Source organism: Sorex araneus, chromosome 1 (genome assembly GCF_027595985.1).
Source record: "Sorex araneus isolate mSorAra2 chromosome 1, mSorAra2.pri, whole genome shotgun sequence".
Classification (NCBI taxonomy): Eukaryota; Metazoa; Chordata; class Mammalia; order Eulipotyphla; family Soricidae; genus Sorex; species Sorex araneus.
In genome coordinates, this window is record NC_073302.1 from 441,772,420 (window position 1) to 441,843,641 (window position 71,222).

General features: G+C 51.5%; 1 protein-coding gene across 1 annotated transcript; it reads left to right on the top strand.

The window, feature by feature from the left end:
* Positions 1 to 845: 845 nt before the first annotated feature.
* Positions 846 to 17,995, top strand: ARHGEF5 (Rho guanine nucleotide exchange factor 5). Its single transcript, XM_055129774.1, has 15 exons — positions 846 to 1,787; positions 1,887 to 3,732; positions 4,246 to 4,303; positions 5,148 to 5,212; positions 5,404 to 5,654; positions 8,589 to 8,749; positions 9,226 to 9,378; positions 9,628 to 9,757; positions 10,014 to 10,088; positions 10,450 to 10,539; positions 11,636 to 11,793; positions 12,413 to 12,574; positions 14,682 to 14,752; positions 17,029 to 17,133; positions 17,838 to 17,995. Exons 1-15 carry the CDS (start codon positions 846 to 848, stop codon positions 17,993 to 17,995), a joined length of 4,425 nt encoding a protein of 1,474 aa, XP_054985749.1.
* The last annotated feature ends 53,227 nt before the right edge of the window (positions 17,996 to 71,222 follow it).

Below are 71,222 nucleotides of genomic sequence, written 5' to 3' on the forward strand. Positions count from 1 at the left end.
GGGTACTCTGGGAAATAGTCAAAGACAGACCCTGAGGAATGCAGAGTAGAGATGTGTTGGCACCTTGGACAGCCCCAGTGGCTGGACCGATGCTCTGAGCCCCCCTGGGCAGCTTAAGAGGGTGTCCTTCCAGACAGCTTCTCAGGCTCTCGGATCCAGGGCGTGGATCTGGAAATTGCAAGGGCCTGAGTCACTCCCTGTTGATGTCCAGGGAGTAGACGGGAGAGACAGGCTCTGACATAATCCAAGCCAGAAAGTAATGACCACTGACAGTGTGTGGTCAGCCCGGACAGCGGTATTGGGCGCTTGTTAATCCCGCAGGTTGCAGGAGGAATGGTCTTGGTCCCATGCAAGCCAAGATGCCCTGTGTGGAAGAAAGGTCACCCGATACTTACCTATTATGTAAATAAGTGATAAGTTTTATAGCATGGATGTTTCATTTTGCTGGACCTATTATGTAAATAAGTGATAAATTTTATAGCACGGATGGTTCGTTTTGCTGGAGCTATTATGTAAATAAGTGCTAAATTTTACAGCATCGATGGTTCGTTTTGCTGAGTGCCTTTGGTCTCCGTGATTCTACACGGGACCAGAGGACCGCTCACTCTCTTGGGGCCCAGGACTGAACCATCACCTGGACAGTCTGCAAGAAATGTCCTGCCGATTCATGCAAAACTTCCTACCACTTTACTGACTGGTTGTCAGCTATAGGTCCGTGGACGGTGTTGGTCCAGTGCTATAAGAAGGTTGGAAGCTATTGCTGTCTAGCTTTTCCTTCTCATGGCTAAGAGCAGGAGGGGATGGAAACACAACTGTCTTTTATTCCTGCCCAGGTTTCAGCCCAGATGGCAGCTGAGGAGCCCCAGCCTCGAGCCTTGACCCCCAGCCCGGCCAGAGAGGAATTCAGTGCTGACCCGGAAGCACTCTTGGAAAGCACCCCGACTCCTGATTGGACACCGGAAACTCAAGAGAGCCAGGACCCCTCAGATCAGTGGACAGAAGGTCACAGCGTCTGGGAGAGCCAGCAGATGGGTTTAAAGCATGTGGCTGATGACAGAGCTGAGAGTCCAGCGCCTCTGTCCATGGAAACCCCTGCAGACATGAACACCCACCCGGACGGCCCGGTGCTCGAAGCCCCTGACACTCCCGGCCCGGCAGGCAAACAGGCGCCAGCTCCCCCGGAAGCCTGCACCTGCCCCCTCCAAGCTGCACATCTGCTTGTGGCCCCGGATTCCAGGGAAGCAGAGAGTGGGTTGCTTGTGGGATTAAGACCGGAACTCCCTCCTGTGATGCTGGGCTCTGGACAGGCGGACGAGACGGAGGAAGCACCTGTGCATCCCTGCGCCTGGACCAGCTCTTTGCAGGCCTGTGGAGAGCTTCCCGCCGAGGCCGGCCCTCCAGGGAGCCCGCTGGAGTCGGAGGGGGAGCCGCAGAGTCCAGGGCAAGGGGGACATGCGGGTCCCCCAGAGCTGCAGGAACAGGGACTCGAGAAAGGGGGGGATGGCATTGAGGGAGAGGCTTACCCCAGTGGCCCCTTAGGGGAGCGGCCAGGAGAGGTGGGATGTGGTGGCGAGGGGCAACGGAGCCCGCAGCAGGTACGAGAAAATGGGAGGTTTGTAGAAGCGGGAGGAAGAGAGAGCCCTGGTGAGGGGGACTGGGAGGTTCCGGGGGATGGTGGGGTTCCGGGCAGGAGAAATCTGCAGCAGGATGACGAGGAGGAGACAGGTGTGAGCGGCCCAGAGGAAGGCTGGGAGGAGGAGTGGTCAGAGAAGGGAGACAGCGAGCAGGCACAGAGTCCTGCGGCTGGGAGAGAGAGGCCAGCAGAGGGGCAGGGGGAGGAGGCAGGGTGTAGCGAGGAGGGGCCCGGGGCCGGGGAGCCCCTGCAGGAAGTGGGGGGAGATGAAGCCAGCGAAGATGGGGAGCAGGGTAGCCCTTCTCCGCAGGCTCTGGTGGCCCCCGGACTCTCTCCCCTGGGTGAGGAGGCCTGTCCTCACCCCAAAATTCCGGCGACCCAGCAGGAACCGAGGGCTGCAGAACTGTCCCCCGGATCTCAGCCCCTCGCCCAGCAGCTGGCGGGAGGCTCCCCGGAGCACATCCCCTCCCAGGGCCTCTCCCCTGCGGGGGACTCAGCTGGGCAGGACAGAGCTTGGGACGGCCAGTTGGCTGGAAGTGAGTCCGCGCAAGGGACAGTGTCCAGCCCTGGGGCCGGGGCCATCTCTGCCACTTCCTCGGAGAGGCCCCCACCAGTAGCACCCGCTTCGGGGCCAGCTGACGGCTCCCCCCGACCCCCGGCCAGCCCCCCACTGGCAGCGTCCAGGTGGGAGTCCTCTCTGGGTGCCCACCATCCGGAATCGGCCACGGCTTCTCTCTCGCCTGCCAGCCCGGCTCCTGCTGGGGACCCCAAGACGCCCCCAGCCTCCGCCCACGGCCTCCCCTCCATAGCGCACCCCCTGGACCTGAGCACCGGCCCCTCCTGGACTCGCCCTCGGAGCCCCCTGGCCAACGGCTCTGACGCTCTTCACCCAAGGAGCAACTCGTTCCCCGGTTCCCAACGGCCCGCGGCGCCCCGAGACCGGGCGCGACCAGCCTTCTCCCACCCCCATTTGGAGCTGCCGCAGATGCCCCCCGAGTCCGCCTCCTGCGGCCGGGCGCCCCCCGAGACGGACGGGGAGGGGAGCCCTCGCGTCATTCCAGAACCTCCCGCGGGCCAGCACGCCCGGGACTGCACCCCGGGTCTAGACGGGACCCCCGACAGCCAGCCGCGAGGGACCCCGGCCTGTATCTCTGTGGACGGGAGCACCTCAGGCCCCCCGCCCAGCCGCGCCCTGGAGGGGCGGCCCCCGCCCCCCGCCGGCCCCCCCAGCCGGCCTCCGCCGCCTGCTCTCTTGACTCTGGGCCCGGGGCTCCCCGGCCCCCCGAAAGTCCCACTGCCCCCCGTTCCTGATCCCCACGTGGCGCGGCAGCTGCGCCCGCTGCCATCCATCCCCGTCGTCGCCCCCCACCACCATGCCCAGACGCCCTCCCCCTGGCTGAGACCCCACAAGCCGCTGCCCCCGACGCCGCCGGACACGCATCCGCCCCCGCCGCACGCTGCGGGCAGCCCCCGCACCTACAAGCCCCTGCCCCCGCTCCCCGTCGCCGATGTCTCCTCCTCGGGACCGCCCCCCTTGCCCCCGAAGATGAGGGGCAGGAGCAAGAGCACGCAGGGGGTCCCGGCGCACACGGGGATGCAAGGCGCGGCCAGGCCCGCGCGACACGAGTGGACGGTCCCCCCCGCCCCGTCCGCCGCGGGACGGACCTCCTGGCCCCCCGCCACCAGCCGACCGGCCGATGCGCTGAGCGCTGCCGCCCGGACTAGGAGCAGAGGGGCCCCGGGCCTGGCTTTCAGCAACGTGACCAACCTGCTGAGACCCTCTTCGCCCACGGCCGCCGGGACTCCGGAGCAGCCGGCCCCCAGCCCGGGCGCAGGGCCCTGGACTCGGAGCAAGCCCCAGGTTCAGGGAGACGCCAACGGCCTGCGGACGCTGCACGACGACCCGGCCCGGCGCCTGGCCAAGGCCGGTCACCCGCACCTGGAGAAGGCGTCCAGCTGGCCGCACCGGCGGGAGCCCGCGAGGGCCGCGGAGGGCAGCGCCGGACACGCCGCCGTGCCCGGGGAGGGGAGCAGCAAGCACAAGGGCTGGAACCGGCAGGGCCTGCGCCGACCGTCCATCCTGCCCGAGGGCTCTGCAGGTAGGCGCCGGGTCCACCCCCGCCCTCGCCAGCCCTGCCCGCCGCTCGCCCTCCCTCCCTGCGTGCAGAGCAGAAGCCGGGAGAGCCTCTGAGCTCGCCTCACTGCTCCCTGCTCTCCCCCTGTCGCTCCCCAGAGATTTCCTTTGCCTCCTCCTTTTTTGTTTATTGATTGATGTTCTATTCTTTGGTCACACCTGGCAGTGCTCAGGGCTTGCTCCTGACTCTGTGCTCGGAGATCACCCCTGACGGTGCTCAGGGGGCCAGAGATGGAACCAGGTCGCCTACCTCACAGTGCTCATCTTTTCCCCAAAGTGGCTGCGTTTCCCTCCTTTCTGCCACCAGACCTCACGTCACGACATCCTGGAGAGTCAAGAAAGACTCTTCTTGTGTCCTTCCGGGCTCTGTCCGACTGTTCCCCCACCCCCACCCCTGCAGGGCCCTCTGTCCACCCCCTGCTATGGGTCTTCCCAGCCTGGCCTGTGAATTCCCTTACTTCCTGTGTATTCCTTACAGATGTGAGAGGTCTATCCACGGAAAAATTCCCTGGTTCTTCCGACGCCATTGTTTATCGGTGAGTCACCCTCCTTGCCGAGGGACCCCCGGTACTGTCCTTTCTTAGAATACTGAGATTTCTGGTCCTTGGCGAGCCTCGTGGGGCCAAGAGTGACTCCTGTCTGTCTCTTCCAGGGGTGGGGATGAGGAGAGACAGAGACCAGGTAAAAGTGGTCCCTGCACCCTCTGCCTCCACCCGGTCTCCCCCCACCATGCCCAGACCTCCTCCCCCAGGCTGTGATACAGCAGGCTTTTACCCCCGACTCCAGACATGCCTCAGCCCACCCTTGGCCGGGGTCTTCAGGCAGGCCCCCCTCCTAGAGGGTGGAGTGGAGGGTACAAGCCTCTACCCTGCCTCCCCGTCATGGATCTTTCCTCAGAACCACCCCCTTGGACCCAAAAAACATGGGGCAGATCTTTTATCTCCCTGGTTCCGTCCACTGAGCCCGAACCTCCTGTCCTTCGAGACCCCTTTGCTATGAACCAATCCCACCCGCTCTGAGCCCCACCTGACCTTTCCCGGCACTCCCAAGTGGGTCAGATCTGGGGGCTGGAGTGATAGCACAGCAGGGAGGGCGTTTGCCTTGCACGCGGCATCCCAGGTTCGATTCCCAGCATCCCATATGGTCCCCTGAGCACTGACAGGAGTATTTTCCTGAGTGCTGAGCCAGGAGTAACCCCTGTGCATTGCCGGGTGTAACCACCCCACCTGCAAAAGAAAAAAAACAACCAAGTGGGTCAGATCACAGCTTGCCTGCCTAGGGCGCTCAGTCATGACATCCCAGTTCAGGTCCCAGAGGTCAGCCAGCCGGGCCTGCTTCCCGCGGTGAAGAGCCAGCAGCGAGCCCTTCTCTTCTCCACAGGGAGAAAAAACCCAAGGATGGGAAGGGGGGCTTCGCAAGACGCTGCTCCAAGCTCATCAACTCCTGTGAGTACCTGGGGACGGAGCTCGTGGCCCAGTAAGGGGCTCCTGCTCCCCTGAGAGAGGAGGGTGGGGGTGACTCTTGGGAGGGAGAGAGACACTCACTCGCCTGCAGAGCGTCCTGGCGGCGTCAGGCCCCTGCATGCCCCCCCCCCCCGGCTCTTTCCCCACCTGCCACGTGTCTCCTGCCCCCTCAGCCCAGCTGTACCAGGAGTACAGCGACGTGGTCCTGAACAAGGAGATTCAGAGCCAGCAGCGGCTGGACAGCATCGCGGAGGAGCCGGGCCCCGCGGACCCCCGGCAGCTGCAGAGGCCCCTGGCTTCCCCCGAGCCATCCCTGCAGCGCCTGTCCGTGGTGTCCAGCGCCTCCCTCTGGCAGGAGATCCCCGTGGTGCGGGACAGCGCCGCGCTGCTCTCCATGACCCACGAGGACCAGAAGCTGCAAGAGGTACCCAGCCGCGGGGGCGGGGCGGCTGCAGCGAGGCCAGCCGTGGGCGGGGCTACGTCCAGGGCTTCCTCCCTCGCCACCCTCCCAGCTGACCGCCCTCACTGTACATGCATGGACATGCCAGGGTCGTGGGCCCCCTCCACGATGCTGCTGAGAGCGGCTGTCCGTTATCTCTGCTCTCCTTCCTCTGTGCTCCTGTACACCGGCGTTGCTGGTCCGGGAACAGGTGGAAGGAGAGTTCGGTGGGTCTAGGTGGAAGCTGGCCACTGCTGCTGCAGGCTAGCCTCTGCAGCCAGGGGTGTGCGCTACACTCAGCTTCCTCTTCCTGCAAGACCCACACAGAAGCTCCCGCCAGGGCGGGACACCCATCCCCGCCCAGTGTCCTGGGGTATGTTGGTCTTGTAGATGCTTCGGAATGAACCTCCATCTTCACGTGGTCCTCGTTCCCAAGAGCAAAACTTAGGAGAGGCCGTTAGTTAAGTTGATGTTAAGTTAGGACCCTTCGCAGCTTTTCCCGGGAATAAAACTGGAAGATGGGTTGGGATAGTTCTTCCCAGGGAGTCAGTGCGGCACCGGGTAAAGACATCGTGGAGTCCTGCTGAACAAGTTCAGTTCCAGAGGAGCCTTCGTGTCCACGGGGCAGAAACCCCACTTCAATATTTACTGAACGTTTAATTTTGACCACCTGCTGTGATCTTCCCCAGGTGGGGGAGATGGATGGAGAGAGTGACTAAGATGGGTACCTTGCTAGTATCTAATAATCGCTCAGACAAATGTCTGACTTAGATTTCAAGTCTGGTCAACCGGGGTTTGGAGCCGAGCTTCACCATTTACCGGCTGAGCTGCTTATGCAAGTTGTAAATCTTCATTGAATCTCACTTCCCTCATCTAAACATGAGAATAAACTTCAAGCAGGGTTGTAGAGTTTTCAAGGAATAAGCCTTGCTTCCTTTAACTTGATGTCTGATATGGTTTTTATTAATATTTATGCCCTACTTTCAAAGATGAGGGGCAGTAAAACTTTGACCAGAAGGACTTAGAGGCAAATACTACTTTTGTTTTTACTGGGGTCAGAGACAGTTTAACTTTTGTTGGTCTATTTGGAAGCTAAGACCTAAGTGTTCTGTTACAGCCTTAGCATTGAATGCTATTTAGATGGGGATATATGTTTTTAAACCACTGATCAGGGCCAAAGAGATTGTGCAAGGGTTAAGATGCATGCAGAGTTATAACAATGATTTGAACCCCAGAGATGTATATGTTCCCCAGGCACTGCCAGGAGTAATCGCTGAGCACAGAGCCAGGAGTACCCATGAGCACCACTGTATATCAGCCCCCCCTCCCCCGCCACACCAAACACAAACAAAACATCACTAATCCATTCCTCTCTGATGGCCCAAATGGTCAGGTGAGGACACAAACTCCACCTCTCTTTCCTGGACCCCAGGTAGGCAGGACTGGCCTCACGAAGCCCCCCATGCCTCCTATCCCTCTCACATACATGATCACCTACTGCCCTTTCTTAAAATAGCCCTTCTGGGAGCTCTGAAGGGCGCTGCAGACTTCCTTCTTTTGAGAGTCACACCATTTTTGTGAAGAGTGTCTCGGTACCTACAGAAAAAGAGAAGAAATCTGAGGTTCAGGGGGGCTACATAAGCCACCTAATATGAACTGGGTGGATGTTGGTCAAAAGACATAGATCAATGGATCATGATTCATTGTTTTTGGTTTTTGTTGTTTTTTTGGGGGGTCACACCCGGCGATGCACAGGGGTCACTCCTGGCTCTGCACTCAGGAATTACTCCTGGCAGTGCTCAGGGGACCGTATGGGATGCTGGGAATCGAACCCCGGGTCAGCCACATGCAAGGAAAACGCCCTCCCCACTGTGCTATTGCTCCAGCCCCTGATCATGATTCATTGTTGCAACATGTGAGGGTCATTTGGCGATGTTATGGGTGATCTGTGCACACAGACGTGTGTGTGTGTTTGTGTGTGTGTGTGTGTGTGTGTGTGTGTGTGTGTGTCTGTTCTATCCAGGCATCTCTCTTGAATCCATGTGCTTTGATGAAGAGCTAAGCTAGCCCAACTAGAGGCAGGGCCCGGGTCATCACGGCCCTTACCACAGTCTCTACGTGGGGTTCTCAGGTGCCGTGTAACTTCCATAGAACTACAACAGCACCCTCTCCTCAGATATCCTGCCTCTTTGCAGTTCCCCATGCACCCATCACCCCTCATCCCCTAAAGCTGTGTCTCTTCCAAAGGGCACCAGTCCAGTGAAAGACTCCGTCGTTTACCCAACCACCCAGGTGTAAATGGGGTCTTCACTGTGACTTCTGCTTGGCCAGCGCCACCCCCAACCCGCCTATCCCCACCCCTGTTTGTCTAGTCAAGCGGTTGCTTCCAAACTGAGCTCATTATGAAATACACCTTCCTTTCTCCTGAACTACCTAGAATAGATTCCTAACTAGGCCGTCTTCTGTTTTCCCAATGCTTGTCCATGCTGTGCTTCGAATATCTTTATATGGGGAAAAAAAAAACAAACAACCTACCTCTGATCAAATTATTCCCCTCCAGAGAGCCTTCTGTCTTCCCAGGAGTCCTCAGTCCTTTACATAGTTCACACAATCCCCCAGACCCCCTCTCTGTCTCTGCCTCCCAGCATCACTCCGGCTGCCATGTTAGCACAATTCTCTTGGTTCCCAGACTGCTCAGTGCATTTCAGTTACTCGGAAGTGTCTTGCGCTCTCACACTTAAGGAGACTTGCACTTGTGTTTACCTTTCGGATGCTTCCCCAGTCTCAGCTTAGGACAATGAGCTGTAAAACCACGTCTCTTGATTGCCCCTCTTCCCCCAACGCCTAACACAGTAGCCAGCGCTCACCTGGGACTCCATAATTACGTTAAGTTAATTTTTCTCCTCCCCAATCCTTTAGGCCAAGTTTGAGTTGATCGTCTCTGAGGCCTCCTACCTGCGCAGTCTGCACATCGCCGTGGACCACTTCCAACTCTCGGCCATGCTGCGGGCCACCCTCTCCAACCAGGAACACCAGTGGCTCTTCTCCCGCTTACAGGATGTGCGTGATGTCAGCACCATGTAAGACACCCCGTCTCCCCAGTACTGCTTGCTGCCTTTACCTGCAAGGCTTTCTTGGGTTCTCCTCTCATTTCCCTCTCCAGGACTGCCAAGGACTATAGGGACCGGGGAAGGGAGATCAGGAAGTTGGGAGATGTGGGTGGATAGATCCATTCATGGGCTATGACCCAAGGAATGCGTCTTGGCTTGAGGATTTGGATGCCCAGCCTGGGATAGGGGCTTTGGTTCGCTCCTCACGCTTAAAAGACTGAAACCGGATCAAAAGAGAAACAGGAAATGAGATGGTAGCACCAGAAAGTTAGATCCTGGCTCTACTCGAGCTGGCCGTGAGGTAGACTCGGGTATGGAGCCAGTGGCGGCGTCAGGGTCAGTCAATGGGAGTTATGGGCGTGGAGATGGGACTCGGGGTCAGCCCCCTGTGCTGACCCCAAGTCCATCTGAGACACGCAATTCTCACGAGACCCAATACTGTCCAGGTTCCTTTCAGACCTGGAAGAAAACTTCGAGAACAACATCTTCACCTTCCAAGTCTGTGACGTCGTCCTGAACCACGCCCCCAACTTTCGCCGGGTCTACCTGCCCTATGTCACCAACCAGACCTACCAGGAACGCACCTTCCAGAACCTCCTGTGAGCCCCGAGCCCCGTGCGCTCCTCACGTGGGTCCTTCCTTCCCCCGACCCCGAGGCCTGCCCCCACAGTGCACCGCTGTCCGTGTGCTCTGTAGCCTAAGTTCCGGCCCCACTCCAGGGGTGATGCCCATCTGGTCCTCTTCCCGCCCATCAGCCCCAGCCCTCAGACACTCCCTCGAGCCGCCCAGGCCTCCTCTATGCCCTAGAGTGCCCAGGCCCCTCCTCACCCAGTCCACTCCCCACGCAGAAGCAGCAACAGCAGTTTCCGGGAGGTCTTGGAGAAGCTGGAGAGTCACCCCGTGTGCCAGCGCCTTTCGCTCAAGTCCTTCCTGATTCTGCCCTTCCAGCGCATCACGCGCCTGAAACTGCTGCTCCAGGTATAGTAGAACCCCCCCACCCCACTGCCCACCCCCGAGGTGCTCTCTCGTCACCCCAGGGATGCGCTTAGAAAACCCCAAGCCCAGGACCGTCCTGTTTCCTGCTTCTCTCCCACATCCTGTGGCTGATGTCAAGTCTCCTCACTCTCCGTCTCCCTGGCTCGCTGTGAAAATGGATTAGCCACGGGGCCCACCCCAGGCCACACTTCCTGCCTCCCCACCCCTTCTTTTCCTCTGGTTCCTGTTTATCCCGTAGAACATTCTGAAGAGAACACAGCCGGGCTCCTCAGAGGAAGCAGAGGCCACCAAGGCACATCATGCCCTGGAGGAGGTAGGCAACACCCCCCCCCCCCCCCCCGCCCCATCCCCTCTCTGACCTTCTCTGGTTCTTTCCAGAGAATTCTCCTCCCGCACAGGCCAGGAAGCAGAGTCCTGTCCCTTCCACACAACTACCCGGCCTCCAACTATGCGCGGCCACACTGCACACCAAGGCTCTGAGCCCCCTACCATAATCCTCCCCCAGATAAAAGCTTACTCTCCCATAACACAGAAGGTTCTATCAGCTCATGCCACAGAGACTTGTGACGGGATGTTGCCTTTGTTACACTGCAGTCAAAACAGCGAAGCTGTCTCAAAGCCAACAGCTTCTCATGCAGTGCTCCCTCTCTCTCCTCACCCTGCTCCACACACAGCTGATCCGAGACTGCAACGAGAACGTCCGGAAAATGCGCCAAACTGAGGAATTGATCTACCTAAGCCAGAAGATTGAGTTTGAGTGCAAAGTGAGTCCTCTCCTGTGTCCTGACCCCACCGTGCCGTGGAACCCACCATCACCTTCTCACGCAGAGCAGTCCTGTCCACACTCCCCACTCCCATCTCTCCTGATCTCTGCATGCCCTCAATTCTGTCCATTGAGTGAGGACTTCAGTATCCCCGATACATTATCATGTCAAGAAGGGAAGATGCAGAGCCATCTAGAATAGAACGTCAGGTGGGGAAACCATGAGGATGCAAATGTTTGCATGTGTTTGCCCAAGGCTGCATAAAGAAACTTGAAAGGGGATGAAAGAAGCAAAGGTTGAGAGAGAAAGAGTGTGTGTACTCTCAGGAACGGACAGATAAGGGGGCACTTCTGCTGTAAGCCACTAAAGATTTATTTTTGGCAGTTGAGCCTTTCAATGTTTTATTACATGTCTGTCTAATCCAAGCAAAGCATTGCATAATCAATTCTATATACAGGGCCAAAGTCCCATGTCTAAATGCATGTCTACAAGAGACTTTCTACAACAGAACTCCAGCCCAGAGCAGCTGTCATCCTTACTGCTCAAGAAAAGAGACAGTCCCTTGCTTGCATATTAATCGCAGCCCATTATCCTTTCATTTACCCCAGTTTCAGCTCCAAGCAGACTGCATGCATTTTCATGCCCGTTGGCACATTGTCCCAGTGTTCCTCTTATCTCTCAATGAGAGAAGGGAAAGATGGCAGAACCACTCTCGCCCTTTCATCTCAGACACCCAGCCCGTTCCCTGGCCTGTCCCTTCACGAACCCCATCTGAGTTCTTCCCCCTCTGCGTTTTGGTCTTTTTGAGCTGAGCTGCTCATCAAATCCCGTCTTAGTTTGGACCCCGGGCACCTCCCACTTGCCTCATCTCCCAGCCTTGCTGCGATGTGACAGTAGACAGTGACAGTTAGGGATTCGGAGGGAAGGCGTTTCAGGGGGATGGACCGTGGGCCAGAAGGAAAGTGAGGAAGATATGGCTGTCAGTGGGGAATTAGGGAGGGAGAGGCATGGCCCGAAAGGAAATGTTCTACTGACCCTGTTCTGTGCTGCTACCTGCTCACTCTCCCCCACCCCCGCCCCCCCCCCAACCCCGTAGATATTCCCGCTCATCTCCCAGTCTCGCTGGCTCGTGAAGAGTGGCGAGTTGACGGCCCTGGAGTTCAGCGTGAACCCAGGAATGCGAAGGAAGCTGAACACACGTCCGGTGTACCTGCACCTCTTCAATGACTGCCTGTTGCTGTCTCGCCCCCGAGAGTGAGTGCCTGGAACGGGGGATCGGAACCAGTGAGGAGGCAAGAGGGAAGGACTGACAGGGACAGACAGAGAAGTGTCCCCATTCTTAGGGGAACCCTATTCAATGGCTCAACCCAATGGAGTCTTCCTCTTGGCCTTGAAAAGCAAGGAAAGAAAGAGAAAAAGTCCAGTACAAAGAAAAGGGGGGTGGGGATACCAACAGAGGCTGTCACAAGAGAACATGGTAGGACCCATAGTGTAGATACTGGACAGGATGGAGCAAATCAGTCTAGCACAGTCTCAGATTCATGTATTTGTGGTTTCTTTGGGATAGGCCGGGCCAAGAGTCCTAGAGATAATCCCAGAGCCTCATTCTTTGGTCCCAGCATAAAATCAATGCGGTTCTGCCTCTTCTACTCCTGAATGTGATGAAACTTGTTTTACACGAGATGTATGATTTATCAGGATGCCCGGGAACCCTAGGAGTACTGCACTGGGAATAAGTTCACTCTGTCTTGTGTTTATTGGGGAGAGAATTTGTCCAGCTTTAGATACGAAGGCTGAGGATTTTGGAGAGAAAGATAGGAGGGTGGGTGAAGTTTGAAAACTGGAGTTCATACCAGAAGCTTTGCATTTGCAGGGGCGGCCGCTTCCTGGTCTTTGACCATGCTTCCTTCTCCTCCTACCGCGGAGAAAAGTGTGAGATGAAGCTACACGGACAACACAAAAACCTCTTCCGACTCTTCCTGCGGCACAATATCCAGGGCGCCCAGGCCGAATTCCTCTTCAGCACTGAGACTCAGTGAGATGGGGCCGACCCCGGGAGAGTTTGGGTGGGGGGCGTTGAGGAAGGGCTGCTCGGGAAGGTAATCAGACCAAGACAAGACGTGTATTCAGAAGACTGTTACACAGCCCCTCCAAAATTAGGGAAGTGGGGTTCATCAAAACAGAAACTCAGGGGCTGGAGCAATAGTACAGTGGGTAGGACATTTGCCTTGCACGCGGCCCACCCGGGTTTGATTCCCAGCATTCCATATGGTCCCCCGAGCACCGCTAGGAGTAATTCTTGAGTGCATGAGCCAGGAGTAACCCCTGTGCAATGCTGAGTGTGACCCAAAAAGCAAAAAAAAAAAAAAAAGAAAAGAAACTCAAACCCAAACTCGCAGAGCTAATAAATAGCTTGAGGATAAAGGTCTGGGCGAGTGATCAGCTTACTCTGAAGACTTAGTCTCCGTTCTGTAGGCTGCACTCAAGAAGGACAACGTCTGTGAGATACCAGAAACACCATAGGCCAGAGCCCTGGCTTTCAAAGCTGATCACACAGCAGAGTCACCGGAAGAGCCTTGAAAACGCTGATGCCCAAGGCCCATCCTCTGAAATTTTCTGATATAGTTGCCCTGCTGTGTGGTCTGGTCTTCATCCATGTGATTAGGAACATCGGAATTTATCAGGATTTTTCCAAGTCCTCCAGTTGATTCAAATATGAGTGTTTGAACACAGCGTAGTAGAGAATAACAAAAGAATTGGATTACTGACGTCCCCGGGATGTGCCCATGTGCAGAAGCCAGCCAGTCCTCAGTGCCCGCAGGTGATGGGATGGCAGGGAATCACCCACACGCTCGGGCACTTCTCACAAGACCCGACCCATCCCACCTTCGAACCCAGCCCTCTCTGCTGAGCAGAAATCCTTAGTGTGGAGAACTTCGACCTGCTCCTCTGTTGAATAGTAACACACACTGCTCATCCCCTTAGAGATTTTGAAGAGGATTAGAAGACCTGGTTGGCAGTGGTTATCCTACCAAACAGCTACAAGACTGCAGCTAGTATTGCTGCTACCAAGAGCACAGAGATCTCTTCTTCAAAAAGTCTCACACGTGCCAATCACCAGGAAGATCTGAGCATTTCTAAGGACATAGTTGTGGTTCCTCATTCGTTAGCACCTTTGCGTTTTGTGCCTTAGAAGAGACTTCAGGCTGGATCAGTAATGCCTGTTCCCACCTATGGAACTAAGGTTCTGGCAGAAGGTCTGTGTGTGAGACGTCGTCTGAGTGTCAGAATCAGATGCAGGCTTAGATTCTTGTTTCAGCACTTTGGGCAGCCTCTTTCTGGAACAGTAATAGGGTTAATTCTCTATTATTTGGAGTGTTTAGAAGCAAAGGGAAATATAATAAAAAAAATACCTTCAGATAGTTACAAAGTTAGGTTTGAGCTAACATGACTGCCCGCCCCCCCAAGAAAGTTATTTGATTTATCTCCCACATCTACTTATAGAATCATTTCCATCTCTGAGATATTTGATTGAAGGGAGGTGGGCAGAAGAGTACTAATAATCCTGCAAAGTGAGAGAGGGGGGCATTTGTCTTGCACGTGGCCAACCCATGCCAACTCAATTCCTCTGTCCCTCTTGGAGAGCCCGGCAAGCTACCAAGAGTATCCCGCCCACATGGCAGAGCCTGGCAAGCTCCCCGTGGCGTATTCGATATGCCAAAAACAGTAACAATAAGTCTCACAATGGAGACATTACTGGTGCCCGCTCAAGCAAATCGATGAACAATGGGACGACAGTGCTACAGTCTCCGCCATGGAAAATGGACCTCTGCATAATTGACAGTTGTGGATAATTGACTTTACTCCCCCACTTGAAAGACAGGCAATGCTGTTAGGAGGCAGGCAGCCAAAGGGCCAGGGGAGAGGGAGGATGAAGGGTGACAGGGCCCTTAAGTCCAAGTTCCTGCCCTATTCCCCGCCAGGCAGAATCCCGTCCACTTTTGTCCACAGCATCCTTGAGCTTTAGGCACCATGGGAACTGGACGAGCTCCTCCTCCCCACAGCCACGGCCCTTCCCCGCTCTCACCTGAGCCGCCACCCCCAGCGGCACAGGCAGCAACGACTCTGCTTTGTTTTCTTAGAAGTGAGAAGCTGCGGTGGATCTCAGCCCTGGCCACCCCGAGAGAGGACCTGGACCTCCTGGAATGCTACGGTGAGTGAGAGTCTCTGTGGGCCAGAAAACGGCAGACTCAGGAGTCTTGTTTTGGGTTTAAGGGTTTGGAGGCAGCGGGGACGGGGATGGGGGGGTGAAACTAAGAGACTTTTGTTAACTGCTAATATTTCATTTTGATTTTACCAACTTGGTGGTCCTGAGGAAGTAAGAGGAAATAGGGAGATATGGTTTGATGTCCCTTCTTGTCCCAGCTTCCAGATAGCCACAGAACCATAAACACACACACACTCTCTCTCTCTCTCTCTCTCTCTCTCTCTCTCTCTCTCTCTCTCACACACACACACACACACACACACTTTCTCTCTCTCTCTCACACACACGGACACACACACTCACACAACACACTCTCTCTCTCTCACACACACGGACACACACTCTCTCTCTCTCTCTCTCTCACACACACACACACACTGTCTCTCTCTCTCTCTCTCTCACACACACACACACACTTTCTCTCTCTCTCTCACACACACACGGATACACACACTCACACACACATTCTCTCACACGCACACTCACACACACGGACACATACTCTCACACACACACTCTCTCTCACACACACACTGTCTCTCTCTCACACGCATACACTCTCACACACGGACACACACTCACACACACTCTCTCACACACACACACTCTCACACATGGACACACACATTCTCACACACTCTCTCACACACACGGACACACACTCTCACACACTCTCTCACACACACACACTCTCACACAATACACTCTCTCTCACACACAGACACACATTCTCACACACACTCTCTCTCATACACACACAAACACACTCTCTCTTTCTCTCTCTCTCACACACACACTCACACACGCTCACACACACTTTCTCACTCTCTCACACACACAGAGACACACTCTCTCTTTCTCTCTCTCACACACACTCTCTCTCACACACTCTCTCTCTCCCTCTCTCTCACACACACACATAGACACTCTCTCTCTCTCTCTCTCTCACACACACACACACACACACAGACACACACACACACACAGTGAATGTGTCTGCTTTCATGCCAACCCTAGATTTCTGATCCTTTTAGAAATTCCATAGTTTTTCCCCAGCAAAAATCCTTTAGTTTGGGGGCCGGAGAGCTAGCACAGTGCCCAGGGTGCTTGCCTTTTCCTCTTCTGACACCCTGTCTGTTCCCCAAAACTCCACCAGGAGTGACTCCTGAGTGCAGAGCCAGAAATAAGCCCTGTTGGGTGTGGCTCAAAAACAAAAACAAAACAAGAAAAATTCCTTCATTTCTATGCAGAAAGGAAATGGACACAAAGGGTATTTATTGACGTCAAAGAAGAAACAAATACAAAGAAACCTGGACCAGGAAGTAGGGAAACAGGCTGCTGGCTGAGTTTCATCAGCTTGTTCGTGTGAGATCCGTCTGCTCCCCAGGGCCTAAGGAGGGTGGAATAATCCCTCTGTCTCTGAGGTCCTGTGCGTGGTCCAGGGGGAGGAAGTGAAAAGAACCACATTCTGCTTTCACTTTTTGTTTTTTCCAAGAGGACCTGTTCAGAGCAGTAAAGTAGACAGAGTAATAAATTTATCTAAGATGTAAAGCTTATAGGTCAAGTGTACTCCGGGGCTTATCATCTTGAGCTTCAAACGGTGAAAGTTCACAAAATGTAGAAATGTAGAAAATTCAGAACATCCTCAAAAATCATCCAAATAGACCCAGTCCCAGTAAAAAGAGGAAACAGAAGCTAAAGGGAATCTACACAAAATCAGTGCGTTGCTCACATCCTTGGAACCCCGCACTGGGCTCTGGGTATCGGGCACTGGGCTGAAATGGCAGATTGAGTCACGGGCGCAGATTTTACGATCTCACAATAAAGGCAGAGCCGTTAGATAACAGAGCAATGGTGTGGCTGAGCCGATCGTTCCAAAATTGACTTAGCCAAACAGATTCAGAATCCAACAAGGAATAAAGACTTAAATGGGTTTCAGAGTGAAAATTAATTTTTAGCTGAATCTCATATTTGTAATAATGACTGAGTCTAGGGGACCACAAGATATCTCTCAATTCACCTGGAGAAAGAGAAGTTTGGGACTCATTTAAGTCCTGTTGTGTGTATTTCCTCAACAACCGTTTTGTTCCCTGTTCAATTCTGTCTGACTTCCACCTGCCCAAACTTCCTTCTCTCCCTCTTCTCTTCCTTCTCTTCCCTACTTCTCCCGGCAATGGCTGCTCTGCTTCCCTAATATCTCTTCACACTCTTCTCATCCAAAGACTCCCCTCAAGTGCAATGTCTTCGCGCCTACAAGCCCCGGGAGAATGATGAGTTGGCTTTGGAGAAGGCTGACGTGGTCATGGTGACTCAGCAGAGCAGTGATGGTAAGGCTGGCACTGTGGCTGGGACTCCCTTGGGGAAATCTGTTGGTCCAGGGCTGCTGGGACAAAGTGTCACACACTGTGGATTCAGACATCACACATTTCTTATCTCAGAACTCTGGGAGCCAGTAGGTATCAATCAAGACCACGAGGCTTCTCTGGAAACCTCTGGAAGCTCCTTTCATGTCTCTCCCAACTCCTGGTAGTTTCAGATGCTTTTTGGCTATGGCAGTGTGACTTCAATCTCTATCTTCATGTGGCCATCATCCTTGTATCCCTGTGAGGCGTGTGTGTGTGTGTGTGTGTGTGTGTGTGTGTGTGTGTGTGTGTGTGTGCAGATGTCCCTCTTTCGTAAGGACATGCGTTTTATTGGCTCCCATATAGGCTCCTTTCCCTCGAGGATGGCCTCATCTTAAGTTTATTATACCTGCAACAACACTACTTCCCAATAAGGTCATATCGTGAGGGCACTGGGGTGAGGACTTCAGTGTGCATTTTGGGGGAACATCATTCAACACAAACATGTGGGTTTTGAAGACTCTGGAGTTAACAGACAGATCTAGGCCACTCATGTTCGTGCACTGGGAGATTAGATTTCCCAGGCCGGCTGCCCTCCCGCCCTTGAGCATGAGGGTTTTCCGAAGTGTCTGGGAAACAGATGCAGAGGAAGTCACGATGAGTCTCTCTCTCTTCTCCTGTGCACACAGGTTGGCTGGAGGGCATGAGACTCTCCGATGGGGAGCGAGGCTGGTTCCCGGTCCAGCAAGTCAAGTTTATTTCCAACCCAGAGGTTTGGGTGCGGAATCTGAAGGAGGCCCAGCGGGTTAAGATGGCGAAACTCCAGCTGGTAGAGCAAAAGACCTAGCGGTGGTCCGGGAAGAATCTCATGAGCATCAGAACAAGACGTGCGTACCAAGACCTGGCCCCGGAGCTCTGCAGCAGAGGCTTCCTTGGACGAGACCCAGACGGTGAAACCCCCCAGGACAGAATCCAGCTGCCACCGGCTGCCCCCCCACCTCCTCTTTTGTGCCTTGTGCTTGGTGAGGGGATTTTGAAGGACCTCACGCTGGTCTCTAGGAACTTCTTCTCCTAGGAAAATGGACCCAAGAAGCCAAGGTCAAGGAACATTCCAGTCCTTACACGTTCTCTGCTTCTACAGTCCGGAGTCAGAGCTGACTGCATCGCCGTCATGACCAGGTGGTCAAGAGAACCTGACCTCAGTCCACTGCCGAGGGAAGTTTAAGGGCAAACTGCAGATCAGATGGGCGGGTCCACTTGGTGACCTCGAAGCCATCTTCCAATCCTAGAGACTTTCCGTCATTGTTGGGGTGAGGGCCGTGCGTGTGTCTCCGGGATCTAGTAGGTGGCAGTGTGAGGATACTATGCTCTCACTCTAATAAATCTGGCACTTCTCTGAATGTTTGCTTCTCATTCTTGTCAGTACTAAACTTGGTTTGAGACACACGATTCCTTGAGAATTTGACTTTGGGTCATGAAAGACCAAGATGAGAGTGAAGATAGGGTAGCCCCAGGTTTCCAGGTGATAGCTCCTGAGATTTGGGCACATTTTCTGCTTGTTCTCTCCCCAGTTCCCGCAGAAGGTCCTGGAAGGCATTTGTAGATGATGAAAATATCACTCTGACTTATCTTTTTTCCTGTGTAATAAGTTAAGGTATTGGCTTAGTTTGGGTGGATTGGTAAATCTTATTCATGACTTCAGTCAGTCTTTAGGACTGGAAGCATTAGGACAGCGGGTAGGGCATTTGCCTTGCATGTTGCCAACCTGGGTTTGATTCCTCCGCCCCTCTTGAAGAGCCCGGCAAGCTACCAAGAGTATCCTTTCTGCATGGCAGAGCCTGGCAAACTACCTGAGGCATATTCGATATGCCAAAAGCAGTGACAACAAGTCTCACAATGGAGACGTTACTGGTGCCTGCTTGAGCAATTCGATGAACAAGGGATGTCAACGCTACGTTGCTATTCGTGACTTGATGTTCTGACCTGAATGACCATGAGAAGATTTTGTTTGTTTGTTTTTTGTTTTTTTGGTCATACTCGGCAATGCACAGGGGTTACTCCTGGCTCTGCACTTAGGAATTACTCTTGGTTGTGCTCAGGGAACCATATGGGATACTGGAAATCGAACCTGAATCAGCCAGATACAAGGCAAACACCCTACCTGCTGTGTTATCGCTCCAACCCAATTGTGAAAAGATCTCAGTGGCTTCATCCTCTCTTGTGGGCAGTAACAAGATAAAGGCTCCTGGAATTCAAGAAAAAAGACCAAAGCTACATTTCCCATGTTTCTGTGATTTCGCCTGTCTGTGTCTCAACTGCCTTTCATGTAAAATGCAGGACCGGACAATATTACCTCCAAAGTCTTGGCCTACAATACAGTGTTTGATTCTCTGCCTCCTTTCTCATTTGCAGAACATCACTACATTTTAATTAACTAATTTTGTCATCTTGAGCCCTCAGACATTTGTAGCACAACCATCTTTCCATCATTTTAGGGGAGCTCAAAAGCAGAATTGTATTGCAACTTTACACAAAAGTAAGGCTCATGCTATCAATGTTGTCCTATGTCCAATGAATGATTTGAAGTGATAGCTTCACCTTTGATAGTTGATTTGGTTTTGAGTCCATCCTAAAATATGTGACTTTTCATTGACCTGTGAAAGTTTTCACTATAATAATTAGGATGGGGTTAGTATTATTTTATGTGAAACAGGCTAGTTGAAACTGCCGAAAAAATCCAAAATAGGGGCATCTGAAAGAAGCTCAGTGAAGGCTAATCACTACTTTTGCAATGGTAGTATTCTATTTATATATGAAAATTTACATGCACTTATTATGTCAACTAGTTCTTTTTTTTTAATTTTAATTTTAATTTTTATTTTTTTAAGGGTACAGTTACAGATTTATACATTTTTGTGCTCATGTTTTTCCCCATACAAAGTTCAAGAACCCATCCCTTTACCAGTGCCCATTCTCTACCACCAGTCAACCCAGCATCCCTCCCACCCTCCCCAGTCCCGTCAACTAGTTCTTATTAATCGTTATAACAATTCTAATTCAAATTATTTGTTAAAACAGTAATTTGAGTAGTTGCCATATAGTTCAAACAAAACCATTTTTAATTTTATATTTTCTAGGTGGGCTGGAGCGATAGCACAGCGGGTAGGTAATTTGCCTTGCATGCGGCCGACCCAGGTTTGATTCCTCCACCCCTCTCGGAAAGCCCAGCAAGCTACTGAGTATCTTGCCCCCACGGCAGAGCCTGGCAAACTACCCGTGGCATATTCAATATGCCAAACACAGTAACAACAGATCTCACAATGGAGATGTTACTGGTGCCCGCTCGAGCAAATTGATTTTCTAGGTAAATTCTCCCTTATTTTACCAGAGATCAAATATTAATACTTGAGTGATTCGCATGCAAATAATTTGTCTTTTAGTTGAATGCTTACCTTCTTGTATCCTATGGCTTCTCAAACAACCTTGGAACTAAGTTTTGTAAGACTTCTAACTAAATCTATCTTTAGACATAGCGACTTCATTTTATTGGGTTTCTCTCACTCAGGCTGGCAAGTGAGACATTTGGTCTGTACCTGTCTTTACGTCCTTTGGAATATTTTTGCTTTTTAAAAAATTATTATTGTATTTTATTCTTTCTAGATGCCACCTGGTGTATCTCAGGGGCTACTCCTAGCTCTGTCCTTGAGGGTCCCTCCTTGGGGTACACTGGGAACCTCGAGGTATCAGGCATCTTCCCACAGGCAAAACATGCTTCAACCCACGGAGATCTCTCTCCAGCCTGAAGTTCTCAGTTTAAAAACCAAGTATCAAGCCCTCAAAATTCCTTACACTGAATAATTTCTTCCAACTTGAATTACTAAAGTTTCTATACTTTGGGTTTCAGGAAAAATGGGTTTCGATTCATTTACTGTCCTTTCTCCAGAGTTCTAGATTTTAACTCCATTCATTCTTTAATTCTGGGTGATGTTGTGGAGAAGTTTCCCTTCGTCCCTTCTGCATTGTCTTAGAAACCCAGGACCATTACTTAGGTGATTGTGAAAACTATTATTAAGCATTGCATATGCATTTGAGGCATATGTGCATGGACAGTATTTTATTTGAGGTAATTGATACATAGGAGTGGATTTTTGGGGAGCCATTGACAAAGGTCCCATCTTAAAACCTCCTGAATTGTGAATGCCAGAGCATCGTGAAATATCCAACCAGCAACGAAATTTGTTCCTGTCTGTTCTTGACATTTGCCACTCTTACCGAATCACACAGTTATAAAAGTTGTTCTTGAAGGTTATTCTCACCAATGTTTTTCTTCAAAATGATTCCATTCTTAATATCCTCTTGCCCACTCCTCGTCTTGAACAGTATACTGGTGTAGTCTCAACCCCTCCAAGTTACTTTTGGGCTGGCTCAGGTGTCTATTTTCCCTGCTTTGTCTCTGTCTTACACTTCTATATCCATAATACCAGATAACTTGGATTTTTGATCGGGCCAGAGAGATAGTACAGTAGATAAGCCATTTGCCTTACAAGCAGCCAGGCCAAATTTAATTCCAGGTACCACATAAGGTTTCCTGAGTACTGTCAGGAGTAATTCCTGAGCACAGAACCAGGAATAAGCCCTGAGCACCACTGGGTGTGCCCCACCCCCAATAAAAAAAAAAAAACTATGTAAAAAGAAACAAGCCCAAAAAAACCCTATAAAAAACAAAATAAGGATTTTTTGATCTATGAGGAGTGATTTTTAGTTTTGGGAATAGAGGATTTTTTTTTAAATCTTTGAAGTTCTAAGACCATTATGTTCCCTGACTGCTTTCACATGTATGTTTATTCCCCTGTGGGCCCCGTGTTCCCTGCTCTACACAGTAATCTGTGTTTTTAAGTATTTATGAATCAGCCCTAGTCATAACCTCTGCTTAATAAGGTCTCATTCTGCTTCACTTCTTTATAGACGCAACTCTCCACCCACCAGCAGACTTGTGCTAACCTTCCCTGTTTCCTTCAAACTCCCTATAAATAAATGTCTTATACCCGGGGGATCTGGCTCTATCACTCAGGGTGACCCTAGAGCCAGCACCTGCCGTAAACATCACTCAGCAGCTGCTCCTGCTCTGATGCTTAATAAAACCTAAGTCAACGCAGGTGTGCGGGGACCGAAGTTTAGGCGCCAAGGAGCTTCAAAGAAATGGCTCCTCGCCCCAGTTGTGATCCTGAGAACATTCTCTGTCCTTCCTCGCCAATGACCCACTTCTTGCAACCCGCCCTTTTGATGTGGCATGGCTACAGTGGAAATTTCTCGCCTCGTGTGGGGTAAGGAGCGGCCGTGAGCTCCGTGAGCCTGCAGCCTTCCCAGGGAAGACAGTGGCCAGTGGCCAGATCACAAGGCCGGCTACAGGCACCCAGCAGCCCAGAGGGCTCAGGAAGCAGCCGGAGAGTGCAGGGGGCTGTTGATTCTTTCTGGGTGGCCTGCTGAGGGGGGAATGGATGGAGGGACGGAGCTGGGTTGGCGTGTGCTGTAAACTCTCCCAGCTTCTCCGGCAGGGAGTGACAGCTAAACTCTCCTGCTTGCAGAGTGAGTCACCAGCCCCGGGGGCAGAGCACGCTGCAGGGCGGGGCCCTCGTCTGGCCCACAAAGTTCCCTGGGAGCACTGAAGGCCAGATTCATATTTTTCCTGGCACTTTCCTGGAGCGAGGCCATCAGCTGTGAGTGTTGCAGACGGAGATCCAGGAGATGCTACGGGCTATTGGAGTGAGACGCCTGGCCTCCACCTCTGCTTGTCATCCCGGGTTTCCCAGACATGCCGGAGAGTTTAGAATATCCCAGAATATACCCGGAATAGGCCTGAGGGCCCTGCAAGAACCCATGGGTCTAGACTCAGGAGGAAAGGGAGAAAAGAAATGCAGAAGGCAAGACAAGGGGAGGGGGTGCTCCCAGCCCAGGCAAGGATGCGTTCTTTGTCAACTTGGGGTGTAGACAAGAAGGAGCAATCACTGCTGGAGTGGGAGGAACGTCACAGACCTGTGTGTCTAACATCTCCCTCGTCACAAGGGAGCTAGGAGAGAGACAAGTGACACAGCCCCGCAGTGAAAAGCCACAGCTGGAACTGCCTGCCTTTCGCACTGCTGGAAGGCCAAGTGACTGGCAGGCAGCAAGTGAACAGAAGAACGAAGCTAGGCAGACGGCCTCGAGGGAGTGGGAGAGCTGGCTGTCAGACTGGCAATCATCATCATCATCATCATCATCATCATCATCATCATCATCATCATCCCTATTGTATTTGGGAGGGCTGTTTGAGCCACACCCAACAGTGCTCAGGGCTTACTCCCAGCTCTGTGCTCAAGGATCACTTCTGGCAGTGCTCAGAGACTCACTTGGGGGTGCCAGGATCTAACAAAGTCAGCTGTGTGCAAGGCCAGCGCTAACCCTCTGTGCTATTTTTCAGCACAGTAAAATTATTAGTAAATAATGTTTTGACTAATAATTTTTAAATTATTAGTAAAATTATTACACTGGTAAAATTATTAGTAAGCAGGTTTGAGTGTCAGAACTGAGCTTGGCTGGAGCAAAACGCAGTGGAGCAACACACAGGCTGAGGGCAGGGACTTTTGCAGCATGGAGGTGCCCTTCTTGACAGCAAGGCACAGGGCAGCGAGAGATTGAGGAGTGTGTGCTCTGTGTGTGTGTGTATGTGTGTGTGTGTGTACAGTATGTACATGATGTGTTTGTGTGTGCATATGAGTGTGTGTATTTAGATGTTATGTAGATTTGGGGCAAGGGAACTAAGTTACGGAATGTGTGCTAAGAGACTGGGAAACAATACTGTTTGATACTCCATGAAATAATACAATTATTATTATAATTGTATTATAAGTATTATATTATAATTATTATTATAATTTATTATTATTATAAATAATACAGTTATACAATAATAAAACAATACTCCATGAAACAATACTGTCATCAACAAAGGAAGGAGAGAAGGCGGGAGATGGCTGGGCTCTCCTGTTGGAAGCCAAGGGAAAGTAACGTGTAAAAACTGTTTTCAAACACTCAGCAAGAGTCCTTTACTTTGGTTTCGTGACATTTTATTTTCATTCACTGGGCGTGATTTCCCCCATTCAAGTAATTAAGAAGTATAGGAAGCAACATAATAGGCGTCACGAAATGAATGGTGAGCGCCCAGGTGCAATAACCAAGTAGGCAAGTTGTAACACTTGGAATCACTCAACGTTGCTTAATCTGGGAGCTCAGAGGGGGGCATCTAAGAGACAATCTGGGACCCTGGCAGGCAGAGGGGTGTCCAGTGGGGAGACATATGTCTCTCTAGCCAGCGTGGGCCAGAGTTTGATGGAAGAGGACACAGAACAGCAGAGGGTCAAAGGGCACCGGAAGCAACCACGGAGTATGTGGACACAAGGATGGGAACTGCAGGAGGTCCTTGAGGCATCTTGATGGGCAAAAGGAGTCCAAGAGACAAAGTGTGAAGACAGAGCGATGAGACGAGAGACTGAAGCGGAAATCAGCTCCTCGGATCTGTGCTCTGCAAATTCTGTCTCCCGCTGCCCACCCTCTGCACCTGGGCCCACAGTCACTCTCCTCTCCCCGCCCTCCCCGGCTTCTGCGCACGTGGATCGTGCCCCCTTCTTCCACCACTCACTCTGAGACTCAGCTTCTCGTTCCTGGATCCTTAAAGAACTTGCCGCTGGGACCAGCCCCCTCATGGACCAGCCCCCTCATGCACAATCTGTCTCAATCTGTCTGCAAGAACCATATCAGGCTGGGCTGTCTCAATCCTTCTTCTCCTTCTCCTTCTCCTTCTTCTCCTTCTCCTTCTCCTTCTCCTTCTCCTTCTCCTTCTCCTTCTCCTCCTCCTCCTCCTCCTCCTCCTCCACCTCCTTCTCCTTCTCCTCTTCCTCCTCCTCCTTCTCCTTCCTTCTCCTCCCTCCTCCCTCCTCCACCCGCTCCTCCCCCTCCCTCCTTCTTCTTCTCCCTTCTTCTCCTCCTTCTTTCTTCTCCTCCCTTCTTCTCCTTTCTTCTTCTTCCTTTTCTTCTTCTTCCTTTACTTCTTCTTCCTTCTGAATTTTACTGGGATTCTGTGGTTTGCAATGCTGTTAATAATGTTTTCTCATGCACCTAATGCCAAGTCTATACACATTTCTAACCGGTATAGAAATATATCTCCCTCTCACAAAGTCCCCAAGACCTCTCCCTCCCAAGACTCCCCTACCCCCCATCTCAGTTGTGTGGATAAGTTTTCCCACCATGCTGTCTTCGGCCCTTTGTTGCTATTTTGTGTATCCTGAAGTCTCACAGATGAGAAGATCATTCTGTCTTTATCTTTTTCCTTCTGACTGACTTCACTCACCATGATATCCTCTAATTCGATTCATGTTGAGGCAAATTGCATGATTTTGTTCTTTCTTAGAGCTGCATAGTATTCCATTGTGTATACATACCACAGCTTCTTATCCATTCATCTGTAGTTGAGCATTTGGGCTGTTTCCATATCTGGCTATTGTACGAAGCAACAATGAACATTAGTAGTGCGTATATCATTTCAAGAGAAGCTGCTAAAATCTCAGGGCTAGGACGAATGGAGACGTTACTGGTGCCCACTCAAGCAAATCGATGAACGAGATGAGAGTGCTACAGTGATGTCCTTTCAAATTAATGTTTTTCTGTTTGGCGGATAGATGCCAAGAAGTGGTATCCCTGGATGATATGGGAGTTCTGTTCCTGTTTTTTGGATAGGTCTCCTTGTTGATTTCCATAGAGGCTGAACCAGATGGCGTTCCCACCAGCAGTAGGTAAAGCGAACTCTTCTCATTTTCTGCCAGGCAACAAACCTTTTCATGGCTGCACCCCACTTAGCTTTCCAGCTCCCACGGTCCCTCAATACTCCCACCTTTTCTCACAGTATTCCTTACATACATGCAGTCATTCCTCTTTCCATCCTTTCCATGTGTTCCAAAATCTTTTCCCAATTGGGAACACAAAGCTTCCTCTTTTCTCTTCCTGCCATTCTCTTTTAACTTTTTGATTGCTTTTGGACTTCAAAATAGAGCTGAATATGTAGTTACCCGGAGACCTGGAGTCTATAGTAGAATCACTGTATCACTGCCATCCCGTTGCTCATTGATTTGCTCGAGCGGGCACCGGTAATGTCTTCATTGTAAGACTTGTTGTTGCTGCTTTTGGCATATTGAATATGCCATGGGTAGCTTGCCAGGCTCTGCTGTACAGGAGGGATACTCTCCGTAGCTTGCCAGTCTTTCTTCGAGAGACAGAGGAATTGAATCCGGGTTGGCCGCATGCAAGGCAAATGCACTACCCACTGTGCTATTGCTCCAGCCCATGATTCTAAATCTAATCCAGTCCCCCCCCCTATTTTATTACACCCATCCACCTTTTCATCTTAGCTCCCTCTAAAATGATCAATATGCATTAAAATTCTTCAAGTTGACATTCTGTCTAAAATGAAACTTTTGTTGGTAATCTGGGGTAAATATTTAAACCCCTCTGTAGTCCGACTCTTCACATGCCAAGTCATACCTTAACAGATTGTTGTGAAATACAATGACCTTTCAGAGAGCTGGTGGATAATGAATGGCTATTAGCACCGATTTTTGCGTAAAGGAACATTCTTTTATCTCCTCTTTGGCCTCCGAATGTACAAACACACACAAAGCTGTATGTCATCAAGTGCTCCTCGCCTCTTAAAATCCCTTCAGCTTTTTTCAGTGGTGCGTTGACATCCTGAAAGCAGGCATCTACTATGCAGCTGTTAGGAGAGATGAAGTCATGAAATTTGTTTATAAGTGGATCGACATGGAGAGTATCATGCTAAGTGAAATGAGTCAGAAAGAGAGGAACAGACATAGAAGGACTGCACTCATTTGTGGAGTATAGGATAACATCACATGAGGCTGACACCCAAGGACAGTAGATACAAGGGCCAGGGGGATTTCCCCATAACTGGAAGCCTGCTTCATGAGTGGAGGGGAGAAGGCAGATGGAATAGAGAAGGGATCACTAAGAAAATGATAGCTGGAGGAACCAGTCGGGATGGGAGATGCGTGCCGAAAGTAGATAAGGGACCAAAGATGATGACCTCTCAGTGTCTGTGTTGCAAGCCATAATGCCCAAAAGTAGAGAGAGAGTATGGGGAATATTGTCTGCCAAGGAGGCAGGGGGAGGGTGAGTAAGGGGGGGCTATATACCGGGGATATTAGTGGTGGGGAATGTGCACTGTGCACTGGTGAAGGGATGGGTGTTTGATCGTTGTGTGATTGTAACCCAAACATGAAAGCTTGTAACTATCTCACAGTGATTCAATAAAGTAATAAAAAAAAAAAAAGTGAAATAGAAAAAAAAAACATGCAAAGACTTCTCAGGAGATTGCTTGGAACCATCTTGGGAAACCAGGACCACGGTGGCGCCCTCTGGAGGCCGTTGGGATCATTACACCGGGGCTTGCGCAATTGTCCCCCGTCCTCTTGCAAACGTTTCTACTGGCGCTTGGACTTTTGATCCTTCCAGTTCAACTCCTCTTCCAGCACTTTCGATCTCTGCGCTCGGGGCTGTTCCCAGCGGATCTCCGTGTCACCTTTCCGTGCGCTGAGGTTTCCACGAGTCGCTCCCAGCGCCACTTCTCTTGAGGCGCTTGTGCAATTTTGCCCGGTGTCCTGGCCTCCAGCAGGGGTGCGAGGCTTTCCCGACGCAGCATCCCCGGCTCCGGCGCCTTCCTGGGCCCCAGGACACGTTTCTCCCGGCGACACTGCCCCCGCGCGGCCTCCGGAGCCTCCCGTCCCCGAAACTCGCCCTCATTCACCTTCACGCTGCAGGGGCCGGAAGTTCCCACAGCAGGACACAGTAAACTTCTGTCCGATCCCCCCTCCGTCCTGACTTTGTCATGAATCACCAGTGAGAGTGTATTGATGAAAGAATATATATATATGTATATGTGTGTGTATGTATATATACATATATATCTATATATTGCTTTTTGGGTCACACCCGGCGATGCACAGGGGTCACTCCTGGCTCTGCACTCAGGAATTACCCCTGGCGGTGCTCAGGGGACCATATGGGATGCTGGGAATCAAACCTGGGTTGGCCGTGTGCAAGGCAAACGCCCTACCCGCTATGCTATCGCTCCAGCACCAAGAACACTATGTTTAATTATTTTATTTTATTTTTTAGCTTTTGGGGGGCTGGAGCGATATCACAGCAGGTAGGGCATTTGCCTTGCATGCGGCTGACTCAAGTTCGATTCCTCCCGCCCTCTCCGAGAGCCCAGCAAGCTACCGAGAGTATCCCACCCCCTACGGCAGAGCCTGGCAAGCTCCCGTGGGGTATTCAATATGCCAAAAACAGTAACAACAAGTCTCACAATGGAGACGTTACTGGCACCCGCTCAAGCAAATGGATGAGCAAGGGAATGACAGTGACAGTGACGGTGATAGTGGGTCACTCCCAGTAACGCTCAGGGATTACTCCTGGCTCTGCACTCAGGGGTCATTCCTGGCAGTGCTGGGGGGGGGTCCTTATGGGATACCAGGGATCAAACCTGGGTAGGCCTTGTGCAAACGCCCTCCCCACTGAACTGTCTCTCCAGCCAAAAGAACAATATTAACTAAATAATTATAAATAAAAGAACCCAATTTTTCCTGACTCTCCCTCGGGTGTTCTGGTGAAAGGGGGAAACCTCATTCGCAGGAAATTGGGTTTATTCTTTAGTGAGACCGTTTCAAATTTGGACATGCCAGCAGGTAGGGTGTTTCCCCGAGACCTCAGCACTGCTTACGGTCCCCAACCGTCCCCCCCACCCCCACCCCCACCCCCCGAGCAATGCTTGAGCACAGAGCCAGGAGTAAGTCCTGAGCACCGCCAGGTGTGGCCCACAATTTTTTTTTAATTAAAAGAAATTGGACCGTGACCAACAGAAGTTGAATCATCTGCGGCCTGTTTTCCTGCAATCCTTAGCAGATCCCTCTGACTGCAAGCTGTCCTAGACTGCCTCACAGGCCTAGGTAAGGGACTAATATATGCAACTTTGCTCTTGGGAACAGGAATGATAATAGAAACCCAACAAGTTTTAGAACATGAAAACTCATCTTTTGTTTTGGTGCCATAGCAGTGGCGCTCAAGGCCTGCTCCTGACTCTGTGCTCCTGGGGGGTTGTGGGGAACATACGGGGTTGGATTCAGCTCAGCCACGTGCCTTGGACACACCACTATCTCCCCAGCCTCTAAGAATAATCGTTTTACAAAAACACTGGAGTCCATAATGACAGGATTCTAATGGCTGAAGGGAGAATGTGCAAATGCCAGCAATAAACCCAGATTTCCCCTAGGAGTCTACACTGCAGGAAGGCTGGATAGAGGCTGAGGTGGAGAGATGCGGGGTCTCTGAGCTGCCCTGGAAGCAGATAATCAAGGTAGACAGGTTTAGCACATAAAAATAGGGGACACCTAAATATTGAGGAAACAGATTACATATATATAATATTACAATAAATATTTTTAGCAATTTATTGTATATATTGTATATATCGATTCCACATGAAATGAGACACTCTCTGTTTTATTTGGCAAACCAAGCTGCAACCCAAACAACTTAAAGGGGGCTTGGGGAATTTTCTACCCTGGAGAATCTAGATTCTCACTTGAACATGCTTTCCTCTCTTTTCCTCCCATTACAGTCTTCTAAAGCAAGATTTTCTATTAAAACGACATGTTTCACCAAATAAACAAATGCATAAATCAATAAAAGACTCCAAAGAAAAACAGCGGGCAATGTTCTCTTAACCTGGTTCAAGGGCACAGTGAAACTGGTGCTAGGGTGCCACCTAGTGGCAGAACTCTGGTAGTGCTGAGTTTAAGTTGGAAGGGTCAGGTTGGTTTTGATTTTTTTTTTTTCTGGAATCAACCAGAGAGGCGCACTACATAGGTCTGAGGTTGCAGGACTGTCCCAAGGGTCCTGACATTGGGGACAGTGAGGTGCTGGAGAAGGGGTGTGAAATCTACCTCCCCTGCAACCTAAGGGAGAAAGTGGTCTCCAGTATAAACGGCTTCTCAGACCAACCAAAACTAGAGCAAAGGCTAGTCACAATCAAAATACCAAAAAAGAGAGTACACACACTAAACTCTAATTTTAGCTTTTCTTCACCAGACAGGAAAATACTCTAGAAATGTAAAGTATTAGACACAAGATGTAATATGGGTTGAAGTCTTAAATAGGAGTCAGATGATTTCAATTGACCTACTCTTTTTTTTAAATTATTTTTTAAATTTTTTTAAGTTTTTTACTGACCTACACTTTTTTTTTCTGAGAAGTAGAAGGTCTCTAAGATTTAGTAGAGGCAACTGTACTAAATTGCAGAGATGATTTTTAAAAACTGGAGGGTAACTAATGAAAAACTCTTCCAAATTCTTAGAAGAAACTATTTAAATAAGGTCAATGAACATATAGATAAAATATATTATTACAGAAACAGAAGTTCTAAAAGAATAAGTCTTGCCAAACGAGGCTCTTTTTTTTTTATTAAGTTGTTAGGTTTGCAAGAGTGTTCAATTATTAGTGTGCTTTGAGAAGAATGTGTTTTGACTTTAGTGAGTCACGCAGCAAAGCTTTTTCTAAATCTCCTGTGGGTGGAGAAGGCCACGGATGTTCCGGATGATAATATGGGGAGTACTTTCAGCTAGTTTAACTCCTTCTGTCAACAAAAGTGCTCACTAATGCAGTATTTTCTTTTATTTATTTTGGTTTGCTTCGAGGCCACACCTAGCACACACCTAGCTGTGCTCAGGGCTGTTCCTGAGTCTGTATTCAGGGATCACTCTGGGCAAGCTCAGGGGACAAGATGGGGTGCCGGGATCGAACCCGGGTCAGACGCATGCAGGGCAAATGCCCTAACTTCTGTACTATTACTCTGGTCCCCCAAATGCAGTATTTTCAGGAAGAAACATCAAAACATTTTGCATTTTTATTCTTCTGATTATAAATAACTGTTATAAAATGTGCACAATATACTGATCAGATTTGCCTATTAAACTGGGAGTGTCTAATATTCTAAAAGAATTCCAAACCGGTTTATTGTTTGGCTCACTCAGTAGTGAGTTAAAAGTTGGGGCTGGAGCGATAGCACAGCAGGTAGGGCATTTGCCTTGCACACGGCTGACCCGGGTTCGATTCCCATAATCCCATATGGGCCCCTGAGCACTGCCAGGAGTAATTCCTGAGTGCAAAGCCAGGAGTAACCCCTGTGCATTGCTGGGTGTGACCCAGGAAAAAAAAGTAACCATATCTTACTGAACAAATAAATAGTTGCATGTTTATATACAAATGACTAATTCCCGAAGTAATGAGAGAAAAATGACTTTTGTCTATTTTGTCGCCACACCTGGTGATGCTCAGGGCTTACTCCTGGCAGACTCAGGGGACCATACGGGGTGCTGGGTCAAAGCCAGGTCAGCTGTATTCAAGGCAAATAAATGTCCTACCTGCTGTACTATTGCTCTGGCCCCTTAAAATGACCTTTAAAAATATTCTATAGGGATGGGGATATGGCCCAAGTGTAGAGCGTATCCGAGGCCCTGAGTTTGATCCCTGGCACCACGTGGCCACCCAAACACCCCTGTATATAGTTCTCACAAGCCCCCAACAATACCACTCAGTGTGGCCTCTATGAAAATACTAATAAATTAACTTCTATGACGTGGCCTGGGAGTCATCATGGAAAATAATTTTTTTTTTTTGAATCAGGTATAGAAAATGGCAGAAAAACAGCCAATTCTTTTTTTTTTTTTTTGGCTTTTTGGGTCACACCCGGCGATGCACAGTGGTTACTCCTGGCTCTCCACTCAGGAACCACTCCTGATGGTGCTTAGGGGACCATATGGGATGCTGGGAATCGAACCCGGGTTGGCCGCGTGCAAGGCAAGCGCCCTCCCCGCTGTGCTATCGCTCCAGCCCCCAGAACGGCCAGTTCCTGACTACACTAATAGGAGAGATCTCCCTGCTTGATGGCGGTCACAGTCCATTTCTCAGGAGCCAAACACCGCGAGCCTGACCGGATCTCATTCCAGGAGGCCACTGAGCCGTCAGGAGCCTAGGACAGTGCCATGGGACAGCAGGAGGGAGTTTCTGAGCGGCGCCTGGGGAAGACGAGGCTCTAGCAGACAGACAGCCCTCAGATTGCGGGGGCCGGGGGTACCAGATTCATTCTTCAAGCACGGGGAAGGGGAACTCGGCTGAACTGGACGGTGTCTTCTCATCGATGCAGGAACTGAATAAGAAAGTGCTCAGCGATCCCTTAGGATTCTGGGCGAGCCCAACGGGCTTCCCGTCATGACCTACTGCCCTCTGCGGCACAGTCAAGACCGAATGGCCATGCCCAGAGTTATGTCAAGGGGACACCTGCATTTGCCAGGAACTCATCACCCCCCGCCTGCCCCTAGGGGAGTAGAGAGGGCAGGACACTCGCCTAGCACAGGGCTGGGGTTTGCTTTTTTTTTTTTTTTTGGATCACACCCGGCGATGCACAGGGGTTACTCCTGGCTCTGCACTCAGGAATTACCCCTGGCGGTGCTCAGGGGACCATATGGGATGCTGGGAATCGAACCTGGGTCGGCCGCGTGCAAGGCAAACGCCCTACCCGCTGTGCTATCACTCCAAGGACTGGGGTTTGATCCCCAGCACGGCATATGGTCCCTGAGCCCCGCTGAGCACCGCCAGGAGTGATCCCTAAGCACGGAGTCATGAGTGAGCTCTGAGCACAGCCATGTATGGCCCAAACACACACACACACACACACACACACACACACACTCACACTTTTTACGTTTTCTCTTTGGAGAACAACTGAACTGTCATCTCTCTCTGTCCCTTTATTTCTGTTTGGGGGCTGCCCATTTCGTGGACCTCTTGAAAGAGAACTTAACAACGAAAGAAAAATGAATATGGAAGTGAAATGTGAACTTTTAAAAAGCCAGTCAGGGGCTGGAGTGATTGCACAGCGGGTAGGGCGTTTGCCTTGCATGCGGCCGACCCAGGTTCAATCCCCGGCATCCCATATGGTTCCCACAAGCACCGCCAGGAGTAATTCCTGAGTGCAAAGCCAGGAGTAACCCCTGAGCATCGCTGGGTGTGACCCAAAAAGAAAAAAAAAGAGCCAGTCATGTGGCATGAGACATTTACTATGTCGATGGAAGCAGGCGGTAATCCCTGAATTAACTCTTGAAGCCAGGCCATTGCAACCCCTGAGTGGCAATAAGAAACAAAGGCTAAAAATAAAGTTGTTTTCATTGTTTTGAATGCAATGATTAAGAATAAAACCACAGGAACGGGTGACTAGAATAGTAGCAAGGAATTGCTAAGTGTTCTTGGTCTACAAACCCTCACAGACAGCGGGCAGGGATGTTTCTGGAATTCGGAAGCTGCTTCTGTATTTTCTGTATTACCAAGTAATTTTTCCTCATCATTTATTTCTTGGGGAGGGGGGCAGCCTGGACCATAGCTGGAGATGCTCATCAGGGACCACCTTCTGGCTCTTTGCTCTGAAGTGAGCCCTGAACAGTGTTCAGGGGACCATTTGCCGTGTTGGGATTGAGCCAGGGAGGGCCACACCCAAGGCCAGTGCCTTACCTCCTGCACTTTCTCTCTGCCACCACCCTAGGCTATGTTGAATATAAATCAATAATTACAAATTTTGGGAAAAATTACTGTGGATTTCCCAACAAGCACAGCACCGGAAGGTCAGAATGTCACCCCTCTGTGTGTCTCAAATGTGGTAATGTGGTTAGAGTGTCCAGGCTTCAAATCCTCACCACTTAGAGGCTGTGACCCCAGATACAGGGTACTCCATATCTGGTCCCCATAACACAGTGCTCAGGTCAGACGTAGCTGTCTCTACACCGTGTGGCCACATCATAGCCAAGGGCAGTGCCCGGGAGAGAGGACTCAGGCTCACATCTGCGTGTTTTCTTTGGGTCAGACACTTTGCTCCAGGATCTCCACAAGCCAAGTGACTGAATTTGGCAATACATTGATCCCAGGGAAAATAATAGCTGCACATTTAATTTTTTTAAAAAATTTTAAAATTTTATTGAATCACCGGGAGATAGTTACAAGCTTTCAGGTTTGGGTTACAATCTCACAATGATCAAATAGCGCACATTTAATTTTTAAATAACATAAGGCTCTCCCCAAGCCCACAGGAGGGAAAAGAAAAACTGTTACCATCACGGACAATTAAAATAAAAACTAAACTGAAACCTTGTGACCAACACTGGCTGTTCCCAGAACCCTTCTCCTTCTAGCCGAAGGTCATACAACCCACAGTCCCATTCTCCACGGCCGGGTCTGCTCCAGGAGAATTCTTCCACCCCTCAACGACCAACCGAATTCTGAGCTTATTTAAAACCGAATTCTGAACTTATTTAAAATAACTGAGATCGGGCCTGAAGCAGTAGCACAATTGGCAGGGCATTTGCCTTGCACGCGACCAACCCGGGTTCGATTTCCAGCATCCCATATTCCCAACATCCTACTGTCATCCCGTTGTTCATCGATTTGCTCGAGCGGGCACCAGTAACGTCTCCACTGTGAGACTTGTTACTGTTTTTGGCATATCGAATATACCACAGGGAGCTTGCCAGGCTCTGCCCTGCAGGCGAGATACTCTCAGTAGCTTGCCAGGCTCTCCGAGAGGGGCAGAGGAATCGAACCCAGGTCAGCCGCGTGCAAGGCAAATGCCCTACCTGCTGCACTACTGCTCCAGCCCAGCATCCCATATTCCCATATTCCCTGAGCACCACCAGGAGTAATTCCTGAGTGCATAAGCCAGGAGTAACCCCTGTGCAGTGCCGGGTGTGACCCAAAAAGCAAAAACTAAATTAAAACAACTGACATCATCTCCCAAGTCAGCTCCTCCTCGTTCCGGACCCACGTGATTCCTCTGGGAGGACAGGAGCCCTCAGCCTCCCTGGGGATGCTCTGGATTCAGGGCCAGTGACGCTTAAAGCTCCTGACAACCGTTTATCTGAGCCGGCCTTTGCCTTAATACCTGCCTGGCCACTCACTGCCCACCTTTCTCTGGTGCTTCCCCCGGAGGCCGCGTCACGGTGTCACCTCCTTCTCCCCAATGAACCTGCCCTCCCCCACGGCTGGTTTGGCTTCCTGGTCTGGCTTCCTGCTGCCCCGGCCCTCCCCGCCCCACTACCCCTTGGCTCCCTAGACGCACCACCCACGTTTCCCTAGTGCTTCCTCCTGGTAAACATCCAGATCCCTCTGGCCTCGAGGCAGGCTCCTTATTGCCCCTTGATCTCTCCCCTCCTGACGTCCCTTTTTCCCTTCTTTTTTCCTGAGTCACCGTGAGAGACACAGTTACAAAGCTGTTCATGATTGGGTTCCAGTCATGCAGTGTTCCAGCACCCAGTTCTCCACGAGTGTACACTTCCCACCTCCAATGTCCCCAGTTTCCCGTCCGTCCCTCCCCCCTTACACACACACACACACACACACACACACACACACACACACACACACACACACACACACACACACACACACACACACACACACAGAGCCTGCCTCTATGGCAAGCCTGCTCTCTCTCCTCTCTTCCCCTTTCTCCCCCCTCCTCTCCCCCTCCCTCTCCTTTCTTCCTCTCCTCTCTCCCTCTCTCCCTCTCCCCCTCCCCCTCCCCCTCTCTCTCCCCCCTCCTCTCTCTCTCTCTCTCCTCCTCTCCTCTCCCTCCCCCTCCCCCCTGTTCTGGGCGTTATGGTTTGCAAAATGGCTACTAAGAGGCTATCATGTCCGTTGCTCCCCCTACTTCCAGCACTCAGTTCCCGTCCAGAACGACCCACTTCCAGCGGTCTTTGCCATCTTTGCCCTTCTGTATCCCAGCCGCCCTCTGCCCGGCACTTGAGGCAGGCTTCCAACCGTGGGCCCATCCTCCCTCCCGGCCTCTCTCTACTGTTCCAGGCACCTGCTCAGCCCTGCACCCCTCCGACTCCCTCCCACGTTCTTCTCCGCGCTTCCCTCAGCTAAACGTCTGGGTGCCTTTCACCTCGAGGCGGCCTCCGTACTGGCCCTCAGTCTCTCCCCTCCTGCAGCCCCGCCCTGGCCAGTGGACTTCCGAGGCCTGGCCTATGTGCTCTTAGGAACCTTCATCAGCGCATCACTCGTGTCTAAACACGCACCTTCTTCATGGGTTCGAGGACCACTGGGCCTGGAGATGCCTTTCCACTAGGCCAACACTTCAATGCGCCCACCTGAGACCGGGGCGGTGCTTGGGCTCTGTAGGGCCTGGAACCGGAAGCCTCGTGACCAGGGGCGCGAGGGGTCTCCAGGCCTGCCCCTCCAGTGTTCGGGGGTACCACAAGGCGCTGTGGATCCAACGTGGGGCCTGGGCCTTAACCCCGTAGGTCTCCCAGCCCGGGGCTTCCCTTTGGAACCTAGTTGGTGTCCCCGGGCACCTGCCCAGTCTCTGCACCTCTTGGCAGCTGTTCCCTCTGACCGGGACCCCCAGGCGCCCTCGCCCCCAGCCCCACTGGCCCTCTCTGCTCAGGAGGGAACTTAGTCTCTGGCTTCCTCGTCTCCTCTTCCCCTACCAGCCCGTGTTGTGTCTCAGTCTCCACCTTCCACTCGTCTCTCTGACCCTTAAGAGTGCCAACCCCCTACCCCGCCCTGCCCTTCCCGTGCAAACGGATTGGTCGCTCATTCCCCCCCTACCCAAAGGACAGGGCTCAAGCAGGGACCCAGAGCGGTCCAGGGGATGCTTGCTGCAGGGTCACTGGACTCTCTGGTCACGTGATTTGCCATGGGCCTACCCTAGATGCATCCGGAGGATGGACACACGCTACCCACCTGGACGCAAAGGGGGAGAGGTGTGTGTAGGCCTCTGCTGGCTCCCTGCCCTGGCCCCCGGCCCGGGTCCCTCCTCCGTGCGCCCATTCTCCGCGGCCGGTGCTGTTCTCTGTCCTTCCCTTGCCTCGACCCCCACTCCAGAGTTCCCAAGACCAGCCCGCCCCAAGGGGAAACCACGGAGAGTAGATGCAGAGCCATCACGGCCCAGGCCTGCAGGCACAGCAGGAAGCGCCCGGCCTCAAGGCACGTGCCAGGGGTCCTTGGGGAACTCCAGCAAGCTGGGCTGGCAGCGGCGACAGAAAAGACCCCAGGCCTTCAGCATGGTCCCTGCTGACAGACCCGGGCGGGGTGCCCTAGGATGACCTCTGAAGGGCACGCAGCGGTCGTGCCCGTTCCCCCTGGCATCAGTGTTGGTCGGTAGGGCGAGTGACAGCTCACAGTCCTACAGGCTGGCACCCGAACAGCCCCCCACGGCCCCCACACTCTGACCCTCGCCGGGCCCAGAGCTGCCAGAGGCTCCAGCTTGGGCAGGGGCGGCGGGACCCAGCTGAGGCCCTCGGGGTGCCCGCCCTGCCCCTCCCCCTCGCCAGAGACATGGTGCCCGGGGCAGCGGCCAGGCCGGTGAAGACACACCTGGGACCAACCCAGGTGCACACCGGGGCAATGGGGCAACTGCGAGGAAGGCCCGGGCGGACCTGGAGGGTGTGTGTTTGTGTGTGTGTCGTTACACTGAGACCCAGTGCACGGGTATGTGGACGAATCATTACACCAGACCCAAGGGTGGGCCGGGGATGGGGGTGGGGGGGTGGGGTGTGTGTGTGTGTGTGTACAGATCATTACACCAGACCCAAGGGTGGGAGGGTGGGCAGGTGTGTGTGTGTGTGTGTGTGTGTGTGTGTGTGTGTGTGTGTGTGTGTGTGTACAGATCATTACACCAGACCCAAGGGTGGGTGGGTGGGCAGGTGTGTGTGTGTACAGATCATTACACCAGACCCAAGGGTGTGTGTGTCATTACACTGAGACTCAAGGGTGTGTGTGTGATTACATTGAGACCCAAGGGGTGTGTGTGTGTGTGTGTGTGTATGGATCCTTACACCAGACCAAAGGGTGTGTGTATGTGAGTGTACAAATCATTACACCAGACCCAAGGGCGAGTGTGTGTGTGATTACACTGAGACCCAAGGGCGGGTGTGTGTGTGTTTGTGTGTACAATCATTACACCAGACCCAAAGGCGGGTGTGTGTGTGTTTGTGTGTACAGATCATTTTACCAGACCCAAGGGCGGGGGCAGGGGGGGCGGGGTGTGTGTGTGTGTGTACACAGATCATCACACCAAGACCCAGGAGCTCGTTCCTTCACGGCTTAGGACTCTGATTCATTCTCAATCATCTGGCAAGGAAGGGAAACGCCCTCCACCTCTACAACGCTCCGCAGTGACACAGTTCACCCTCTCCCTCCAGGACAGGGCGCCCCCCCCCACTCACTGACCCGAGTGCACAGTCTTTTCTCTCTCCAGCCTGCGTGGGGCCCCCAGTGCCCCCCTCGGCCCCCCGCCGGGCCTAGGGGCCATGGCTGCTCCTGTCCCCCTCGGGGCGCCCGTGGGGCTGCGGGTGCGAGGGTGCAGGCCACTCCTCCAGGGCCCTGCTGAGGAGGGGCCCGCTCCCTGGGCCGGCCCCTTCGGGCAGCGGGGCGAGCCCCGGGGAGGGCTGGCTGCCCAGCTCGGGCGCGTAGGCTGCGGGGAGCAGCTCCTGGAAGCAGCTGTCCCCAGCCAGGGGCGGCCCTGGCGCAGGCGGGCAGAAGGGCCCCGGGAAGGACAGGTCCGGCAAGCAGGGGTCGCTCCAGGGCACCGAGGCTGTGGGGTCAGAGAGGGCAGGATGAAGGAGACAGGACGCTGACAAGCAGCAGTCACAGCCCGTCCCACAGGCCCCAACACGGAGAGATCTGCGGTGGCCGGGTGACGCTGGCAGGGTCCGTGCCTTGGGGGGCTGCAGTTCCCTCATGCGGGGTCACAGAGAGGAGGCTCCAGCCGAGGGAGCCGTCACACGGGCAGCGAGGACAGAGGGAACCCGGGGGACGGGTCCTTTTTCCCCGCCCACTAGAAGCCAGTCTGTGCCTGCGTCCAGAACGTTCCTACCCACTGCCCTTGGCATCTGCCTCTTTCTGCCCCTTGCCCTCCCCTCCTCACACTCGGGGAAGGGGCTGGTCCAGCTCACGGGCCAGGGCAGACCCGGGTAGGACATTTGCCTTGCACGCAGCCGACCCGGGTTCGATTCCCTCACCCCTCTCGGAGAGCCCAGCAAGCTACCGAGAGCATCTCGCCCGCACGGCAGAGCCTGGCAAGCTCCTGGTGGCGTATTCAATATGCCAAAAACAGTAACAACTCTCACAATAGAGACGTTACTGGTGCCCGCTCAAGCCAATCGATGAACACACAGGATGACAGTGCTACAGTGCTACAGCCCTCCGCTCCGAACACACGGTGAAGGTTCTGGTCCCTCTCACGGTCCAGGCCAGACCAGAGGAGCCGAGAACCAGCTGAGCCAGAACTCGGCCGTGGCTCCTCCCAAACCCCAAACTCTCGGCACCCTCCAAGGAGACGAAGAGCGTCAGGACAGGCAAGGGGGGCGCAGGAGGAGGAGGCAGAGAGGGGGTGCACGCCCACACCTGCCCGGCCCTCCCTGAGCCCCTGGGGGGAGGGGCTCCTTCCCCTGCCCACCCCCGCCCCAGCCCCAAGGGTCTCCACCTACCTGGGTTCCCGGGGGGCTGCTGCAGCAGGAGCGGCGCCATCGGGGGGCCGGGGAAGTAGCCCTGCGCAGTGCTCCCCCCGGAGCCGTAGGGCCCCGGGAACAGAGGCTCGTCCGGCAGCGGGGGCAGCAGGGTGGGGGTCACGGGGAAGGGAGGCAGGTAGAACGGGGGCTGCAGGGCTGGGAGGAGCTGGCTGTGAGGCACCGGGGGCCCCTGCAAGGGTCCGAGCTGGGTGCCGGGCGGGAAATCCACGGGGTCCAGAGTGTCCAGGTAGGAGCAGGTGGGCGGGGGGACAAAGCTGCGGGGCGGAAGCATGTTGGGGCGACTCGTTCAGAAGCGAACCCCGCAGTCTGCACCCTCCCCGCCCCCCTCCTCTCTGCGACCCCAGGCTGCAGCCCCAGCTGCCTCCCCGCGCCCCTGCCCAGCCTTCCCCCTTCGCTCTAGTTCCTGCTCCGCTCTGAGACCATCACTAGGCCCTTTTGAATGTGCTCGTCATAGAGGCAGGGGAGGGGAGGGGAGGGGAGGGGAGGAGAGGGGAGGGGATGGAGGAAGGGGGAGGGGAGGGGATGGAGGAAGGGGGAGGGGAGGGGATGGAGGAAGGGGGAGGGGAGGGGAGGGAGGAAGGGGAAGGGGAGGGGAGGGGAGGGAGGAAGGGGGAAGGGAGGGGATGGAGGAAGGGGGAGGGGAGGGGAGGGAGGAAGGGGAGGGGAGTGGAGGGAGGAAGGGGGAGGGGAGGGAGAAAGGGGGAGGGGAGGGGAGGGAGGAGGGGAGGGAGGAGGGGGGAGGGGAGGGGAGGGAGGAGGGGGGGAGGAGGGGCGAGGGGAGGGGGCGGGTGGGTGTGGCGGGAGGGATGCTGCGGGCAGTGATGGTGGGAAATGTGCCCTGGTGGCGGGATGGGTGTCCTGCCATTGTGTGACTGAGGCCACTCAAAGCTTTGTGACAATCTCATGGTGATTTGATATTTTTTAATTAAGAATTTTTTTTAAAAAGTCAGGCTCTTTCTGCCCCAACAGAGAGAGAGAGAGAGATGGGGGAAGAGAGGGAGAGAGAGAGGAGAGGGAGGGGGAGAGAGAGAGAGGAGAGAGTGGAGAGAGAGAAGAGAGAGGGGGAGGGGGGGAGAGGGAGAGAGAGAGGGGGAGAGAGAAAGAGAAAGAGGAGAGGGAGAGAGGGGGAAGAGAGAGAGGAGAGAGTGGAGAGAGAGAGGAGAGAGGGGAGGGGAAAGAGGGAAGGGGAGGGGAGAGAGGGAGAGAGAGAGGAGAGGGAGAGAGGGGAGGGAGAGAGTGGGAAGACAGAGAGGAGAGAGTGAAGAGAGAGAGGAGGGGGGAGGGGAGAGAAGGAGAGGGGGAGGAGAGAGAGGGAGAGAGAGGGGAGAGGGAGAGAGGGGGAAGAGAGTGGAGAGAGGGGGGAGAGAGAAGAGGGAGAGAAGAGGGAGAGAGAAGGGAAGAGAGAGATGAGAGAGAGGGGGGAGGGGAAGGCAGGGAGAGAGAGGGAGAGGTGGGAGGGGAAGGCAGGGAGAGAGAGGGGAGGGGGAGGGGGAGGGGAGAGAGAGAGAAAGTGTGTGTGAGTGTGTGTGTGGTCACACCCGGCGGTGTTCAGGGGTTACTCCTGGCTCTGCACTCAGGAATTATTCCTGGCAGTGCTCGGGCACCATCTGGTATATGTGCTGCCGAAGTGAGCATGGTCAGGCACCACATGGGATGCTGGGGATCGAACCCGGGCCAGCTGCATGCCTCCCCCCTGTACTGCTGCTGCAGCCCCAACCCTCCGATTCCTTCAACCGTCCATGGCCCTGGCCCTCCCGGCTCCTCCCCCACCTGCCCCCGGGGGGCGCCGTACCTGGTCCCCCAGGGGCCGTCGGTGCTGTCCTTGAGGCCGCCCTCAGTGCCCGGAGCGTCCAGCAGCATGGACATGTGCGGGGCTGGCGGGAGGGGGCCCAAGGGCAAAGGGAAGGGGGCCCTGCGGACGGGAGGGGGGCTGAAGAGCAGGGGTGCGCCCTGGCTCTGCGGGGCGGGGCCCAGCGTCTGGTCGGCCGCCAAGAGCAGCGGGGGCTCTGGACAGAGACAGAGACAGAGAAACAGAGACAGAGACAGAGAGCAAGCGGGCGGGGCAGCTGTGAGGGCTGGAGAGGGGCGGGCAGCCCCCCACCCCCGCGGGGCCAGGGAGCCTCCCCCCTGCAGGGACCAGCCACCCCGAGTCTCTCCAGGAAGGCTGCCCGCCTCCCGCCTCCCTGCCCGCCTCGGCTCACCTGGAGGAGCGTCCAGAGGCGGTTCCTGAGGGAAGGGCCGGGGCTCTGCGTCCACGGGCGCCGCGGTGGGGGCCTCCGCCGCACAGCTGGACAGGAGCGAGAGCCCGGCTGGGAGAGGCCTTCCAGCAGGGCCGGCCCCCCACCCAGGCAGCCCGGACCCTCCTACAGGCTGGCTAGCGGCGAGGGGTCTCGAGGTTTAACTTTCCGCCCCTCTCCCCGAGATCCCCCAGGATCCTAGCAGAACGCCCCCCGCCATCCCAGCTGAGACCACCCAGGATTCCAGCGGACATCCCTTAGGATTCCAGCAGAGACCCCTCAAGATCCCAGCGGGGACCCTCAGGATTCCAGGGGAGATCCCCAGGATCCCAGCAGAGATGCCCCAGGATCCCAGCGGAGACCCCCAAGACCCCAGTGGAGACCCCCTCCCAGGATCCCAGCAGAGATCCCATCAAGATCCCAGAAGAGAGCCCCCAGGATCCCAGAGAGACCACCAGGATTCCAGGGGAGACCCCCAGGATCCCAGCAGAGATCCCCAAGACCCCATGGGGACCCCCCCAGTATCCCAGCAGAGATCTCCCAAGATCCCAGTGGAGACTCCCAGGATTCCAGGGGAGACCCCCAAGATCCCAGGGCAGACTCCCAGTATCCCAGCAGAGATCCCCCAAGATCACAGAGGAGACACTTCAGGATCCCATTGGAGATGCCCCAGGATCCCAGGGGAGACCACCCCAGGATCCCAGCAGAAACCCCCCAGGATCCCAGCAGAGCCCCCCCTCCCTGCGGGCCAGGAAGCACGAGGCATGGGGCAGACGCTACCTGGGCCGGCTGCCGTCGGGGCAGGGGGCAGGGTCCGCGGGGCTGTCCTTGTTCTCGGCCCCGTTCAGCTTCTCCCCTTTGCGCCACTTTGCCCGGCGGTTCTGGAACCAGACCTGGCGCGGAGAGCGGCCTGAGGGCCGGGCAGATCCCCGCACGGGGCCCGGGGCCCGCATGGAGGGTCGGGACCCCCCGAGGACGCCCCTGCGCCCGCCCCGTGGCTCGTCGAGCCGTTTCCTCGACGGCGGCTGTCCCGGGGCAGAAAACGGGCAAGAGTCGCGGGGCCCCGCGCCCCCCGCCGCCCGCGGTACCATGATGCGCTGGGGGGTGACCCCCACGGCCTGCGAGATCTCCCGGCGCTTGTCGCTGTCGGGGTAGTGGTCCTCCTGGAACAGTTTCTCCAGCTCCTCCAGCTGGTCTGGGGCGGGGCAGGGCGGGGAACACTCGGCTCGGGGGTCTGCACCAGCCCTGCGCGCCGCCCCCGCCTGCTGTGTGGCGGGGGCCCCTGGGAGCGACTCCTCTTGCACCCTGGCCCCCCGGCCTGCCCTCGCGTGCCCCTCGCCCCCCGGGGCCTACCTGCGCGGTAGAGGGTCCGCGTCTTCTTGCGCACGGGGCAGCTGGCCTCCAGGCCCCTCTTCCTGGGCTCCAGATGTTTGCGGTTCTTCTGGTCCAGGGAGCTCAGCAGCTTGGCCAGGGGGCAGGGCCCGGGGGGCGGGGGACTCGGCTTCCTCGGCTTCCCCGGCTTCCGGGGGCGGCGGCAGGCGGGGTCCTTCCCGGCGGCGTCCCCTCCCGCGCGGGCGGGGGTCTCCGCAGGGCCGGAGTCCTGTCCGGGAAGGGCTGCCCCGAGCCCCGCGCTGGGCCGGGGGCCCCGGGGGCAGCACCAGCTCCGTCCCCAGGGGGTTCCGACAGTGGCTTCACTCCAGGGACCGCCGAGGGCACGGGGGTCTCCTTCCTCCGGGCTGCCTGGAGCCGGGGGGCTGCCGTCTGCTGCGGCTCCTCCGTCTCTGGACCGTGAGTCCGGGGCTTACCGTCACCCCCCAGGCCTGCGGGCAGAGCCGGGACCTTAGTAGGGGGGGAGGATGGTCAAGGCGGGACCATAGAGGCCGTGTTTGAGGCTCCACCGATGGCCTTCGGCAGACCCTGAAGCTCTCGGGGTCCACTCTGGGCCCTAAGGTCAGATTCACCTGTGTGTGGGGAGGACTCCCCGCCACAGTGCTCAGGAGCGACCGTGGCTCTGTTCAGTGGGCCACGCGTGGTGCTGGGGACTCACGGCGGTCTAGCAGTGTGGCAGGCAAGCGCCTTAACTCCTGTGGCCTCTCTCTGGCCACGGCTTGACCTTTCCGTTTTGGCTCTGGGAAGGACCCAGTGGGCCTGGGAGGTGAAGTGAGTCTACAGATGGGGCCAAGAGCTCACATGCAGGAGGGGAGCAGCGCTATTTGGGGGGGCGGGGGCTGGCCTCAACAGCTCCCTCCTCGCCCTCCAGGACACCAGGGACGTGAGGCACTGATGCAGGCTCTAGGGGCCACGAGCTGGGGCCAGGCCCGGCGGGAGATGGGAATCCTGCAGCGTCTACGCCTGGCTCTGCTCTGGCTCCCATACTGGCCCAGCTGGACCAGCTCCAGAAACCCGGCGGCAGTGGGGGAGGGGAGGGGGTGTGGGTGTGGGGGTGTGTGAGGGGCTCCATGGCTGTAAGTGTGTCAGCCCCCGGGCAGAATCCAGCCATACACACACCCCTCCCCAAGGACTGCCAGGCCCGGCCCCTTCTCACCTCCCTCAGCCCCCTGGCACCCCCCTCTCCCCTGTTCCTGCGACCCGGCCCGCCCGCCTCTGGCATTAACGACAGTGACCCCTTTCTGCTGCCAACTCGCCCTTCAAACTCCTCTTTCTGGGCGCCACGTCATTCACCAGCCACTAAGCCCGCCCCGGACACAGTGCTCAGCCCCTTGCAAACGGGTGAGGAGCACAGGAAGAAACACAGGTCAGGAAACCGAGTCATCTGCCTGGGCTCTCGGGGACTCTGGGTCACCGGAAAGTTCTTCCCAGGGGACACGGCCCTCGGCTCAGCAAGGCCTCAAGCCCCTCGAGCTCTCAGCTCAGGGAGCTGCTTTGTAACAGCTCCTGGTCGCCGGGAAAGTCGGAACACCCCTGCAGACGCGGGACTAAGAGCGGCTCTTATCTTTGGGGTGCCGGGGAAGGGGGGGCAGGGGAAGGGCTTTCCCAAGAGGTCCCGGGGTCAGAAGTCCCGGGGTTTCGTCCTGGGAATTCCTGACAACAGTGAAGCTTGGACACCTCCCGGGTCACTTCCAGGGCTGCCCCCAAGCTCGGGGGACCCGGTGGTGCTGGGATCAAACCAGGGCCAGCGGCAGACCAGGTCGGCACCTAGCCCCCTGGCCCAGCTCTCCAGAAACGCCCAGAGGAATCACCCCCAGACGGCCTTTGATGGGGGCCAGGCTGAAGCCAGAACTTTTCCAGGGCAAAGAGGCTGGAAAGAGGGAGAACAGGCCGCGCGGGGGGCCGGAGGCGGGCTGGCTGGGGAAAAGAGAAAAATCAGGCCAATTTGGGGGTACCAGCCTGTACCCCAGTTGGGCTCCATCAACGCGCTCAGAATGAGGGGACCCCGCGTGGAAAGTTCTGAACCCCAGGGTAGGGCTGGGGGGGCCTCCCTCGCCTCCCAGTCTACACCTGCACCTCGGGGGTCCCGAGGTCTTGGGGTGCAGCTCACCCGGGGCCTCCTGGCATGGCTCCTCGCTGGGCTTCATGGCCAGGATGACGCGCGGAAGCCGCCGGGCTGCACGGGCGGCGCCTAATGAAGGCCCCGGCCTGCGGGCGCGCGGCAGGTGTGCAGGCCACGCACGGGGGCAAAGGGCGGCCCCTCACCCCCCGCAGGGCGAGGCCCTCCGGGACCTGCAGCTTTGGGGCAGGAGGGAGGGGAGGGCAGCCAGGTGCGGGGCCAGAGACGGGGCTCCACGTGGGGCTCGGGCAGAGTCGCGGACCCCCGCGCCCAGGGCGGGAAGCATCCTTGGAGTGAACGGAGGCGCGAGACTCCTGCGTCCCCCCCCCCCCAGGGTGGTGAGTCCTTCTCAAGGCGGCTCCCAGACATCACCCGGGGACCCCCGGGCCCCCAAAGCCCGCAGGAGGCAGTGCCATCCAGTCCTTGCTTTCTGCTCTCCTTACCCTCACCAGGAAGAGCTCAGAGGGACCCGTTTAGGGGGGAACTGTTTCTTGCCACCTTGATGAAATCAATTCGGGATTGAATCCTGCCTCAAAACCACACACAAGAATATGTCAGACGCAGGGAAACCTGGTGACCTGAGGGACAGGGATGAGAGGAACAGGCAGGGGGTCAGCGTGGCGAGGTAGAAGCATGAGGTGAGCATGTGACTGCGTCAGGGGTGAGCCCGTAAAGCCAACGCAGAAACTCCTCCCGGCTGCTTCCCGCCCTGGCAGGTGCCGGATGATTGAAACAGGTGCTCGGAGCAGGGCTGGGAGCCCGGGCGTCCAGGAGGGAATCCAGGTGTTTCGCGTTTAGGCTTTAGAAGACTCTGGACAGCACGTGCGTTCATGCTTGGAATCACCAACGGGGGCGTTTTCCTGCGTCTGAAATGTCTTGGGGAAGTTCGGAAGTTACAAATAAATACAGGGTCAGTTGGCCGCATCTGATCATGCAACCCCCCTCGTACAATATCAGTAAAAATCCCATTGGTCAATCCAAAGTGGCCAGAAGTGGCTTGGAAATCTGTTTGAGCTAACAGAGGGGTGGAGGCTTCCCGTGGGCAAGCGGGAGGGGAGGAGAGGCCATCCTGGAGGAGGTGGCACAGGCACTCTTGGGCATCTGAAGTTTCATTCTGACCATTGGAACACAGATGGCAGGAGAAGGTTTGGGCATAGGGTGTGTTTCTCAGGAAGAATTCGGCATCTCCTAGCCTAGGTTCCTTGCTCTGGGGCTGGGGGAACTGAACGGTCAGGAGTGCTGAGCCGTGTGGCAATGGTGACAAGTCTGGATGCGCGTGACAACCCCAAAGCATTTCCAGATCAGCAGGGTCAGAAATCCGGGAAGTCTCTGGCAGTACTTCTGCCCAGATCTCATTTCTCTGGTCAAAAAAAAGTGATCTCGGGCGGAAAAGGAGACGGAGTCGTGGTCTAGCTCAGGTGGGCAAGGCGTGAGGGTCGGACCTGAATTCCCGTGTGAGAAGTTGGGCACCTGTGGTGGTGCAATGGCAGCTAAAGGAGCCCCCGGGTTGATGGGAACACACATCGATGGGCACATGGAAGAAAATGAGTGGAGAAGGTGCTAGAACCATCCCATGGGTCCGTGGGATGTAATACACCCACTTTGTGCAATGTCGATACAATTGCGTTGGTCAGTACAAAGTGGCCAGAATGGCTTGGAAATCTGCATGAGGCCATCCTGCAGGAGGTGGCCCAGGCACCCTGAACCTAGGGTTAGAAGAAGCGTGTTGAGTGTGAAGAGTTCCCTGTGTGCCTTGGAAGTGAAGCCCAAGCGGGCGGAACCTCCGGAATCTGCTCCTTTCCCCCCAAGCCTCCACACACCCGCTTCCCACGCCCAGTACCCCAGCTGTACCGTGACCCAAGAGCCGAGCTTTCTCAGGTCTCAATTGGCATTTCTTGAAAATGGGGCTCCTGGGGGCTGGAGAGACAGTACAATGGGTAACCCAGGTCTTGCACGTGGCAGACCTGGGTTCGATTCCTGTCATCTCATATGATCCCCGACCCCCCCAGCACCACCGGGAGTGATCCCTGAGCACAGAGTCTGGAGTAAGCCCTGAGCATCCCAGGGCGTGGCCCACCAACAGACCCCCAAAGTGGGGCTTCTGACGGCCATCCCCGGAAATTCGATTGGTGGCGACAGAGATGGAACCAGAACCATCCCTAGTAACACACTTCCTAGGTGACTGTAGTTGTTTGGGGGCTACACCCAGTTGTGCTCAGGGCCTACTCCTGGTTAAGTGCTCAGGATCACTCCTGGTGCTGCTCAGGAGACCCTCTGTGAAGCCAGAACCATGGTCAAAAGAGCTCCGTCCAAGGCTAGCGCCTTCCTTCCTGCATTCTCTCTCTAGCCCCACTGGCTTGTCGGTTCGCCCCAGGTGATTTTTATAAAAGTGTGAGTGTGAGACACTTTTCAAAAGCAAAGTAGATTCAACCCATCCCAGGGAGGGAAAGGGAGTGAGGGCCCTTTTCCAGCGCCAGGAGAAGCGGGTGCGAGGATGATTATTTATTGCTCAATGGATTCTCCAATCACACTGAAGCATGAATCGGCCCTCACCAGCACTGCCCTTTATGCTCCGTCTCACGGTCCATTTGCCCTCTGCTGGGAGAGGGTCAGGAACACAAGGGCTCAGCCCCTCCGTGCCCGGGACCTTCTCTTTATTCCACCCTTGGAAAGTTGCTCACGCTGGCCGGAGGCAGGGCTGGCCGAGCCTGAGGCAATCCCGAGAGGGTGGCACTTTTTATTTTTTCTTTTTGGGTCACACCTGGCGATGCACAGGGGTTACTCCTGGCTCTACCTCAGGGATTACTCCTGGCGGTGCTTGGGGCACCATATGGGATGCCGGGGATCGAACCCGGGTCTGCTGTGTGCAAGGCAAATGCCCTACCCGCTGTGCTATGGCTCCAGCCCCGGGGGTGGCACTTTCTAAACACGAATTACATTTGTGGGACTTGGTCTATGACCTGACTTCATATACTTCTTTATTTTTTCAATTACTTTTAAAAGTTTGTGTCTAGACACTGTGGTTTACAAAGCTATTGACACTAGGGTTTCAGGCCTGCAGTGAACCCAGCTCCAACCCCACCGTGGACCAGATCCTTCCACACATGATCCTGAGTTTCGTCTCAGCACCAAACTTGGTTTATTAAGCCTAACTTCAAAAGAATTGAAAAGAAATTCATTTATTTATTATTAGTGATGGTTGATTTGTATGCATATTTTCTATACCTATTTTCTATACCAGGAGTCACATCAAAATTTCTCTGGAAAAGAGAGGTCACAAGTGGAAAAAGTTTAAGAAATCCCTGAACATGGGAAATGACATAAGAAAAATCCAAGTTTCTTCTCTCTAACTTCCTTCCTATCTAGCTTCCTTACTTCATTCCCTCCTTCCATCCACAATCAGTCTTGATACTCTTGGGTTGCTGTTGTGTGACTTTAAAAAGATCTCTATATATTTTTTGTTTAAATGATCATGTGCTTTAATGGACACAGGGGAACTTGTCTAAGAATGTTTGGAGAATATGTTTATGAGCTTTAAGGGAGGGAGTTCTATTTATTATAAGGACTATTAAAATCCATAATTTTAGGGCACAGCATTGAGGAAAGAGAGTAGAAAAGAGGGTTACTCTTCCTTCATGAGTTGGTCAACAGTTGGACAATATCCATTGGGAACATTTATTTCTATCATGTTTTGTACTAGTTCTTCATCATTGTCACACTAGTTCATATACCTGCCTTTTTCAGAGGAAAGGGTGTTTATTTTGCTCTTTATTTTTTTTCTGTCATTGCTTTCTTAGTGTTCAGAGTCATATAATAAACCCTCATCACCAGCCTTTTAGCCAGAGTCATTTATTTCGGTATCTTCTTGCAGATAGGAGGACAACTGAGTCAAAAGAAGACTAATATGCCTAATGCTTTTAAAGAATATAACCAATAATTAATATGACCCCCTGAGCATCACTAGAAGAGATTACTGAGTCCGAAGCACTAAGCACAGAAATAGGAGTGAGCCCCAAACACAACTGAATATGGCCCCCAAATAATGGTAATAATATAGATATGTGTGCAAACATATATATATATATATAAATTATATAATTAGAGGGCTGAAGTGATAGTATAGCTGGTAAGGCCCTTGTCTTGCACACATCTGGCTGGCCTGGATTTTTTCCCTGGTATCACAAACAGTCCCCCAAACCCTGCCAGGAGTAAACCCTGAGAACTGTCCAAAAATAAACAGAAAATCTTAGGAGATTTTGAAACCAGAAACATAGTAAAACACAAAGTTTGCACACAGCAGACCCAGATTCAAACTCTAACACCCTATGGTCCCCTGAGCCCCCACAAGGAGTGATCCCTGAGCACAAAGACAGGATGAAAACTTCCTGGTGTGACCAAAGCAAAGAAACAAATGAATTAACAAAAAAATTTAGGACATATTTGTGCTTAGAGAGAGTGAGTACCACAGGTAGGGCATTTGCCTTGCATGCAAGTGACCTGGGTTTGACCCCTGACACTATATCATTCCCAAGGCCCGGCCAGGAGTAACCCCTGAGCATCACTGGGTGTGCCTCCTCCACCCCCTGCTGAAAGCAAGAAGTAAGATCAGTTTTTCTTCAGTCTAGGTAGCGTTAACCATACGCAACCAAGGGGTTGTGCCAATAAAATAGGTATGTTTGCCCTCTTTCTCTCTCAGGTGTGCTCAGGTGTGGCCCCTCTCAGGGGGCCCTGGAGTGCCAGTGATAGAATCCAGGTCCCCCACATGCAAAACACACACTTCAGCCCTTAGAGCTTTCTCCCCGACCCCATGATGAAGAACGTTTTTGAAAGTAGAACCACGAGGCAGTCTGTCCTTGACCTGTACACCACACCCAGGAGAAGCAGCAACAGGTCCTGGGAAGGCACCCCAGGCACCAAGGGGGCGGAGCAAAGGGAAGCTGACACCTGTCAGTCATTTGTTCGGGGACCAACAGGTCCTAAGCCAGAAGCCAATGGGCCAGCGCCAGGGAGAGAACCCGTGATCAGCCAAAGCCTCTGCCCAGAGCTTCCTCTGAAAGTTCCAGAAAGGGAGGGTTTGGGGGTCACAGGCTTTGAGAACTCCGGGCTGAACGGGAGCTGCCTTGCAGAGAAGACAGGTTCTAACATGAAAGCACCCGGTCATGTCTCAACCCCGCGCCCCACGCCCGGGACTCTGCTGCACAGGAGGTGAGCGGCAGCGTGTGGGCTAAGTCCCGCTGCTTCCACTCTTCTCTCGCCAGGCTGCAGGACTCAGAAGTCAGCAGCGCCTGTGTTGGGTCGGGTGCCAAGCCCGTGCCCGTCTACACCAGTGCCCTCCTCCTGATGCCGTGATCTGCCTTCTCACGGAGAGCGAAGGATTGACGCTTCCCACTGGCTCAGACTTCCCCACTGGCCCCAACCTCCTGCGAGCCCTTGGCCCAGACTTTCTCCTCCGCCCTCATTCGGGCCCCCCTTGCCTGCTCAGGCGCTGGAAGACATGATCAGATCGCCCTGTTCTGTGGGCAGGAGCCAGCAGCCTCCCTTCCCTTTCACTTTGGTGGAAGTCTGACTCAGACCGGCCAGCCCCACCCAAGTCTCTCTCCTGGGACGTTGATCTCAGCTTGTCACACTTGGGTGAAGCTTGTTCCCTCTGTCAACACCAGGCTGTGTAGGCATCTACGTGATACCACCCGACACGGACCCATCTCATCTCCTTCAAATCTGGCTCATTCTTGGTGCTGCGGACTGATTTCGGTTGAAAATGTCAATCCATTCATTCCTCAAACCCATCCTACAAGGTTCCGTGGTGGGGAAGAGGTACGGGCTTCGTACAGGTCGTCAAGCCGGCTACAGGACGGGCACCGCCCATAAAGTAGCCTGGGCACTTGGGTCCCACCCATACTCCTCACCCATTCATCGGCTTAATTTGCCAGAGCTAGGGCAGAGTAACCTGCGCCTGAGTGATCCCCAGTTGTCAATCACTGAAGTCAGTCACCATCGCCAGGAGTCAGGGAGCAGGAGGAGTAAGACAGGGAGGAGGGAGGTTCCTGGACAAGCAGCAAAAGGGATGGGACCAGTTGTGGCATCTACAGGTCTGTACAGGAGCCCAAAATCACAGAACTAAATACATGCACACAAACAACCAACAGAGTGTGGACAGCTGGTGGGACCCGAGCAAGTTCTGGATAGTACCTTTGTCTCTTCTGAGTGTCCGCAGCCCTGCGGTGTGACAAGGTGTTGCCATGGAGACTGGGGGGGGATATGGTACCTTGGTATCATTTCTTACAACTGCCTGTGAATTTACAGTGACCTCGGAAAGTTTAAAAAAAAATGTTGAGCCTACTTGATTGGACCCCAAGTTTGGTTCTCCTGGGCTTGATCCAAAGCATTTTTTTTCTTATTCATAGAATAAATTATTTTATTTTTTAATTATTTTTATAATTTATTTATTTTATTAAATCACCATGTGGAAAGTTACAAAGTTTTCAGGCTTATGTCTCAGTTATACAATGCTCAAACACCTGTCCCTTCACCAGTGCCCATATTCCACCACCAAAATCCCCAGTATACCTCCCACCCCCTCACCCCAACCCCCACCTGCGTAGCTGATAAATTTCACTTCATTTTCTCTTTACCTTGATTACATTCCATATAGCACAGCAGTTGGGCTTTCGCCTTTCACTCGGCCAACCCATGTTCGATTCCTCCACCCCTCTCGGAGAGCCCGGCAAGCTACTGAGAGTATGGAGCCCACACGGCAGAGTCTGGCAAGCTACTCGTGCGTATTGGATATACCAAAAATAGTAACAATAAGTCTCTCAACAAGAGACATTACTGGTGCCTGCTTGAACAAATCGATGAGCAACAGGATGACAGTGACGGTGATTTCAACACAAAACTCACTATTGTTGTTGGAGTTTCACCAAAAAAGCAGCCCTGCTGACAAGGAAGCATTTGATAATTAGTTTTCTATTGCTGATAATGAAGAGATATGAAGTCACAGCCACGCGGTTTAGGATTTCTGTATTTTAGTAATTAAGTCCAGGGAGATTTATGTTAGAAATTGCATCCTTTCCCTTCCTGGGGCAGCATGGGGCAATGGCTTAGTTCACAGTCTAGAGACATTGCTGCAAGCAGTTGCTGGTACCAAAAGTAGCCTAGCTGGCCTCCGGATCATGGTCAATCAGCAGCAGAATGGCCGCACAAACGTGTGGCCACCCAGGTCGAATCTCAGCAGAGACTTGATCCAAAGCATTTAGATTTAAATGAAATCTCTTGAACAAGGTCATGTCTAGCAGTCAAGGGAGTTTATGTCCAGTTTTTTTTTAAGCAACATAAACATATCTCTGTTCTAGTAAAAATGCAAATTTATTAGGAAAATTTTAATAAGTAGGTAATGATTAGTAAAGGAGAAGAACATAATTTCCCCTCCAACAGCAAGACTAGTTATTAACAGCCTGGCAGTGTTTACTTATAGCATTTTGTCATTATCATGATAATATTTATATAGACATCATTATATCTAAGTATATATCATTGCAAATATGTATATAATTATATTTAATCTTAAGCCTTTCTACCCTCTCATGGACTGTGAAATTCTCCTGACCCATGATTCCGCATTATCAAGTTCTGTCCTATTTGGCATCTGCTGAAAATATTTTCACTGAAAGCTGTGCCTTTTTGAGAATTAACAGCAGATTTGAAATTAGGCTTCTAATCCTGCAGTCCCCCCCTCCTGACATTTGCTGTTTCTTAATTTCCACTGCTGGTGGATCTGGTCTATGATTCTCAGGTGCCCGCCTCATGAGGCACTGCAAATTTCCTTGCATAGAAATCGGTACCTGAGGTGGCAAGTGTCCAACTGAACTGTGTCATCAAGGCGGGGTGGGGAACCTGAGGTCACAAACTTGACAAGCCAGAACACCGGAATGGGTGCACTTTCCTACCTCACTGGTGCTCCACACCTGCCCGTGGCTTGTCACACATTCTGGTCTTCTGAGCTTGAGTCTGTGCCTCCCAGAAACTTCTCTCCTGGGAGACCTCCACATGCAAGAAGGAGTGTGGTCTCTTGGCTGGAGAATGGTCTTTAGTTTCCACAACTGCTTTTAGGACACAGACTCATGTTCTCGATGTCCTAGCACCTCCCTTATCCCTAGCTGTGACCCAAGACACCCTCCAGATCTTTGCAAAGATTGGTCCACGCCACACATTCAGTAACCACCTCTGTCCTCTTTCGAGTCTGTTCACATGTGGGTGGCATTCCCAGTCACCGTCACCACGTCTTTGGAATAGTTGATGACTTGCCTTCATCTTGAAGTGTCTTCATTGGTTCTTCTCTGCCAGGGTCAGGACCCCGAGTGTTGGGTAAGAAATGAACAGCCCCCTCCCCTTTTGCATGGGGGAGCCAATGGTGAGATATGGGGCGTGGGTTTAGCTGGGCAGCGATGGAAAGATAGAAGACCTGATTGATTACCCGGGAAATAATTAGGCCTGCAAAACCTGTCATTCCAATGGTTGAGAAGATAAGAGAGCCAGAGAACCAGCAGGGCTGCTCCACCCAGCCTTTGGTTTGCTAAAGGCTTCTGGAATCTGACTTAGGATGGATGTCTAAGTTGGTGAAGGGAGCGTGGGATTTGGACTGGGCCACCTGGAGACTGGTCACTTGAAACCATTGTTCCCTTGTTGATTATTCTGTGAGAATGATCCTTTCTGTGAGGGATTAAATTCCCTATTACTATTGAGTTGCTTTCTGTGTCTGTCTTTAGGGCTAGTAAGACTTGCTTTGTATATGTTGGGATCTATAATCTTTTATTACAAGCCTATAAATAATCCTCGTCTCTCCCTCCTGTCTTACTCCCCTTACCATTCCACCATGACCACCTTTATCTCTTTTCCCCCCGCCCCCCGCCCGACCTTTTAAAAAAATCTGTAAGTGTAATCTAATACAAATATAGCACTTTCTGATTTTTTAGTTTTTTATCAGCCTAAAGTACTTTTCCCTCTGTTCACTTTAAATGTGTTTCTCTTTAGACCCTGACTTCTCGTAGACAGCATAAAATGGGGGTGTTTTTGTTTTGTTTTCTGGAGCGTTACAGACAGTGGCCTGCGGAGCTGGATACCATCAGGCGTGTGGCCGTGGGGATGGAGTCAGCGTGCGCCAAGAGACCCCAGCCCCTATTCTCTATCTCCAGACCAGGGGGCTTTGTTTCTTTAGTCCATGCAACTGCCCCATGGCCTTGTGGCCAGTGACTAGGCCCATCGATATTTAAAGTGATTATTGATATATGGGAACTCGATACTGCCATTTTTGGTCTTTTCAATTTTACTGCCCTATTCAGTTTCTATTTTTTGGTGTGGGGGCTAACATTTTTCTTCTTTTCAGGCTTTCTTGGAAGGGAGGGCTCATGATGGTAGACTCTTCCAGCTTTTGTTTTTCTTACAGGCTTATATTTTTCTTCAAATTGGAAAAGAATCATGGGATATAGCAGTGGTTTTGAAGCTATTTGTGCCTGAGGAGTGATACCAAAACACTAAGACAGGGTATTCTTGACTAGCAGCCCTTATCTTTGAGCAATTCAAATAGGACATTCTACTCTCCTGGACTTTAGGCATTTCTGCTGAGAAGTCTGATAATAGCCTGGAGGGAAGAGACTCTTCTGTCACCTGATGCTGTTTACCCAGTTGCCATTGTAAAATTGTCTCATGATTCAGTGATGCTTTATATACTGCTTTTGGGGAAAAGACTTCTTCCTCTCACTTCATTTTGTAGACTTTATATTATATCAACACTTTCTAATTTTTTTCTGTGCCTGTACTTAATTAAATTTTATTTATTTGTCATCTGACATATTAATTTAATGGGATATAGTTAATCATTTTTATTTCTTTAATGTACATACCCATATTTTTATTTATCTTCTTCAATATATGGAATGCATTACCCAACTTTTAATGTCCATTTTCTATTTTGTGATTTATCAATATACATTAATCTAATGTATGGGACATACCTTCTTCTTTACATTCTTGGGATGCTGTATTACATGTCATACTTTGTGAATTTTACCTAGTGTCTATAGTATAAATATATGTGTAAGCACATATATTTATTATATGAGTACATATAATATATGCATATTCATTTTGTGTATATAGCACCTATTCACTCTGTTTTCTTTCTCTTTAATTCATTAAAATTATCTTATCCTGTAAAGCTCACTTTTATGTCTTGTTACATATACTCAGAGAAGCTTAGTCTTCAGCCTATCACTAAAGGTTCTCTACTGTCAAGGCAATATCCTTCTGAGTAATCAACCCAGTGCACAATGTATTTCAATGTTCTTTTACTATAGTTCACTGTGAATTATTTTGTCTATTATTTTTATTCATTCTTACTACTGCATGAAGAACGCCGAGAGTGAGAAAGCCACAAACAGACGCCTGTCTTTGGAAACTCTTGAGCTCATTCATCAACGTGGTTTGGTGCGAGCCTCAGGCAATGACAAGCTAACGTCCAAGCTCGCAAAGCTGTGCAGAGAAGCAATAAAGGAAGACCTCAAAGAGAGAAGAGCAGCAGTGTTGGCCCATGCGGCAGAAGCCAGGAAAAGTATTCACAACGCTCGCCTACCCTTCGCCAACTACAAGACCAAGATGACTGCCCTCCGACGTCCTGATGGATCTATCCCATCTTCCAGAAAGGCAATGGAGAGGATTATTCACGACTTCTACTCGGATCTCTTTGACTGCCATGTCCACCTGCCCGCATACTAAATTCCGCAGGATGGAGATATCGTTCCCAACGTCCTCATTTCCGAAATCCAACATGCCATTTCATCCGTAAAGATGCGTATACACCCGGTCCAGACAAGGTCAGACCCAAACACCTGAAGAATCTGCCCCCAGTACACATCAATACACTGGCTCAGCTCTTTACATGCTACCTGTCTGAATGCAAGGTTCCGTCCCAGTGGAAAACCAGCAGGACTGTTTTGTTGTACAAGAAGGGAGACATCCACGACATCGGCAACTATCGCCCAATCTGCCTGCTGTTTGTCATCTACAAGTTGTTCACCCGTGTCATCCTGAATAGAATAGGCAGAACACAAGATGAAGGACAATCATATGAGCAAGCCAGGTTCCAAAAAGGATCGGATTGACTATATCAATCAGCACGATCGACTATATCCACACAGTGACCAAACTCATTGAAGTATCGAGAGTTCAAGATGCTGTTCTAACATTCATCGATTTAAAGAAGGCCTTCGATTCTGTTGAGACTGAATTGGTCATCAAAGCCTTAGCCAAACAGGGTGTTCAAACTCAGTACATCAAGACCCTCGTGAGCTGTATTATGGATTCACCACCAGGATCTCACCATTCTACAAGGAAGTGATCATTGACGTAGAGAGGGGTTCGGCAGGGCGATGCCATTTCACCGAAACTATTCAGTGCCACCCTCGAGAACGTCATGCAATGACTGGAATGGGAAGGAATGGGAGTGAAAATAGACGGTCGGCAACTACACCACCTCTACTTCACTGATCACATCGTTCTTATAATGCCAAACATTAGCCAAGTGGCACAAATGCTGGCTGACATTGACTGCAAGTGTGAAAAGGTCGGACTGCAGCTGAACCTCAACAAGACGATGCTCATGAAAAACAAACTAGTCTCTGATGCTCCATTTGCTCTCAATGGAACGAACATCTCAGAATGCAGCAGCTGTGTGTACCTGGGTCCAGAATTCAACATGAGGAACAACTTGGTGCCAGAACTGAGCAGAAGGAAGAGAGCAGCGTGGAACACCTTCAAGAGTGTCGAAGAAGTAGTTAAGAGGACAAAGGACCTCCGACTCCAAGCACATCTTCTCAATTCCACCATTCTTCCTGCACTAACATATGCCTCAGAGACCTGGGCCCTACACAAACAGGATGAGAATGCTCTTCAGGTATCCCAAAGAGGAATCGAAAGAGCTATGCTAGATGTATCACGTCTCAATCCAGTGAGAGAAGGAATCCGGAGTTCCAACCTCCATTGACGATCAAGAATCAGGGACGCTGTTTCATTTGCCAAGACATCAAAAATCGGAATGGCCAGACATGTAATGCAATTCAGAGATGACCGCTGGACTAGAGCAGTTACCAGCTAGATTCCATGGGACATCAAAAGACCGTGTGGCTGCCCACCAATGAGTAGTTTTCTCAAACCACTTTAAACATTTTTAAGCTTGCCAAATATTAACAATATGCAAATATTTGCATGCTGAGTGCCTTGAGCATACTCTTATCTCTACCTAGGAAGACTGATTCTGTGTATCCTGCATCTGGCCAAATTCCTCTAGTTTGTTGATTCTTTAAAGAATGGTTAATTATCCTATTAAAGTTTTACCAGATTTCAGTATTTGCCACCATTTTTCTGTTGCCAAAGGACTGAGGAAATGCCTATAGAATTCACTTAAGTCATTTGCGTGGAGCTTCTTAGTTTGACTTCTAGATTTGACTGATATCTCAAAGCTCTTAGAGGATGATAACCTCTGCATCTCACTTGTATTTTCATTTCTCTACATAGTCTATTGTTTAACCTATAGAAGCACTGTAACTCTGTCATCCCATTGTTCATCCATTTGTTCGAGTAGGCACCAGTAATGTCTCCATTGTGAGACTTATTACTGTTTTTGGCATATCAAATATGCCATAGGTAGCTTGCCATGCTCTGCTGTGCTGGGGAGATACTCTCGGTAGCGTGCTGGGCTCTCTAAGAGGGGTGGAGGAATCAAACCCAGGTTGGCCTGGTGCAAGGCAAATGCCCTACCTGCTGTGCTATCACTCCAGCTCCAACTGTAGTAGATCCTTAACAATTACTTGCTTAATGTGTGAATGTCCTGTCACATTATATAATTTTGACTATTTTGACTCCTGATGGTAGTGTTGGTTTTCATAATTTAGGGATTTGTAAATGATAAATGGGAATCATTATCATCATTGTCATCATCATCCCATTGATCATCAAATTTCTTGAGAGGTCTCAGTAACGTTTCCATTTGTCCAAGCCCTGAGATTTTAAAAGCCTCTCTCTACTCATCCTTTCCAACGATGCTGCATTGGAGGCTCTTTCAAGATCAGGGGAATGGGACTGAGCTTGTTACTGGTTTTGGCATATTAATACACCATGGAGACCTTGCCAGGCTCTCCCATGTGGGCAGGAAACTCCCAGTGGTTTGCCAGGTTGTCCCAGAGGGAGAAGTAGGCTATAAGATATCATGCAGCCTCAAAGTGGCTGCGTGCTTCCGGGAGCTGGCTTTTAAGTCTCTGGATGCTGGCCGTTGATAGGATTATACGGCGACGCCGGGGGAAGTCCTTGGGTGTGACCGCCTAGCTACTGGGAGATGGGAAATATGGGCGGAGCAAGCCCAGTCCCAGTCCGAGCAGCCTTGGAGGTCTCAGCCACGGGTCCCACACACCTGGGTTCCTCTGCCAGTTCCTTCATGCGTGAGGCTCATCTGAACATGTGGAGAGGGGCCTTGAGCATGGCTGTGGCTAGGCTCTGGAGGTCTTTAGTCACCGGGAGCTCTGTGTGCGATAGGGAGGGAAGCTGGAGCCCATCCCCTCTGAGGAGGCCCCTGGGGAAGACAGCCAGGTGTGCAGGCAAGAGACTCTCTGCCAGATAAATCTTGAACTAGTATAGCTTCATAGTCTAGCATTCCCATGTTGCATATATTCATAGGTATTGATTCCTTACTAGGATACTATCCAAGGCTTCTTGTAATTCATAGTCATCAAATGTCTATCTCTGTCTTTCTCTCCCCCTCTCTCATAAATTCACATGCATATACACGAATAATATGGAGGGAAAGTAAAGACTTTTCTTGTAAAATCTATGGAATTCACAACATCTTCAAAGAATTTGACTAAATGTCTAGATATTATGGAAATCAGGATACTTCTGGTCTGACGTATGGCCAGTATCTCAGAGCCTTAATGTCTCAGAGATGCTCCTAAATTGCCAGAGACATGTAGATTCAGGATGATGTATACCATAGAGTCAATATTGACTGTTCAATACTGTTGATGTCAATGGGAATTAACAATTTAGGAAAGAGCAAATACTTTTGGAACCCTAAACCCATAATCAAGATGGGGAAACACCAGTTGGGCTGACACAGAACAAAGCAAAATCCACCAGAATTAGAAAGGCACCCCAGGTTTGCTTTCATGATCACCTGGAAAAGGGAACACCCCCCACCCCCCACCACCACCACCATTGAGGAAAACCACTAAATCATTAAAATTCAGGGGAAAGGAAGATCTTTCCTATGGAACAGAAAGGTGGTTATGCTAAGTAGTTATTTAGAAACTCCTGTTTAATGGAATTGGTTGAGTCCTCAAGTGTCCACTTGTGCATTAACTATAACAAATTTCTTTGGTCTGAAAAGATGCCATAATAGGACATAAGCACATACTTAAGATTTTGACATATAGGACTCTCAAATGGCAAAACTGGTCAGATACTGAAGAAAAGAACTTGGGTTTGGGGAAAGGGAAGGCTTGGTTTCACTTTTGTATTTACCCATCCTTTTCTTTACCTTTGCATTTATCCACCTACTCACTTGGAAACTCATCCAGGGCTTTTTTTCCCCCTTCATATAAAGCAGAGATGTAAAGCAAAGACTCCATTTCAGTCTCTTATTGGCTCATAAGAAAATTAAATTGAGATGATGTTTGAAAACATGCCTGGCTCTCCACTTGGTGACAGGTGAATGTCTGATAGCTTCCCCTCCCTGAAGGCGCCCACTCTCATGCACCCAATATATGTGAGCTGCTCCCCTCCCCCCCATTCACTCTGGACTTCTGAACCTGCCCCTTCCATTCACACTGGTCCCTCTTTTAATCAATACACGATTTGGGGCTTAGAAGAAAGAGCAAGAGGTGACAGTTCTGGAATATGGATGGCTTCTGCACCCTGAAAAAGACATGAAGACATGTTCTCCCCAAGGCCCTTTAGAAGGAGCACAGCCCTGCTATCATCTTGGTTTTACAATCGGTCCCGGAGAAATGGAGCTGCTGGAGGTAGGGGGCGGGGGGGTGTGCAGGGGCGGTCTCTGGAGACTGGAGTGCTGGTTTCTGGAAGCAGAGATTGTTTCAAAGCCATTATAGAAATAGATGGGCACCATCAAAGCACTGACACCATATAACTGCAAGGCTTGGCCCTTCCTCACACCCCCCCACTCCATAACCTTACCTTTTCCCTACATAAAACTGTCTCTAGCTTGAGAGTAAATAGTTTTTGGACACAATGAGCCTGCCATCTTTTAAGATTGCTAGCACTTAAATAAATCTTTTTTTTTCTTGCACCAAATCAAAGTGAAATCTCAATGGATCTCTCATTTCCTCCTTATTCAATACTTATTCACAGACCTACACATCACCTTTATTCATATTCTTTATTAAGAACCTAGTTATCTTCTAATTTCAGGTCACTGTTCCTTTTTTCTCTGAGTCTTTGACTTTGACTGTCTTTGGTACAGGTAAATGATCAAAGGTAACTGCAAAGCAGTTTAAGATTGAGGACATATCAGCTAACCAGTATCTTAGATGACTAGAACCAGCAAATATATTTTCTTTTATTCCCTCATTCCAAATACAGGGTCAACTTATAGCTCACTTTGACCTATAACACAGTCTTAATGCTGACAAAACAGAAAAGATGGTCTTTTCTGTAGCTCAGAATTGTTTTGGCTTATTTGCTACTCATTGTTCAAAACTGGGTAGTTTATCTTTCTTTCTGGTCATAGGAAAAACAGTTTAGTTGTGGGTATTCTAAGCGGGGAGGCAGAAGGAAGTCGTGGATTTATAAACTAGCAACCGCCCAAATTCTTACAGAACAAGGCAGAAAATTGAGTAACCTGCTTTATTAAAAAAAAAACTATGTCTTTTAAATTTATGTGACTTCTCGGTATTAGTCCTTAGACGCAAGGGGGACTGTGACCTTTTCCATAATTCTCTTAGCAAATCAAGTCAAAACTTTCTTTCATGCAGCTGCACAGTTTTCTAGAGGAATGCCAAAAGCACTTGGTCAATAGTGACTCAAATCAATTCAAAGTTGTTTTACAACCATTTAGATAGCCTTAAGACTCTAATATTAAGTATAACTCATACGATGAGCTATGGGAACAACGTGAGCCCCCTCATAAAGGGAGAGCAGAAAATTGTAAAGTGGGGAGAACAGGTTAGAAAAGGACCTCTTATGCTGTAAAAAGGAAAGAGTGACTCTCACACCTTGCTTTGAAATAGTAAGGCTTACCTGGTACTCACCCTCTCCCCCTGCCTGTTTCTGGGGGAGGGCATTGAATGGGGACTACTCTGACATAATTACAGACTCATGTTGTCCAATGCAAGGCGAGCATCTCCACCCCTGTACTAGCTCTCTGGCCAAGCTTATTGCTCCATCATCTGGAACATTCTGCTCCCCGGACCTGTGGGCAGAAGTGAGGATCTTTGCCTACCCCAGGTCTCCTTTGCTCACATTTTGTCATCCTGAACTAACCCCCAAACAGATCTATAGAATACTAGGCTACTGCATGAAAATGGAAAATTTGAGGGTGCTTTACTGTCTCTGCCTTAACCTTCCCGTTGAGCGATCAAGTACCTATTGAATTCCTTCTTCCTAGCCTCTAGACACAGTTCCACAGTTCTGTTGGGACCAAGTCCGGGATGCCTCTGAGCGCACGAGGCTGTCTTGCTACCAGGTAGGACCTGGCTGCCTTGGTCCGGAGAACTAAATGGGGAGAAAGCAAGTCCTGGACTCTCTTGGAAACACATCCAGGGCTCCATTCATTTCATGTAAAGTAAAGAAAGACTCCAGTCTCTTATCAGCTCATAGGAAAATTAAACAAGATGACGTTCAACAACATGCCTGGCTCTTCACTTCTGCACTTGGTGACAGTGAATGGCTGATGGAGTTCTGAAGACATCCACTCACATGTACCCGATATTTGTAAGCTGCTTCCCCATTCACAGAATCTCCAAGTCACTGGGACATGGCAGAAAAGAAAGGTAGAGGGCAGGAGATTCATTCTGCAATATCAAAACTAGGATCCCATACATGCAATATCTGTGAAGGCCTCTTCTCAACGGAAAGGAGGAAAGAAGGGGATTTCCTCTCTTTCCCAGACCATGCCCTGCTGTGAGAGATGGTTCACACTCCAGAACATAATCTCCCACTGAGTGTAGGATAACATGGGGTTTGTCCTTTTAGTCTTGCTGCAGGGAACTTAGTTTACCTTAAAGCAATGTCCTTTCTGTATGGACACAGGAAGACAGTTAATATTATGCTTTGTAACTTGGGAGCTGATTGACTCCAATAATATTTACTCCCAGGCATCTGCTTTCTCAACTCAGTTGCCCTTACCTAGCACCCAAAAAGGAGGGTCCTGACGAGGGATGGAATGGACCCAGGGCAAGCTGTGAGCTACCCTGGCATCGAAATGGGCCAGGCCAAAGCACCACAATACTCAACTATAAGTTGAGAGCATGGTCATAGACAAATGCTGTCATGATCCAAAAGTAACGACGAGACTAGGACCCTGCTGGGGTTAGGGAGACTAACCTGGCCTGAGGACTATGGTCTGGAATATATAGTGAATGTCCTCAGGAAGAACCAAACTTTAAGTCTGATATATCTCTTACTGTGCTCATACAGAATGACACTTATAGAAATATTAGAAGTAAATTTACTATAACTATTTAAGCAGATTACTAGCTCACACCCTTGTTTGGATCCCACCCTTGAGTGGATCTCCTTAGATGAGATTTCCTTAGATGAGATTTTGTTAATCTCCTCAAGAAATGGTCTTACCCTTCTTTGTTGATTTGTTAATGTTAAACCCACCTTTGTGCTACTGCCCTATGTAATTTTCTATATAAACTAAGATTGTGGGGGCCCTGGGGGGGGAGACAGAAGAAGAAGACAGAAGAAGAGACTGATGGGAGACAGAAGCAGAAGACAGGAGAGACCGAAGAAGAAGACAACAAAAGAGAAGACACAGAAGACACACGGGAAGACACAGAAGCGAAGGAGACAACACAGACAGAAGAAGACACAGAAGCAGGGACAGAGAGAGGTTGGAAGAGACCGGAGGAGAGACTACAGAGACAGAGACAGAGAGACAGTCAGAAGAGAGCACAGCGGCACACACAGAAGTAGAGCACAAGGAGGAGCCATCCGATCAGGTCCATACACAGCGGCTCGAGAACACCCAACATGAGCGGTGCATGCGAGAGAGAACTGCCCCAAGTGCCTGCTGACAATGAAACGATACAACACACATCATATCATCTCCCCCTCCCGTGCGCGGGCGCGCCCTTGTGATTTTTTACAACTGAGCAGTTCACTCAGTGCTTCTCTTCCTCTCAAACCTTCCACTACCTTCTTGCATTGTTAACCACCCGCCTTCTAACTTGTCATCCCTCTTGCCTGGGATGAATTCTGTTCCTGGTTGTTTAGCACATTCTATCCACAAAGCGTGATGCTGAGGCTGGAGAATAAGCAAATGGGAAGAATCTTGATCCTCCCTGTCCCCTCACAGAAATAGACAAGAGGGATCGCAAGATGACTTTTGAAATACTTGAGTCTGTGATTTACAATGCGGATAATGATGGCTCCTCACGCACATAATTCACACCCATTAACTGTCAATATTGCCCCCACCTGCCTCCCTCAAAGACCCCAACACCCCTCCCTTTCAACCCCCAACACCCCCCCATCACCACCGACTCAAGTTGTACGGGTCAGTTCCCCGTTGTATTGCCTTTGGTCTTTGCTGCTTTTTCCGGTTCAAGTCCTACATAGAAGCAAGCTCACTTTTTGAGAAATGAAGTGGTGTTCAGCGGTTTCTACCTGTTTCAGGTGACCAAGTGTTTCACATTCCCTTAACTCGGGAAGGTTCTCAGGGCAGAGGGCCAAAGCTGCTGGCCGCCAAAGACTTTTCCTGCTCTTCTTAAAAGCATAAAGGCCAGGGGCTGGAGCCATAGCACAGCAGGTGGGAGTTTGCCTTGTACGCGGCCAACTGGGTTCAATTCCCAGCATCTCATATGGTGTGTCCAAAAAAAGCAAAAAAAAAAAAAAAAAAAAGCTTAAAGGCCATTGGACTGGAGAGAGAGTGAGTGACATGAAGCAAATATGTAACACGTGTGAGGCCCTGAGTGCAATCCCTGGCACCCCCCCACCCCACCTTCACACACCACACCCTGAGCACCAAACCCTGTGCACAGAGCCATCATTCCCAGACTGTTGGTTGAGCACTGCTGGGAGTGAGCCCTCCTTGTGATGCCTTCCAAGGGCTGTGCGTGCCCGTGTGCCATGCAGAGTGCCTGGCTCCACCTCCAGTCCTGCATAACGCCCCAAACACCGCTGGTGTCCCCCCACCCTGATGTGGAAGCCCAGAGAATGCTGAGAACAAAACTGAAAGGCGGCAGGAAGGGACATTAGAGACCGCATGTTAATAAGAGCTCCGCGTTGAACAGGCATCTTGACCAGGATATCTGGATTTATCGTTAACCCAGCTGAGGCCATCACTGGCATGTTCTGGGAAGGCATGAAAAAGCAGAATAAGCAACAGTTCAAGACCATAAAAGGCAAAGCTCCCAAAAGAGGGGAGAGGAAGTCAGGTAGTAGAACCTGAGTTTACGTGCAAGCATTGCAAGGGAGGGATAACCCAATCAGAAAAGCAGGACCCTAGGGTCCTGGGAGGGAGCCAACGCAAGGCAGGAAGCTCCGAACCCGAGTAAAGGGATAAAAGGGGGTGCTTGCAGGGAGACGCGGTCACCCTCTGTGCAGGGGACCCTGGTCGACTAGTACATGTGCTTGGCACGAATAAACATCTTTCCTCGCATTTTGACTCTGTCTCATTCGTCGGATTACAGATCCTAACAAAACGGGTACACGCAGGGTCCGGTGAGGCCTAGGGTAGAAAAACTTGGAGAGGACCAAGACAGGAGTCAGGAGAAACTGAGGCGAGGCTGTGGCCCGAAGCTGGTGCTCCTTCAGCAACTTCCCAGCGCCTCAGGAAGCCGCGTGCTTGACCGTTTCTAGCATGTGGCCCTTCCTCTCCCCGACCCTGCTTCCTCCTCGGTTTCAACAGCACCCGTGTGGGCTTCCTGGAAATCGCCTGTGATGGAAACAGGCCACGGCACAGACTGTCCACGGGATCGATGTGCGGATAGTGTCAGTGATGCTTATTGCACCAGAAGTACCAGAGGACACGGGCAAGCCGGGAGGCAGCAGCAGCCTGAGTGATCGGCTCGTTTCTCCCACCCGTGAATCTCCTCTGGGTTCCGGTGGGAATACGGGCACCTGGATCCCCACCTCAGCCCTTCCCCATCACTTCCTGGGCACGCTGCTGCCTCCTTCCCTCTGAGAGCAGGAGGAATGAGTCGCAGCCCTGCAGGTGCAGTTGCTCACATCTGTAGGCAAAATAGGAATTTTGCTGAAAAATGAGTTCACTCCTTGAAGGAAGGCTGGGAAATCCCATTTGGAAAACCGTGGCTTGGCAGAAGTCAAGTATCCCCACTAAGGACTCTGCCTGAGGCGTCGTCAGAGGCGCTTCTACACTGAGGCCATTTTGGCCTCAGGCATTTCCTTAGAATACAATCTCTAGGGAACAAGGAAGAGCCATAAATGGTATCTGGCATTTGTCAAAATCCCACAGTGGCACAAAGCAAAGAGTGAACCTTCATGTCCACTGTGTCCAGCTTGCGATTGAGAATACGTCACTATTTTTTATGTGTTTTTTTTTTTTGCTTTTGCTTTTTAGGTCACACCTGGCAATGCACAGGGGTCACTCCTGGCTCTGCACTCAGAAATCACTCCTGGTGGTGCTCGGGGGACCATATGGGATGCTGGGAATCGAACCTGGGTCAGCCGCGTGCAAGACAGATGTTCTACCCGATGTGCTATCGCTCCAGCCCTTGTGTCGATATTTTAAAGACTCCTCCAACCTACGGTCAGAAATGTGGCTCAGTGGGAGAGTTTCAAACGTGAGAAGCCCTGGACACAGTCTCAGCCCCAGCTCGAGCTCAGAGCCCTCAGTGGTGGCATCCCGCATCCGGTGGGCGTGGCCTTGATGTGTTATCCGAAAGAGGGAAGGAGAGAGCCGGCTCTAGGCCCTTAGAGTGACAAGCAGAGCCAAGCTCCTACCCACACCACACAGTGAGGCTTTTGGAGGTTGACTCTGCAGAAATAATAGCCTCCTCCCAGCGTCAAGACCTGCCCTGTCTTTCCTCTTGGATGCTTCGTGATACTTACATGAGACAAAATGAGACCTATTTCTTCCTTGCCAGGAGAGCCCAGAAAGCTACCGAGAGTATCCCGCCCACATGGCAGAGCCTAGCAAGCTACCCATGGTGTATTCCATATGCCAAAAACAGTAACAACAAGTCTTACAATGGAGACGTTACTAGTGCCCGCTCGAGCAAATCAATGAACAACGGAATGACAATGCGACAGTGCTACAGTGCTACTTCTTCCCCTTCCCAGATGATTTCTTTTTTAGAAATCACCCAAGTAACCAAGTTCCCAGTGCAGATTCCCTGGCTGCATTTCCCCACCTCTGCAATGCTGACTTGCAGTCTGGACTGTGGCACTGGAAGCTTCTGGTTTGGAGAAGGTGAACCAGGTAGTGCAGATGCTAGTACTAGCTCCCCCTCCTTGAAAGTCTGGGTTCATTTCTGTTTCAAAGGCTTGGAAACGTTTTCTCTTCTATATCACTCAAATCCTCTCTGTTTCTCCGAAGCAGGATGCCGAGATGCATTCATTATTGTGAAGGCTGCTTCCAAGTCTGCATTCTTCATTTTCAGGCTCTATTACCCATAAGTCCCGCCATCAGTAGCAGAGAATTTTGTCCTGCATCCTGATTATTCTGTGGTGATAATGTTAGGGAGGAAGATAGAAAGAAGTCTCTGCTTTGAAACTTGGCTATATGTCTAAGAGCCGAATTTATTTTTTAGATAGTCTGGGTGATAACAAATAATCACGTACTTGGAAAGGCTCAGATGCCGAATGATTGCAAGGATGCTCATTGCAAACAGCAGATACCAGACTCATTCACCATCCTGACACAAATATGATGGTCCCTTTACTGCTCCCCCCCTCAGCCCGTAAGGAAGGAGTTAAAATACCAGGGGTTCTAACAAGGTGCCTGACTTCCCCCCTGCTGTACTTTATAAGGAGTATTATATAATTTTCTTTTGTCCTCTATGTTGCTATGGTTTTATGTCTTTTCTCACCTTGAAATTTTCTTTGTAGATTTTAATTTAAAAGCTGCAGAGGGAGGTCCCCATTTTCTTGGTCCTTTGACCTCTAGGTTAGCAGATGGTTGTAGTACATCATTAGCGGCAAAAGAGGTGAGAAAGCCCCATTTGTTCACAGGGCATGCTGGATCATAAATTCGACCCAGACTAAATAGAACTGTGAAACACCAAGAGAATCAAAGGTGGCCTCTCTTCCTGGCCTTTAGCTTGGAAGGGCATTGCCCCAGGCAGCCTGTAAGAGACACAAGATTCTGAGTCCCTGGTTCTGTGTATCCAAGTATCACTATTTCTGGGGGAAAAAAAATTAAGAAACTAGGAATAAAACCAACAGCTTAGCTAAATAAGAAAAATCTAAATAAATAGGAAAATGTGCCCTGGGCACTTTATTTTTAATTTTTTTATTTTATAAAGTAGTTCACAATATTTGATTATATATAATATTCAAACACCAATCCAACCAGTATTACGCCTTCCTACCACCACGCCTTTGGCACTTTAATCCATATCAGCTAGCACCTTTAAATCTATGTGGAAACGCACCGATGTGAGAGAAATATTGCCTTTTCTTATGTTTCTTAAGTGAGGCTAACTTTGACTCTAAACATCTCTTCAGAGGGGTGAGGAATTCAATGTATCATTTTATTTTATTTTGGCTTTTTTTGGTGGGGGGCCACACCTGACAATGCATAGGGGTTACTCCTGGCTCTGCACCTAGGAATCACTCCTGGTAGTGCTCAGGGGACCACATGGGACGCTGGGAATTGAGTCCAGGTCAGCTGCATGCAAGGCAAACACCCTACCTGCTGTACTATTGTTCCAGCCCCTCAATATATCATTTTAAGGGTTTTTCCACCAAGACTGGGAGCCTGACAAGCTGCCAGTCGTGTGTCACCCTGGAGACCTCTCTGTTCTTTGCTACACATTTCCCTTCGGTCTGAGTATGTGTGGAAGAAGGGTGCACTGCATCAGTGGGCCTCCCTCCACAGGAGGGCCATGCAGTTCTGCTCTCTGAGATCTTGCTGCCTCCCCCATTAATACAGTTCACCCTCCTCCCCGCAGCCTCAGTTCTCTCTGTTCCAGATAAAACCCTTCCTTGTTGTTTCCTTCTCCGGGCCTTCCTGATTTCCCTGCAGATCTTGGGTCAGCTTGGACCATGAGCAGCCAGCGCCTCACTTTCCTCAGGAACAGGACTCAGTAAAGTTTGTTATTTGCAAATAGAGAAGCTGAACAATAGAAGACTCCTGTACTCAGTTCTAAGATTCAGTTCCCGGCATTCTAGAACACAGTTCCTACAATTCACTCGAGAATTCAGTTCCTACCACACCCTTATCCATCTACCATGCTTATTTTTCCATTCTTTGTAATGACACACATTAGCAAGGAGGTAGGCAATTATGTCTCCTAGATTCCTAGACTGTCTAAAGTTGTACCAAATAATCAAAAACTCCAAATCTTCTGTGTTTGCTTGAGAAGTCTTTTCTATTTGAGCACGCTTTGTTTCCTCTGGAGACAAGTCGTTCCCTTCTTTTCTGCCGTTTTCCTCCTTCCTCTCATTTCTTCTTGACCTCTGCCTGTCTTCCCTTCTTTGTTCTTTCTTCCTCCATTGCTCCCTTAATGTGTCTTCCTCTTTCTCATGAGGCAGTTTTCAGCTCCTGGGCCCTGTTTAGCTTGGAGTAGCTGCTGGGGTCTTCAGTGTGCAAAGTCCTGGGAGACACACCAGGCCAAGAACACAACAGAAGTCCCCGTGAGTGTAGGAACAGGAAGATGTTGGAAAGAGTTGCCCTTCACCTAGTTATCACTTCTGATTTCAACTTTCTTTACAATAGAGTGGCTCTGGGTGGCTGAAAATGGGCTGGGGGGGTCAAGCCTCTCAGTTCTGTTTCCCTTGGGACCTGCATTCCGGGACGAATTTTTCTTCTCCATCACTCACCACCCGACATGAACTACACTGTCGCTCACACACAAGCACGTGCCTTCAGTTCTCTGACCTAGACTTGGTATTCCTGGAGAGCACTGAGGGAAGTGGGAATGCGAGCTTCTCTAAAAGGAGATGTGAATATGGAGAAAATGCACGTTTTCTTTTACTATTCTCTGACTGAATTTGTATGTATTTTTTTTCCCAACTGGGCATAAATACAGCAGCATCTGAGGTAATATCATGCTGTCAGAGACTCATCGTTCAAGCTTGACCCATATTGAACCCATGGGGCAGTGTGTCTAGCCATCATCCATCCGGATTTTTATTTGAAATAATAAACATACTGACCTCTGCTATGATTCTTTTGATAGTCTGACCAGAACTTTAATTTGAAGAAGGATTGAGGAGAGGTTTTATTGGGGATTTATTTATTGAGGGATGAGGCAGTTATTTTTTTAAATTATTTTATTATCCTTATTGTCCGTGAGTCTATTTTTTTCTTAATGGATACAGACTTCTTACAGTCAATGACCATCCTTGTGTTTAGTGATATCTAAATGCCAATTGACAAAAGTCAATGTGTCCATGTGGCTTATTAAACTAGGGCATGAGGATTTCATGGAAAGCCTTGTATCTAAGGCTACCTCAGATAATCAGAATCTCCTCTCTGATTCCCCCAACTTCAGTGGCTATATAAAAGCTTTTGGGGATCCATCACCCATTGCACCCACAGTAGCTATTCAAACATTTAGCCCCCAGGCATCCTGATACTGTGAATACTGTGACTTGTGGTGATCCCCACTTTTCTTAGTATTGATCATTAAGATCATTCTCAGAGAATGGAGGGAAATGAGCTGAGAATATGTGTTGAGAATATACATGTACCTTTCCCTCAACTTGGCCAAGGTGGAAGTAAAACTATGAATAAACATAAATCACACATGTCTGTGTATGGAACATGTATATATGCAGTGTATGTCCTCTTTGTGCATAAACATATACGATGTACACATAGTGCAGTGAGACTTGGCTGACACCTGGTGGAGAAAATTCTCCAACCCAGTATGTGCATCATGTGTACATTAAAAATGAAGCGAATAGACATGAAAGAGAGGAACAGACATAGAAGGACTGCACTCATTTGTGGAGTATAGAATAACCTCATGTGAGGCTGACACCCAAAGGATAGTAGATACAAGGGACAGGGGATTGCCCCCATACCTGGAAGCCTGCTTCATGAATGGGGGGGAGAAGGCAGATGGAAGAGAGAAGGGATCACTAAGAAAATGATGGCTGGAGGAATCAGTCAGGATGAGAGATATATGCCGAAAGTAGATAATGGACCAAATATGATGACCTCTCAGTGTCTGTGTTGCAAGCCATAATGCCCAAAAGTAGAGAGAGAGTATGGGGAATATTGTCTGCCAT

What these genes read in the sequence shown, in the direction of transcription:
- ARHGEF5 (XM_055129774.1), top strand. Translation starts at nt 846, where the DNA reads ATGGCAGCTGAGGAGCCCCAGCCTCGAGCCTTGACCCCCAGCCCGGCC. An exon ending in AGAAGGGAGACAGCGAGCAG is followed by an intron (nt 1,788 to 1,886) that starts GCACAGAGTCCT and finishes GAGCCCCTGCAG; the next exon opens with GAAGTGGGGGGAGATGAAGC. An exon ending in CACATCATGCCCTGGAGGAG is followed by an intron (nt 10,089 to 10,449) that starts GTAGGCAACACC and finishes CTCCACACACAG; the next exon opens with CTGATCCGAGACTGCAACGA.